The following is a 72,089-nucleotide window of genomic DNA, read 5'->3' on the forward strand; positions in this document are numbered from 1 at the left end:
CTGATCTCTACGAAAGACAGGTTGCACAGGAAGAAGTACATGGGGGTGTGCAGCGAGCTGTGTGTGCGCACCGCCCAGACGATGGCCGCGTTGCCACAAAGGATCATCAAGTAGAGCAGGAGGAAGAGGAGGAAGAGGAGGGCCTGCAATTCGGGGACGGTGGTGAAGGCGCGGAACACGAACTCGGTGGGGCCGGACTGGTTGAGGACGGGGCTCCTGGCAAACATGTCCCCTGCAAGAGAGCGACAGAAAGGGCCGGATCTTCCTTCGCTGAGTTGTTTTATTGTCCGAGTTAGAATAAAGGCACGTTTCGTGCAGAAAAAAATAACTCAATTCCTCAAATCATCTAGTTTGTTAAAAAAAACCAAACGAAAGCGAAGTGTTGGGTGTTGTGTGATATAAATATCGTGAGAAGTAAAACAGTAAAACCCTGCTGTGTCTAAATAATTATTCCAAGTATTGTTTTATAAAGAACGGAAGTTTCCAATATAATTTTTTTTAATATATGAAATTTATTGTCAAATTGGTTTCCATACAACACCCAGTGCTCATCCCAAAAGATGCCCTCTTCAATGACCAATATAATTCTTAAGAAGTTTATTATGAAAAATAATTTTTAAGAGTACTCCAGAGCTAAAACCTCTCAACTGATATGAAAAATATGAAAAATGGAAAGGAGAAAGGAGAGAGAGGGAAAACTGTTAATTTTCTCACACTGTGTAAAGAGTGACTTATATATAGACTTTATATGATTAAAGTATAAACTTTATTGAGATGTGGGTGGTTAGAGAAGTTTATTCTTTATACATTCTTTAATATTTATTTATTTATTCATAAAATGTTTTTTATTTATTTTGAGAGAGGGAGGGGGAGGGAGGGGCAGAGAGAACGGGAGAGAGAGAAGCCCAAGCAGGTTCTGTGCTGTCAGCACAGAGCCTGACGCAAGGCTCGATCTCACGAACCTTGAGACCATGACCTGAGTGGAAATCAAGAGTTGGGTGCTTAACTGACTGAGCCACCCAGGTGCCCAATTCTTCAATATTTAATATTGATCACTTTAATATTAAACACAAAGAGAATGTATTTTTCCAAATATACATAATATAAACATATACGTCTTTTTCCAAAGTTAAAGAGGAAAATTAAAGAAGGAAGCTATTATTCAAAAGAAAAAAAGAACAAAATGGATACAGAAATGGGGGTAAAAACGTGCAGTTATGTGTTTTAAATATGCTTATGCAATTATATGTTAAAGATTTTAAGGAATACATACATTTTAAAATTGATTTTTTGCGCAGGTGTGTGGGTGGCTCAGTCAGTTGATCATCCAACTTTGGCTCAGGTCATGTTCTCGTGGTCTGGGGTTCAAGTTCCCAGTCGGGTTCTGTGCTGACAGCTCAGAGCCTAGAGCCTGCTTTGAATTCTGTGTCTCCTTCTCTCTCTGCCCCTCCCCTGTTCGTACACTCTCTCAAAAATAAAAATAAATAAATAATGTAAAAATGATAATAAATTTAATTTTTTTCGTAATTGCCTTTTCAATGATCTGATCAATTTCTGGCTCTGATTGCATTGGATGAAAGGGCTTTTACTTTACAGAAGGCACAAAAGTTTTTCTCTGTACCAGCAATAAGTACTTAGAACATTCTAATCCCAATAGCCTCACAAATATAAAGTGTCAAACACTGTAATGTAATCATAAGACAAATTTAAGGCAGCTAGTAGAGCTTTTTTGTGTGGAAAAACTCAACATTTTAGCAATATTATGTATCTTAAAAATAATGCATGTAGTTGGTATGAGTCTGATACAGATCCCAAGATAATTTGAGTTTGTATATGTGCACACTTTTGTGTGCGTGTGCATGTATTTCATAATGTGATTTTAAAGTTTATTTGGAAGAACAGCCAAGTGAGAATGGATGTTCAAAAAAGAGTGAGGGTGAGGCTTGCATTAACTATTAAATTGTAGCATTAAATAATAACATGTTGTATATCAAAATTAAATCAATTAAAAATACATGCAGGAATAGAGAGCTCAGTAAGACAGAAAATACTCATAAATATGTGAGTCTCCAATTCATGATAAAGGTATGGCAGCATAGCAGATTGGCTAAGTGCATGTTTTCTGCCATCAGACTCCTTGGGTTCAAAGGAATCATGGGCACTTTACATAAAATCCATACACTTCAATTTTTAAAATCCATAACATGGGAATGACAATAAAGGCACTTGGACAATATAATGAAAATAAATTAAAAGCACTTAATATGGCATCTGTCCTTATAAACATTCACTAAATGTTAACTCAAACTATTTTTCAAATAACTACAGTATGGAATAATGGGCCAATATTCATTTTGATATGAATTTTTAAAAATTATCATATGCTGACATTTATTTTTGGATGGCCAGAAAGCATATTCTTAAAAAGCAGAATCAAAAAGGAAATCATAAAGAAATCATACAGGTAAGGACAAAACTAAGATCCTGAGCCAACAAGATTTAGTTATGAGAAGGTAGAGTCTCCCCTACACTCTTTGGTTCTTGGATTTCATTCTTTTAATCTGTTATCAATTACTTGGTAACTTTCACAAGACGTCCCAAAGACCTACACAGAAAAGACAGATTTGTTGGAACAATTCCATTGGAGAGTCTAATGCAAATATTCAATCTCTGAATCCATACATGTAGAGAGGGAGGCAGTCTCCTACAAAGTATGATTAGAGAAGCCTGAGAAAAAGCCCTGCTACTCCATACTGTCCCCACCATATTGTCCCCTGACCACTGTGAAGGAAATTCTTGCGTTAATTATTCCTGTGTGAAAACACACAGGCTCTAAGGTCCTTTCAGCTGCATTTGAATCCAGGTTCTGCCACACACCAGCTCTCTGGCCTTGAAAATTTACTTAATAAGTAAACCTACAAAGCTCAGTTTCCTTAGCTGACAATCTGCAGCGTTCGTGTTCATGTTAGTAAAAATATACACACAGTGCCTTGTGCGTTGCCCAGCTCTTCCCCCTCCCAAACATTTCCTATTGTAAGATCTATATAACTCAATATTTACCATTTTAATTGCTTTTAAGTGTATAGTTCAATGGTGTTAAGTATATTCAGATTTTTGTGCAACTATCAATGCCATTATCGACAGGAATCTTTTCATCTTGCAAGAGTGAAACTCTATACCATTAAATAACTCCCCATCTCTCTTCCTTCCCAGCCCCTGGCAACTGCAATTCTACTCTCTGTGACTATGATTTTTTCTTAATGTTTATTTATTTTTGAGAGAGAGAGAGAGAAAGCTCACGAGCAGGGGGTGGGGCAGAGAGTGGGGGACGGAGAATCCTAAGCAGGCTCTGTGCTGACAGCAGAGAGCCTGATGCAGGGCTCAAACTCAGGAACCATGAGATCAGGACCTGAGCAAATCGGACCCTTAACTACTGAACCACCCCCTCTGTGTCTGTGACTTTGACTACTCTGGTTTCCTCATATAAGTGGGACCCTACAGTATGTCTCTTTGTGACCGGCTTATTTCACTTCGTGTGTCTAGCTTTTAAGAGGGGCCTATCTCTTCCCAGTGCTCACCCTCTCCAATCCCTTGACTACTATCTTGTTTCTCTCCTGAAATGGCTGGAAGTCCGTCAGCCTGGGTGACTTTTCCTTCCTTTCTTCCTAGCTAATTTCTACAGGTTTCTGCTCAGGAAGCAATTATCTAGGAAGAATTCCTGATTCTCCTTCTCTCTGCACCTCTGGGTAAGGTGCTGTTTGTATGAACTGCTGCAAAACTGTCTCAGTTCCAAGACTGCTGTGCCTGCATCAGACTAAGCACCGTCAAGCAAGCAAGAAAGCTAGCTAGCATTTATTGAGCACCTGACGCCTACTGAAATCTTAGTCTCAGCTCTGGGGAAACCATTTTAAAAAATATGAAAAATGATGTGTGTCTTTAATCATGTAAGGGAGACCTGATGTTTAACAGAATTTGGGAAAAACTCTTCTAAGTGAGAGTTTCCTATGTAACCTTTCTAGAATATCAAAGTTATAAAAGACCTCTCCTCCTACATAGAAAGATGATGGATGGATGGATAGATAGATACATACATACATTTATAAACGAATAAATAGGTACATGGATACATATATACATAGTCAAGCACATTTGGGAAAAACTAAATAGTCTCTTTGTGACCTGCAGAGGAGATAAGCATTGAAAGGCTTTTAGAATCCTGATGTGCAGAAGGAACTATAAATTTAACTTTTTAACATTTATTTCTCTGGCATTTCGCAAAAGCTCCTTTAGGTGCCTTGGCAGCATATTCAAACATAATAATAATGGCTCGTGTCACAATGTGAAGGCACTCTGGTAAACTCTCCACATGTATTAATTCAGACGCACCTCGCAACTACACCATGAGCTGGGTCATATTTTATGCGTATTTTACAGATCAAGAACTGAGAAAGATTAAATAGTCTGAGATTCAACAGCTGGTCCATGGTGGAGTTGTGATTTAAGCCCAAGCATTTTGGATCTGGAAAAGAAAGACCTAAGTTTGGGCCCTGGCTTCACCACTTCTGAGTTACGTGATTTTGGACAAACCACAATCTAAGTAAGCCTCATTGTCCTCATCTGGGGAGTGTGGAGAATTATGTCCAAACCACTAAGCTATTTGATTTATTTAACCCTTCTTACAATTACTTTGAAATTTCTTCCTGCACTCTAAAGTAGGGATTAGCAAACTTTTTCTATAAAGGACAAGATAGAAAATATTTTAGGCATTGTAGGCTACATGGGGTCCTTGTGTATTATGTATCTCCCTCCCTCTTTGCCCCTTCCTTCCTTCCTTCCTTCCTTCCTTCCTTCCTTCCTTCCCTCCTTCATTCCTTCCTTCCCTCCTTCCTGTCCTTCTCTTCTTCTCTCTCTCTTTCTGCCTCCCTCCTTCCCAATCTCCTCTCTCTCTCTTTTTTATTCTTTTCTCTTAAAGTACAAAACATACTCCTAGCTCAAGGGCTGCACAAAAAGAGGCTGAATTTGGTTTATAGCCTAGTTTGCCTATCCTTGCCCTGAAGTATTATATGCAGCAGGTTAAGATCAATTAGGAAAAAAAAATAACCATTAGTTTTTAAAAAGTAAAGTCTCTTAAGATGTTTCCTTACCTCCTTGCAATTCACTTCATTCCGTCAGCCACCAAAGAACATTCATAAGGCAAAAATTTTTTTGTTTCTGCCTATAGATGATTAAGGCACTTCTTTCAGAATGCTTCCTGACCCTATGTATTCTGTTCTTTGAGAATGAAATGAAATATGAATACATGGGATCCAGATGTGTATAATCCCCTGGAAATGAAAAGTAACCAGTAGGTGATGTCTTTGTAATATCTAGATGTGTATGGCAAAGAGTGTGCTCGTGTTCAGGAAGAGAGTCAGGTTTTAGAAAGCCATTCTTGGAATAGGGAAACATAAAGAGGAACATAAGGAAAGTGGGTATACTTTGGAATTATTCTAAGCCAGAGTTCATGGAAGGACCAGACTCCTTTTCTGCATTCTCCTCTTTACTCAGAGTCCATTTTGCCTGATTTAGCCACATAATTCAGTGCTCTATAGGATGTCTTAAAATAATGGGTCCCAAAGAGGAGGAATTTCCCCAGTGGCCTTACTTAAACCAAATTAAACTAAAAAATATTGGGAGGAAATTTCCTGCATTGATCAACTGTGACAAAGTTAACAGGCACCTTGATAGTCACAGACAACTGTTGTCTGGGGACCGCAGGGTGGTGTCCTCATTCGAACCTAAACCCAACCCATAGGAACATAAGGATGGGTATTCTGGCAAATTCAATCTATGGGAAACATTCGTGCCAGCTCAGGGTTCCCCAAAGCAGTAGACTACATAAAAATTATCCTCACCCGGGCAACTGGGAATGTGAATTTTAGGCTGAGCTTTGCCACTTAAATGCTAAGTCAACTCAGGCAAAATTTGAAGGTTTTTATATTTGAATTTCTTCATCTATATTATGCATGGTTGAACCAGGTGATGTCTATGGTCCCCTCTCACCTCAAAAGTCTACAATTTCTACTTCTCTCTCAAGGAACAGAGAACATATGGGAGAACAGCAGCCCGCTATCGCTCGTAGCTTCCTCATTTCCCCTGTCAATCATAGCATATTTCCCTGTGCTGAGCTCTGCCCCATTCCCACACATTTCCATGATAATAACTTATTTGGTCATTGTATTTATAATGAGATATCATGTTTGTTCTTATGTTTATAATCTGATGCCCGAAGCAAATGGGTGGCTTGACTTAGCTATTGCGTATGTGAATGCCTTTGCCACGAGCAGGCGCGTTATTCTCGCCTTCACCCAACTAAGTTGCCAGACTACTTTCAGCCTATCGTGGTCAGGTTATAAGTCCAGTCATATCTTAGAGCAAAAGTATGTACTTTATTATTTTTTTTAAGGTCTATTCATTTATTTTGAGAGACAGAGAGAGCGCTAACAGGGGAGGTACAGAGAGAGAGCAAGAGCGAGCGAGCGAGAATACCAAGCAGGATCCACATTGTCAGTGCAAGCCTCATGTGGGGCTCGATCTCATGAACAGTGAGATCCTGACCTGCGTCAAAATCACTGATGCTTAACTTACTGAGCCACCCAGGCACCCCAAAAGTATGTATTTTAAAATACATGGTGTAGAATTTCTATGTAGTTACAGTTGTGGAAGGAGATTTTTCTCATTACTTTCTTCTCAGATGTTAAATGAATGATTACAGATGAAATTTCACTCGGCCCGTAAGGAGGAACATTGACTATCATGTAGCAAATAACCTTCAATGGGTTCCAAATGTCCTAACCTCAGATCGGTAAGGTTTATCCCAATCAACAAGTTAGAAGTGTTTGCCTGCATAACGGTGCTGACATTCACACGCATGGTAGAATTTGGAGTTGGAATAAATTATTCTTGATGGATTCATCAACCCTTGTATGGGAGGGTTTTCACACAATGCCAAGGAGCAACTCCTTTCCCGACAGGATGTGACTCAATTACTCCCTCACATCCACACATGCTCAGTATCTTCTCTGTCTCACCCTCCCTCTTCTTTTCACCCTCTAGCCCCATTCTCAGCAAATAGCACTCTCTCGGGGAAGCCGTCAAGAAAATACACACATGCTATCACAAAGCACATCTGCCTCTCTCTCACTAGAACATTAGAAATGCTAGTTTTATGAAGTACTCATGGAAAACTTTGAGAACTAAAAAGATTTGCAGTGTGTACATGTGTTTTGGGTACACGTGTTGCAAGAATAGCACTAATCTCCATATTCTTTGACATTTTAAAATTTATATGTCAGTACTGATGATGAGAAGGACATTAAAGTCCTGCATTTTCAATATCTCCTGGACGCTCCAAAGAGAGAAGAACCAGACCATTCTGCAGCTGGGGTCACAATATTAAACCTATCTTGACCGGTTGGTTAAACAGAGTTAGACAGAGAAATTGGTCTTTGTTGTGGTTTCCCAGTATGGTCCTTGGCCCCAGGGAGATGTCCTCAGGTGGATATAGGATATAAACACAGGTCTGGGTCAGAAAATTAAAAAACCTTCAGGAGTGGAGAAATAAGGTCAGATGGTTATGAAGTGGGGGGGGGGGGAGGCGGGGCAGAGAGATGTGATATTCTCTATACTTTTGCTAAAGGTATAATAAAAATAATTTTAAAATTTGTTTCTTTACAGCATGCCAAACACCGTACTGAGTACATAAAATGTATTATCTCATTAAATCTTACCCCAACTCTCTGAAGTAGTTACTATTGTTATGCACCAGGCACTATTAACATAGTTTGAGTCCAGGTTGTCTCCCATCAAAGACTTTTGATTTAACCATTGCATTAGTTCTTTCTTTCTTTCTTTCTTTCTTTCTTTCTTTCTTTCTTTCTTTTTCCCTTCCTTCTTTCCTTCCTTCCTTCCTTCTTTCTTTCTTTCTTCCTTCCTTCCTCCATCCCTCCTTTCTTCCTTCCCTCTTCCTTCCTCTCTCTTTCTCCCTTCCTTCTTTCCTTCCTTCATTTCTTCTTTCTTTCTCTCTCTTCCTCCCTCCCTCCCTCCCTTTCTCCTTTCTTTCTTTCCAACTACTAGTACAATTTAAAAACACTCCTTCAGAATGGAGAGTTTGCGAAACCATTTTCTTATGGTTGTAAGGCCATTAGTGACTTCTTTTCTGGATGCTTGTCTTTCGAATCAGAATTCTTTAGAGAGAAAAAAATAGCAGTCTTGTTCTTGCAGTCTGGCTTTGCGAGGAGTGACAACTCAAGCTATGAGGCCCCCATGAGGAATATAAGCTTTCACTGTCATCTAGAGAGAGGACAAATCTAACACTATCACAGTGAGAGCCTTCAGTGGGTGCCAGTTCTTATCCCCTCTGCTTTTCTTTCTATCGATCCAGGGGGTAGAAGAAATTGGGCCATTGTTTTTTGCTGTTCCATATTTCCAGTAGAAATTTTCTTATAAGGGTTGGAACCCTGTTATTTATTATTTCCTTATGTTAGGCTCAAATTAATCATTTTTAAAATCTTGAATTTCATGATCTTCTGGAATGCCTCAAAAGCTCAAAGGGTGACCCGTGGACCCTCAGATATAAGCACTGAGTTTAGTTAGTGAAAATGGTTTGTACTTCCATGGAATGAGGGATGACCTGAGATATGTCACTGTGGGGTGACCTGAGATATGTCCTCTATTTGGGCTCATAAAATGAGCAAATCTTGGGGCGCCTGGGTGGCGCAGTCGGTTAAGCGTCCGACTTCAGCCAGGTCACGATCTCGCGGTCCGCGAGTTCGAGTCCCGCGTCGGGCTCTGGGCTGATGGCTCAGAGCCTGGAGCCTGTTTCCGATTCTGTGTCTCCCTCTCTCTCTGCCCCTCCCCTGTTCATGCTCTGTCTCTCTCTGTCCCAAAAATAAATAAACGTTGAAAAAAAAATTAAAAAAAAAATGAGCAAATCTTGAATCCATTAGGGACCCAGCTTGGCACTGACTCATTTGCTCAATCTCCATTCATTCACTCATGTATTTATTCACTCATGTAGCCATCCATTCACCTATTTCTTCAGTCATTAATTTAATTTCTCATTGAATAAGCATCTAATGATTCCTAGTAAAAACCAAGCCTGGTAGAGGAGAGAGGGCTGATGTATGAGTTAAGAGCAGTCATCAGGAGAATATAGTCCCCATTAGATGCCAGGTCCAGGGATATCTTTTAAGTTGTAGAAAACTACATTTTGGCCTCATTGAACCGGAGTGCTGAGGATATTATTTCATTCTTCTGTGGCTCACCTAAAAAAATTTCCCCTCACTGTTGATCTTGAAGTTTAGTGTCTTGTTAAAGTCAAAGTCACGGTTAATAGTTTGGGGAAGGGCTTGAGTTCACTCATGTGTTCCTCATGCTTATGTCTTAGCTTGCTCAGGCTGCTGTAACAAAATATCATAGACTGGGTGGCTTATGCAGAACAAATTTATTTTTCACAGTTCTGGAGGCTGGAAGTTTCAGGTCAGTGCGCTGGCAGATTCCGTGTCTGATGAGAGCCTGCTTCCTGGGTCACAGATAGCTGTCTTGCTATTTCATCACATGGTTGAAAGGGCAAGAGACCTCCCTGGGATTTCTTTTTTAACAGCATTAATCACATGCATTAGACGACTAATCTGCCCCCTTTGAAAGACCCATCTCTTACTACTATCACATAGGGTGCTAGCATTTAATATATGAGATTTGGGAGCACACATTCAGTCTATAGCAGCTGCCATCCCCAGAAATAATCTGACAGAAACTTTTGATTGTATAAATTTATTACATGTTTCTTTTTTTTTTATTTTTTTATTTATTTATTTATTTTTTTTTTATTTTTTTTTTAAATTTTTTTTTTTCAACGTTTATTTATTTTTGGGACAGAGAGAGACAGAGCATGAACGGGGGAGGGGCAGGGAGAGAAGGAGACACAGAATCGGAAACAGGCTCCAGGCTCTGAGCCATCAGCCCAGAGCCTGACGCGGGGCTCGAACTCACAGACCGCGAGATCGTGACCTGGCTGAAGTCGGACGCTTAACCGACTGCGCCACCCAGGCGCCCCTACATGTTTCTATTAAAAGGTTACGGAAGCATATTTGGGAGATCAGTTGCTACGTTATCCCATTGCTGTCCACCACAGGGTGTTAGACGTGGTTAAATCACCGTCTAAACCTGCCTGCTGAATGTGCTGCACAGCTCTTGTGACTAATCCCCTACACTAGCCCTCCAGGACTTCAAAGGTCAGGGCATGAAGGCTTTCTGTGCACACATTCGCCCTTTACTGTCTTTTTCTTATTTCTTCCCAGTAAGGCGATGAGACACTTGGGATTTGATGAAGGTGAGCACATCGGATGTTAAGGTTCATGGTCTTCCACCTTCTTAAACGAAGATGTTCACTGGAGCATGCAGGATTCCCATCGGCGTGTCTTTATCCAACTGAATGTGTAGTACGAAGCTTCTGGAAAACAGGGATAACAGGGCTTCCCAGACAGCAAGGGTTTTACTGTAAGTAGCAGCAACGCATGGACGGAGCTCATGGGCTCTTGTCCTCTTTACGTATGTCTGATGACCTCAAAAACCTATGTTGCTTAATACCCTCCTACTTAGAGCTTGGATGAGCAGTGGGGATTTGGGGTCTTCAGAATGTCCACATTAAAGGATATTTAAACAGTTTCAAGGAGATGCTAGCTCAATATTATTGTGACTCTTCATGTCCCTTTGAGTCCTAGTGATTTATTACAAAGATAATTGTATTATACTGAGAAGACACGTGGTCCTTGATAAAAGAGAATGATTCTTCATCTTAGTATTCCTTATGCCCTCTACATGGTGTTATGGTGTTATGGTGTTAAATGATTGTTAGCGGAACTAAACTGGAGAGAGTGTGCTTTGGAGTCCCACAGACTTGGGTTCAAAGTTCTCACTTTGCCACTATCTGCCTGTGTCTTAGCCTCCATTTCCTCCTCTCTACCTGGCTGATCACCTCAGAGGTAGTGTGGGATCTGAATGAGCTCACATATGCAAATAATGCGTAGACACTAGATGATAAATAAATATCATCTTTTTTTTTGGGGGGGGGGAGTCTCAATCCCTTCTTTGTAACAGGCTCTGGGGACAATCTCTTGGTGCTCAGGTCTTATCCCTAGATGCATTAAATCCTACACTCTGGAGCTGGGATCCAGGCAGCAGTATTTAAAAAAATCTCCTCTAGATTAGTGTTATGTGCAGTCAAGGTTGAGAACTACTGTTCTAGGTTAGTGTTTCTGGGTTGCGTCCAATGGTTTTCAAACCTAAGTATGCTTCGGAATCACCAGAAGGACTGGCTAAGATGCAAATAGCTGGCTTATAGTCCTAGAGTTTCTGGTTCTGTCGGTCTGGGGTGGGGGTTTCTATAATTGGCACCTTCTAAAAAGTGCTAGGTGAAGCTGATGCTGCTCACCTTGTAATGATGCTTTTGAACCACTGGTCTCAGGAAACAGTTCTCAAAGTGCAACCTGCACACCAACCTCTTCTGAAATAAAGGGAAAGCTTGTTAAGAATGTAGGCAGACTTTCCTATCCAGACTCTCTTATATGAGCTTTATTAGAACACAGGTAAGGAATAGGGATGGGTATATTTTCACCCTCTGAACTCTGTTTTTCTCTCTGAAATTCAGGAACTAAATAGATTAAACTCACATAGTATCCCTCATTATCTATACTCCCCACTGGCATTTGTGCTAAGTTCAGGATCCAGGTATATGTGGATAATGGTGGATAATTATACAGATTTCTGGGCTCTACCAGAAATATACTAAATTAGATTATCTGGAATTAACTCCTGGAATTCTGCATTTCAACATCTCTCAAGGTAACTCTTTTTTTTTTAATGTTTTATTTATTTATTTTTGAGAGAGAAAGAGTGTGTGCGAGTGAGAGGGAGGGAGAACTCACAAGCAGGCGAGGGGCAGAGAGAGAGAGAGAGACAGAGAGAGAGAGAGGGAGAGAGAGAGACAGAATCCAAAACAGGTTACAGGCTCTTAGCTGTCAGCACAGAGCCTGATGTGGGGCTTGAACCCACAAACCATGAGATCGTGACCTGAGCTGAGGTGGGATGCTCAACCAACTGAGCCACCCAGGAGCCCCTCTCAAGGTGATTCTTTTTTTTTTTAATGTTTATTTATTTTTGAGAGAGACAGAGACAGAGGGTGAGTGAGGGAGTGGCAGAGAGAGAGGGAGACACAGAATCAGAAGCAGTGTCCAGGCTCTGAGCTGTCAGCACAGAACCTGATGTGGGGTTTGAACTCACAGACCTCATGGATCTCACGGACTGTGAGACCATGACCTAAGCTGAAGTCATACACTCAAGTGACTGAGCCACCCAGGCAACCCTCAAGGTAATTCTTAAGAGAATGAATGTCCGAGAACCATATCTCCATACTATGTACAAAAATCATAGAGTTATTTTGAGTTTTAGTAATTACAAATGTAATTCTGGTATCACACACTTATGAGATTCACCTGCAAATCACTTTAGACCAATGTAGTGTGGGATCTCAAAGTATCTAGGCTTGTAATCTTCGTTTTAAGATAGAAGCACCATCCTCTTTCTGGTAAAAGATATCCAATTTTTGTCCTATGCAATCACAATCCCAAAGCATGAACAAAACCAGTCTCGTTTGGGAAGGAACTACTCAGAGAAATGAAAGACAAGAAAGAATTAAAAAATATATTCTTAGACACTAGAAGTCCAAGAGAAGTGTTGTCATATGGTTTGCATGCTATTTCTAATTAGTAGGCTAAACCCAATGAAGACTTTGCTTTTCCAACCACCTTCTGAAATGCACCCTTGACCTCTTTGTTCCTTAGGCTGTAGACCAAAGGGTTCATCATGGGGATGACCATGGTGTAGAACACGGACGCCATTTTGTCTGTGTCCATGGAATGACTAGAACTTGGCTGTAAGTATGTGAAGATGATTGTCCCATAGAAGATGGAAACAGTGGTGAGGTGGGATGCACAGGTGGAGAAAGCCTTCTTCTGCACCTGAGCTGAGCGCATCCTCAGGATAGCAATAAAAATGAACAGATAAGAGTTCAAGATAACCAAGAGGGTGAAAAAGACATTGAATGCTGCCAGTGTGAAGAGCACAATCTCATTCATGTAGATATCAGAGCAAGAGAGAGACAGCATTGGGGGAATGTCACAGAAAAAGTGATTAATTACATTGGAATGACAGAAAGAGAGATGGAAAGTGAAGGCAACATGGATGGAAGACTGCAAGAGTCCACAGATGTAGGATCCAGTGGCCAGTAAGGTACACATAGCACTTGTCATGGTGGTGGTGTAATGCAAGGGTTTGCACACAGCTGCATGGCGGTCAAAGGCCATTGAGGCCAGAAGGAAACTTTCAATAGTGGCAAAGGCTGAGAAGAAGAACATCTGCGCAGCACATGCATTGTAGGATATGATCTTATCTCCTGTGAGAAACCCCACCATTACCTTGGGAGTGACAGCCGAGGCATAAACGCAGTCCACGAGGGAGAGGTTGCTGAGGAAGAAGTACATGGGAGTGTGGAGACGAGAGTCCAACAGAATCAACACGATCATTCCAACGTTCCCAACCAGAATGATGAGGTAAATGATAGTGAAGATGGTAAACAAAGGGATCTGCATCTCCAGGGCATCTGTGAGCCCCACAAGAATGAATTCCACCACCTCTGAAATGTTCTCCATCAAAGTCCTTTGGGAATCACGAGAGGCGTCTATGACAAGATGAGCAAACACAAGATAATGCTAATGAGCAAACACAAGATAATGGCTGTCAGTCCTTCACTGACTGTGAATGGTGTCTCTGGCCCACGTGTGTCAGCTTTCTGTCAAAGGCAGGAACCCACAGGCAGCAAGCTGGACTGCACACTGGGTGGGGGTGAGTTGAGCGAAACCGTTCATCTAGAAGTTATGTGGAAGGACACTGACATGTCCTTGCTGATGGCCGCCACAGAGGACGGTATTATGACTCTGGAGGCACATTTCAGCTTGTCTGCTGTACGGCATCCTCTATTACACTAAACCAACGGGACTCTCACTACTTGCCGTATCTTGCAAGCACTCTTATTCCAAGTTCGTGAAAGCTTAATCAACAAAAAGGAAGAGAAAAGAAACATTTTGTCAGTCACTGGTATATGCAATGGCAAGCCTCATCAAACACACGTCTTCTCTCTGCGGGATCCTTCACTGACTTGTTCATAGTAGCTGAAGATGTACAGTGATTTGGGATCCTGCTTTAGGGACACCCACTCTTCACTTTCTAATTCATGAGGGTCCTCACTTGGCTGCTCCACTTCAACCGTTGGCCCCTGAAGGAAACGTCATGATTTCTGGCACATGCTTAGTGATATTGGTGTCTTTCAGTAACTCTAAAAAAGAAGTAACAGTTTTTCAATAGGTTGAAGCAAAACTTTCGTTGTTTTCTCTCTATGTCACGGTCCTTATTTTTCTCCTAGGTTGATGTTTTCCATCTCTGACCACCATTGATGTCTTTGCTTTATTCGTGGAAGGGAGAGTGTGGGGGAGGTGAAAGTGTTACTTTCATTTTCGCCTAGGGACTTTGTACCGTTGACCAAGCCGTGGGTGTCCATCCATGTTATCTGTGTGTCTGGTTGTCCTCACCTCCAGTGGCAGTTTAGCTAACAGCTTACTGTGGTTGCCATGGTTACAGTATGAGAAGCCCTCTCAACCCCAGAGACCCTTCTGACTCTGGAATCCATCACATACATTTCTCCTAGATTAAAAATCCTTCATATTGAAGGAAGGACATGATACAGCCCCATCTTTAAGAATACTCTAGTGGGAGAGATCTATTATCCCAAAGATATGTTCATCAGAACGTATTTCTAAAGTAGAGGTTATGTATGCCCAGGGCACTTTGGAAGTAGATATACTTCCAAGATATATGGTAAGCCCAACACAGACTCTCAGGAAACCTCTCTGGAGATGATTACACCTGAGTTGTGGTTTTGGAGATTCCAGACATATGAGAATTATTAGTTAGTATAATAGCAATACTTCTGTAGTACTTACTTTGTGTCAGGAAACCGTTCTAAGCCGTTCACATATATTAACTCATTGAGTACATTTAGCAACTCTGGGAGGCAAGCTCTATTATTACTCGCTTTGTACTTCAAAAGGAACTGAGGCTTAAAGAAGTAAGTTACTTGCCTAAGTAGCAAATCTGGTAGTATGCTTGGGGATTTGAACTCAGGCAATATTGTCTAAAATCCATAACATTAAGCAACTTTTTCAAAATAGTGGGTCGAGTTAATCAAAAGCTTCCTGTATTTCAGGTTCCTGATCTTTCAGGTGGGAATGATAACAATTTTCATCCTTTGAGGCAGATGAATAGAATTACTTAGATCATGCAAAAACACTTAAAATAACGTCAGTTACACAGCAAGAACTCAAGTAATTCAAGCTGTCTCCTCCACTATTAGTATACCAGGCAGAAGAAACATCATGGACAAAAGTATGAATTGGTAAGCTCAATAGTATAAATAGACAATTATAGGCAGATAGGTCTTAGTAATTAGCAAAATCCATGGCACAATCAAAATCTCAATTAGGGATTGATGTGCAAAAGTAATTGGTAGAAAGAAAAAGAGGTTAGAGAGGGAGGGAGCCAAAGCATAAGAGACTCTTAAAAACTGAGAACAAACTGAGGGTTGATGGGGGGTGGGAGGGAGGGGAGGGTGGGTGATGGGTATTGAAGAGGCCATCTTTTGGGATGAGCACTGGGTGTTGTATGGAAACCAATTTGACAATAAATTTCATATTTAAAAAAAAGTAATTGGTAGAACTCTAAAGGAAAGAGAGGGAAAAATGTGTTAGGTTATAGACATATTACAACCCTTAAGAAGAAGAGCCTAAGGTGACTATTTACACCAAGTAGAATAGATAAAATGTTACTCAGTGATTAGCACCCTGGATGGGATGTGACCTTGGGAACATTACTTATACTCTGCAAACCTCAGTTCATTTTCTGTGAAACACCCAGTTCATGTAGTTCCCAATGTATCTATTTTATACAGCTGAAAAGATGAAATTAAGTGATTTAGGGAGCCCTACTAACATGATGCCTGGCTCATGCCAAGTATACAGTGTTAATTCCCTTTTGTTCTCCCTCCCCCCCAAAAGCTGGCTTTGCACAGAAGCCACCTCTGTACCAGCAGCTGGTATTACAAAATGAATGACTCGATTCCTGACTTTTTAAAGGCACAGAGTCAGCCGGCTCTGGAAATTATCCCCCAAAAGTGACAAGTGCTTTTATAAAAGTGTGTATAAAGTATTACAGAATGATCATGGAAGTGCCCAGAATATGCCAGAACACCCTACTGACGATGAAGTTACTTGCTCCCAAGAATGGTTCCTCAATTTCTCAATGTCTGTGCTTGTTAGAGTTGCCAGATTTGGCCCAAATGCACAAACATGGGAATCCGATTACATTTATCTTGAAAAAAGTTAATTTCTGTATCCCATTAATGTACCAAGAATGGCCAACATCTTGAGCAAATTCCGTATCTATACTGTCTGTAGGTACAAATAGAACACAAAACAGCTCTTTTTGATCCGGGAGTTTGAGGTGTAGGGGTGTGGGTATGATTGTACCACAAATACAAGCCCAATTCTGATTGTAGTTCTGTTGCAAATCAGTTGGGTATAGATCTGCTACTGGCTGTATCTTCTTAATTCACAAGATGCAAAACCCTGTGCCTCTCCCTTGCAGGCTACTCTCCTGCTCTGATGTGACAGGAAACACGGAAGTTTTTTGAAAAGCATAAAAGATGCTAACATTTCAGTCAAGCCATCTGAGTCATTACCTTCCATTGTCTATCTCATCTCTCAGTTCCTGAGGGAAATTCAGCCAATAATATTGAAAGTTCCAACTTTGACGCTAAAAGAAATGACTCTTCACTCGAGATGCCCAAACAGATGGTGAAATTCTACAACCCCTGAGATTCAGAAAGGGAGCTATGATATTTGCACTGCTACTCTTCTAGCATGTTCTAAATAAAAGAGATCAGGAGGCACGGTCTCCCTTTATGACTCTATGACCTCAATCATTCATTCAAGATATCCGATTGCAATCAGTGGAAAGAATGGGAAGCTATAGCTAACAAGGGGTCTATGATCGAGCCATTTCACCTCTTTGGGCTTTGTTTTCCTCATTTGTGAAATTAACACGATGGGATCTCCTACAGCCCCCTTTTCATTCTAATTGGTTATGGTTGTGTGTTTTCTTGTTACTTACTTTTGCTCTGGGAACAAAGGAGGGTGCAAGGCAGGGAGTATGGAAAATCTTCGTGGCCACACTCTTGACCAGAAGTCCACATCCAGGAAAGCATCATGCTGGAGAAGCTCCTTCCCCACTTGTGGAGCACTGTGTTCTAGAACATCACTTGGGCTTGTGCTCCTACAAATACCAGGGCCAAGTCAATGACCTTTTCACCCCATAAATCACAGGGGGGACATTTAGTGTCATGAGAGTGGATATCTCAGGAGGCTCCAGATCCAGGGTTGGTCCTGAACCTAATAGGAGCCATCAGATAATGTCTGTGTGTATTTGAGCTGAGAGTGGTTTTGAAGACACGGGGGAATGAAAGCTTAAGGAGAGGAGCCCCCAGTCAGCAAATCAGCGGTGCCACAGCCACGCCAGGCAACAAAAATAAAAACCTCACTAAAATCTTGGCTTAAGTGACGTCAGGACTCTCACGCAAGCTTTCTCATAGCTACATCTTTGGTTTTTAAGTTTATTTATTTTTGAGAGAGAGGAAGTGTGAGTGGGGGAGGGGCAGAAAGAGAGGGGAGAGAGAGAATCCCAAGCAGGCTTTGCACCGTCTGAGCACAGCCTGACTCGGGGCTCGAACACACGGACTGTGAACTCATAACCTGATCTGAAGTCAGACACTTAACCAACTGAGCCACCCAGGCATACCAATAGCTACATTTTTCTGAAAGGCCTACAATCGTCCCTAGGAATTTTTTTTTAAACAAAATACCCATTTTTCTTACCAGCGCAGACCTGCTTTGGGGATATTTAGGGGGATTTCCCTCCCTATGTTTAGAACTAAGGATATGGATCCATTCTTTCCCCCACATAGTCATCTGTAACCACAAACACCAGGCGGAATTATCTCTCCTTTATCAATGCAGTCCAGTTTAGCTGCTGCCAAGTTTGAGCTGAGCAGTCATGGGGCTTGTCTTCAAGTTCTGGTTCGGTTGCAAGGTGACCTTGGCCAAGGTATTCAGTCTTTCAAAGCTTCAAAGTATCACCTATAAAAACAAGGATAATACTATACATCCCTCATAGGACAGTCCTAAAGATTAAATGAGATGTCTAGCACATATCAAGAGATCAATTTAGGGCTCCTGGGTGGCTCAGTCGGTTAAGCGTCCAACTTTTGGTTTCAGCTCAGGTCATGATCTCCTGGTTTGTGAGTTCGAGCCCCACCTTGGGCTCTGTGCTGACAGTGAGGAAACCTGCTTGGGATTCTATCTCTCTCCTTCTCTCTCTGCCCCTCCCCTGTTCTCTCTCTCTCTCAAAATAAGTAAACAAACTTAAAAAACATTAAAAAAAGAGATCGATCAATTTAAGTGTTACTATTTTATCATCAGTAAGCAATGATACATTCCATGGCACGAAATTAGCAATACACAAACATTACATCTGTTCCCCACACTTCCTTGCCCCTCCTGCAGCTAGGTGGAGCCACGAGCTAGTTCTACGTACCGGGCTGGAGAAGAAGTATGATGTGTGTCATTTCTGGGTTGAAGCATAGACAAGCCAGTGCACAAGTATGTAATGCCTCCCACCTACCATGGTGGCCGAGGAGGCAGCATGTTCCAGAGAAGGTAGCTACAGATGGCAAAGCCTCCATTGGTGTTTGAATGAACACATGCAGAGAGACTTCTTTTCTGGATAACCTGTGACGCACACGTAATAGCAGAAGTAAGAAATAAATCTTTGCTGTGTTAAATCGCTGGACTTGGGGGCCTATTTTCTACCATATGTCACATGGTCTATCCTGCCTAACATGACATATAATAAACTATTCGTGTTTTGTTGTCTACGTGTCTTTCTTTTTAATAGATCCTTGAATACTAGTCCCCTTATCATTTATTACCTCCTTTTTAAATGTTTATTCATTTATTTTGAGAGAGATAATGAACATGTGAGTTGGGGTGGGGCAGAGAGAGAGAGAGAGAGAGAGAGGGAGAGAATCTCAAGTAAACTTCATGCTTAGCACAGAGCCCGACATGGGGCTCGAACCCACGAACTGTGAGCTCATGACCTGAGCTGAAATCGAGTTGGACACTTAACTGACTGAGCCACCCAGGATATATTTTATTTATGCATTCATCTCCTGATGGACAGTTGCATTGTTTCCATTTTTTGGCTGTTGTGATTAATGTTGCAATGAACATTGGAATACAAGTATCTGAGTACCTGTTTTCAATTTTGGGGAATATATGCCTATGAATAGAATTTCTAAGTCATAGTATTTGTATGTTTTATATTTTGAGGACATATCAAATGGTTTTCCACAGTGACTGTTCCAACTTCTCCACATCCTCAACACTTATTGTTTTCTTTAAAAAATATATAGTCTTGGGGCACCTGGGTGGCTCAGTCGGTGAAACGTCTGACTTCAACTCAGATCATGATCTTGCGGTTCGCCAGTTCAAGCCCTGCATCGGGCTCTGCGCTGACAGCTCGGGCCTGGAGCCTGCTTCGGGTTCTGTGTCTCCCTCGCTCTCTGCCCCTCCCCCACTCACACTCTGTCTCTCTCAAAAATAAACATTAAAAAATTAAAAATATATGTATGGTCTTAAAAAACACAGCCTTTCTAGCGTGTGTAAGGTAGTATCTCACTGTGATTTTGATTTACATTTCTTTTTTAAAAATTTACATTTCTTGAATTAATGTATTTAAATATCAATCTTAATTAATGATTTTGAACATCTCTTCACGTGCTTATTGATTATTTGTGTATCTTTTTTGGAGAAATGTATATTAAAGTCTTTTATCTATTTTTAAATTGTGTTCTTTGTTTTTTCATTATTGAGTCGTATGAGCTCTTTATACATTCTAAATATCAAATCTTTATCTGACGTGTGATTTGCAAATATATTTCCCATCCTGTGGATTGTTTTCTCACTTTCTTGGTGTTTTTGATATTCAACGTTTTTTTTTATTTTGATGACGTTTTATTGCTTTATTTGTTCTTATTGCTTAAGCTTTTGATGTCATATTTAAAAACCTGTAGTTAAATCTAAAGTCGTGAAAATTTAACCCTATGTTTTCCTTTAAAAATGTATGGGTTAGCTTTTATATTAGGTCATTGATCCATTTTGAGTTCCCTTTTTGTATATAATGTGAAGTAAGGATACAACTTTTCTTTTTTATGTATGAAAATCAAGTTGTCGCATATCATTTGCTGAAAGGATGTTCTTTCCACCTTCAATGGGCTTGTCATCCCGGCAAAAATCAATTGGCTGCATATATATGGGTATATCTCTGAACTCTCAATTCTACTCCATTGATTGGTTAGTCTATCTTTTTTTAACTAATTTTTTTAAATTCAAGTGAGTGAACATACAGTGCAGTATTGGTTTCAGGAGTGGAACCCAGGGACCCATCACTTACATCAGTACCACGCTGTTTTCATCACTATAAATTTGTAGTAAGTTTTAAAATCAAGAAGTGTGATTTCTCTGACTTCGTTTTCCAAGGTTTCTTTGGCAATTTTGAGCCCTTTCCTATTCCACATGAATTTTAAGATTGGCAGTTTAGTGTTGGCCAAAAAAGGTTACTGGAATTTTGAAGGGAATTCTGTGTAATTTCTGGATCACTTTGGGTCGCAGTGATGTCGTAAACTAAAACTGAAGTTTCCTTCTCATGAACGTGGGATATCTTTCAACTTATTTGGGTCTTGTTTAATTTCGTTCTGCATTATTTGATAGTTACTTCAACTGCACGGACAGTGCACAAGCACCTGCAGCTGAGATCCTGGAGCCTCCCTTGCCATGGGAATGCCCACACACCTGACCCCAGATCTGTGTTCGTGCCTTCCTCACACACCAGCCGCAAGGCTGTTCTATGAGCACCCATACCTAAAACACCAGCACTACCTGTACCCAAAGGTCCATCAAGTGATGAGTGAATAAGCGAAGTGTGGTTTATGCTTGCAAAGGAGTGTTTCTAGGCAACAAAAAGGAATGAAGTACCAGTACTTGCTACAATATGAATAAACCTCAAAACCATCATGACAAGTGGAAGAGGTCGGTCAAAAATGATCCCATTATGATGTAATGGATGATGGGAATATACAGACTAGGCCAATCTACAGAGACAGAAAGTAAATTGGTGGTTTCCTAGGGCTGGTGGGAGGTTGTAGGACAATGGACCTTGACTGATGGTTGGGTATGTAGTTTCTTTGTGAGGTGACGGAAGTCTTCAACAATTAACCAGGGTGACGATTGGACAAGTTTGTAAAAGTACTAAACACCAGCGCATTGCATACTTTGGTACGTTTTGTGGTATGTAAGTTACATCTCAATAAAGAACTTTACGACAAGGAACCTACTACTGATACAGGCAAGGAAATGCGTGCATCTTAATTGTATTATGCTAAGTGAAAGAGGCCAGACTCAAGAGGTTGCATGTTGTATTTGAAAAGCAAAACTATATGGGGGAGTCAGCAGATCAGAGGTTATGAGAAGCTGGGGGATGAGAGGGGTTAACCATAAAGGAAGCAGGAGACAATTTCGGATGAATGGGACTGTTTTGTATACTGATCTGGGTGATGTACTGTATACATTTATCCAAACTCTCAGGAACGAGCATACTGAAATGTATGAACTTTATTTTATAGAACTTATGACAATGTAAGCCAAATGTATCTGTGTGCTCTTTTAACAACTCAAGCAAAGTCCCTAGACTCAGTTAAGTTTCTTCTGTAGATAGATTGGATGAGGACCTCTGGATGTCCCCAAAGGGGTCCTGTTCCTCTGAGAACTCCAGGTCTCTAAAAGTCTCTACCCAGTCATTAGCCTCTGAAATCCCAACATGGTCCCACATGATATCACTGTAGAGGGACTGGACTGTGTGCAGAGCCCCTTTGGTCATTAATTTGCAATTAGGTATAATCTAACTTAATATGTGCAATACTAGAATGTAGAAAATGAAAAATGCCAATGAAAAGAATCAAGTAAAGGCTATACGGGAGGAGAGGAAGATCATGTTCATGGGTTAGGAGACTTTAATATGCCAATTTCCTCATGCTGATTTACAGGTTCAACTTAATCTCAATCAAAATGTGAGGAAGAATTTTGGAAACATTAGTAAGCTGATTGAAAAATTTATAGAAAGAGGTAAATCTACTAGAATACTTAAAGTAGTATTTAAAAAGAATAAAGTTGAAATATACTCCTTACCTGATTTCATGACTTACTCTAAAGCTCTATTAATTGAGAAAGTATATATACTTTGTGTGATTTAGTAGGTAGAATTAATTTCATGTATTCTTTGCCATTTCATGAGATAATTTTAATTTAAAAGATGTTATATATTATCCATCTGGCAATATAGTTTTGAAAACATGACTTTTTCCAAAAGTGGGGAATATAAGTAGTGAGTGAGAAAATAGAAGAAAAACTAGTTATGTCTTATAAAATGTTCTAAAATTCTTTTCTAAAGAATTATATAATAGGTAATGAGCCATATTATCAAATATATCAACTGTTGGGCTCAGAGTTTAATTAATTGATTGAGTAATTTAACAAATGTTTACTGAGAAATTAGTGTGAAACAGGCTGTATGTTGAGGATGAAGTTGTTAGTAGTGAAGACAAAGGTACCTTTCTTAGACAGTGTACATTCTAGAAAGGTAAGTGAATAAAAAAGGCACAAATAAATAGAAATAGCTGAGTACTGATTAGAACTATGATGGATTAAGTAAGTTGGGAACAGTGTCCATAGGGGTGGGGTGACTATGGTACATTAAAATTTAAGGAAAGACCTGAGGGAAGTGAGGGAGCTTTCTGAGCACTGGCGACAGCATGTACAAAGGCCCTGAGGCAGGAATGAGTTTGGATTGTCCGGGGACAGTAGGGAGCTCAGTGTGAGGGAGGAGGACGGAGGAAGTAGGAAAGCAGCAGGACATGACGTAGCTCATAGGAAACTAAAGTATCCCTGTGTGAGAGACACGAGCCATTTCATAGTATTTCCAGAGAGAAAAATAGCTAACATTATCACTACTCAGTGCATGTATCTTACACAGTTGGGGTTCTTACAGAAAAATTGAGAAACTGCTCTATTATCATTCGATCCCCTTTTCTGGTACTCTGGTCTTCTTGCATTTGAAAGTTTCATGTCACCATACTTCTTCTACCAAACGACTTTCTGAAGACATAAAGATGAACTCCTTCAAGATTTTACAGATATATAGCTCTGAAAAAAAAATGTTCCAACAAAAAAGCACATACTTTTATTAAAAAATCCATGTCATGGTTTTCTTCATTTTGGACTCTTAGAATTGTTTTTTTAAACTAGAAAAAAAATTTTAAAATGCTGAACATTAATTTATACTCTGATCTACAGTTATTTTGACTTTCTTATTAAAAACTAGCCATACTCCAGCTACCTCTTTTAACAAATTTCCCCTCTTGAGTGTATGTGCACATAGAGGACCCTTGCATGCACTTCCCTTCATGGGTTTGAGCTGCGTTTTACACACACACTTGCATTGGTGTGTGGTGGAAAAAATGTGAACAGGTGAATAAATCACATATAATTAAGGTTCATGACAAGAGTGCTCTAAACACTTTAAGGTCTTCCTGGCTATTCTCATCCAGATATTACACAACTGGATTATCCTCTTTTTTTATCTTCTTTTTAAGTGAGAGACTTTTGAAGAGGAAAGTATCACAGCAGTAATTTAAGTGCAATGTGGGCTGTAAACTGCAAGTTAATTCAGGGAGAAGATCTGACAGGAAAGAAGGCAGGTCACTGTGGATTCTACAACCCTAGGAGGTGAAGCTTAGAGACAGGTTTGCCTTCTCAACAACCTTCTTGAAAGCATTCTTCACCTCTTTGTTCCTCAGGCTATACACCGCAGGATTTAGCATGGGAATGACCATAGTATAGAACACAGACACAATTTTGTCCGTGTCCATGGAATGGCTGGATGTTGGCTGGGAGTACATAAACATGACTGTCCCATAGAAGATGGAGACTGCAGTGAGGTGAGAAGCACAGGTGGATATAGCTTTCAGGTATCCCTCTATTGAGGGCATTTTTAAGATGGTGATAAATATGAACAGGTAGGAAATCAAAATAACCAAAAGACCAAAAAAGATGTGGAAGCTTGCTACCAAAACAAGAACCAGCTCACTGACATGTCTATCAGAACCAGAGAGAGAGACAACTGCAGGAATATCACAGAAAAAGTGATGGATCACATTGGACTTACAGAAGGAGAGGTGGAATGTGTTTCCAACATCCACAGAAGCATTCAGAAAACCAAAAACATAGGAGCCTATAGCCAAACGAGCACACACACCTGTCGTCATGGTGGTGGTGTAATGGAGGGGTTTGCACACCGCTGCATAGCGGTCATAGGCCATTGAGGCCAAGAGGTAACTCTCCACCGTGGCAAAGGCTGCAAAAAAGAAGATCTGAGCAGCACACGCATTGTAGGAGATGACCTTGTCTCTTATAAGTAATCCAGCCAGGACCTTGGGAGTGACAGCTGTAGAGTAACCAAAGTCCACCAGAGACAGGTTATTGAGGAAAAAGTACATGGGAGTGTGGAGACGGGAGTCCAAGAGAATCAGCGCCATCATCCCCAGGTTTCCAACCACATTGATGAGGTAGATGAGGGTGAACATGATAAAGAGGGGGGCCAGCAGTTCTGGGTCACTGGTTAGTCCCAGCAAGATGAATTCAGTCACTTCTGTGTTGTTCTTCATGGTGTTCTTTGGGAATCGCAAGATGCCCTGTAGTGATAAGAAATAAAGAAACAAAGTCATAAACAAATGAGAGATTGAAATGAAATTCATTCCATATTGTTTGTGTATACACACACATATGTACACAATATGTCATTATAGCAATAATTTTTACTCACAGGTTTCTCCAGATTTAAAGTATGGACTAGACAATAAAAGTTAAGGCACAAATTATCTGTAGAGTTTGACATTGTTAAAACTGAAAGATATCCATGAATTATTTTCCAACTTTTCAATTCTGTGAATTTGTAAACAGTGGTGTAGAAAATGTAATTTCTTGATTATGATGAATCATCTTGAATGAATCTATATATCAATTCAGTTTTTCTCAGCCTAGCAAATGCTTATATCTATGGTCCTTATGTGCCGGAAAAAGCTCTAGACACTTTGTATGAATATTCAGTTATTATTCTCAACAAATCTATGAGATTGATTACTTGTTACCCCCATTTAACGTGTGAAGCACAGAGCTTGAGTAATGTATATTTAAGTTTACAAAATTATTATCTCCAAAGCCAAACTTAGTGCTCGGGTGGAGTGATTCCCAAGTCCACTGGTCTCACCTGAATTTAAATCACATTGAATTTAACTTAATTCATGATCAGTCTTTCTCCCATGTCATAAACTCAGTGTTTGGGGTTTCACAGTGACGTAACCAAGAGATACGTCCATGGTGCATGTGGTATAATCACTGTAGCAGTAGGGGCTCGGACAGCCAGCAGAGGCAGTCTGGGGAGGGCATGGCATTGAGTATAAAGCCTGGGCTCTGGGACCAGGTTCATGTCAGTCTTAGCATTCACCACTGAGGAGTCTTTAGTCTGAAACTAACTCCCTGTTTTCTTCATCTACAAAATGAAAATATTAATGAGACTTCACTCAAGGTATTATTGTAAGACCACTGTAAGAATTAAATGAGGTAGTATATAATAATATAAAAATCAAAGTGAGCAAAATGAGTATTTAGTAGAACCTGATTAGTGTAAGGGATAGTATTCTTAGTAGGATGGGATGATAGCCTCTCTGTTGGCTTAAGAAAGGTCTGGGGTGACACGCAAGCTCAGCGTGGTTGAGTGGTCTGCTGGCATCCCTCTTCAATATGCATTGTATCACACACTCGGTTGGTTTCCTGGGCTCTTCTGTGCCTTCAGTGTTTCTCAGTCTGTCTGTCCTCTGCCTACATGAGTGGCTGTTTCAGCTACCGCATGGGAGCCATTCTTTTGCTTCATTTCTTTCTTAAGATCCATGTTTTAGTTTGTGTTGAAATTGTCCCCTTTCTTAAACTCATTCTTTCTCTCTTTATTTTTATCCCACAGTTGCATCGCAGGAATCACTGGGTAGAAGTTCCTAGTTTGTTGGTCTTTAGCCTGAAGACCTGTGTTTTGGCCAATTACATGTTTTAAAATTGTTTACTTGAATGTCATCTTGTGTAGGAATCGTATTTTTAATCTTTTCATTTGACTTGGATGCCTTTAGAAAGACATTTGTCCCTTGCTAATCATTGGTTCACTGCTGTCCTCCTTAATTCTTTCAACAGATAGTGAACAAGATAAAATTAACAGCTATTCAATCAGAGCACACCTATCCATCTATTTTTAAAATCTCTTTTAGGAGAGCAGCATGATAATGTTTCACAATGATCAGTAAACTCCCCACGGATGGAAGTCTTGATACATGTGTCTAGCCTCAAACCACTGCTTTAGACATGCCAATGAGAAAAAATGAAATATGGTCTTTTGTAGCAACGTGGATGGAACTGGAGACTGTTATGCTAAGTGAAATAAGTCATACAGAGAAAGACAGATACCATATGTTTTCACTCTTATGTGGATCCTGAGAAACTTAACAGAAGACCATGGGGGAGGGGAAGGGGAAAAAAAAGTTAGAGACGGAGGGAGCCAAACCATAAGAGATTCTTAAAAACTGAAAATATTCTGAGGGTTGATGGGGGGTGGGAGGGAGGGGAGGGTGGGTGATGGGTATTGAGTAGGGCACCTGTTGGGATGGGCACTGGGTGTTGTATGGAAACCAATTTGACAATAAATTTCATATTTAAAAAAAAAGAAATTTATTTCTGTGCTTAAATAATTCATAGTATGTGTAGATGCCCTATTGGTTTTGCTTGAATTACATTTCTCACTGAAAGTATATATAGGACATAGAAGCTTACCTTGCTGCTGGGAAAGAAGGAACAGTCAATCCTGAAGAGTTAGCTTGGAATCAGAAATTCAGCCATGGGTTGATGCACACATACTGTGAGAGATAGTCTTTATCAGGTACTAGTCAAATAGTTCCAACATGTTTAAGGTAAATAAAGATGAAGGGAAGAATGCAACATGGAGCCAGGAACCTATGTTGAAGTGCCGAATCCACGATGCAATCTTTGTGTACCTTCTTATCTCTAAAATGAAGCAGAAAATTACTTCTCCCACATGATTCGAGAAATTTGTCTGTGAAACAGGCTCTATGACATGCCTGTCCGAGGCGTTATCATTCTAAAGCCAATGAATATAATTTTCATCTTGAGGCGTGTTCCCTGGCCATCATTGGAAGTTCATGACAAATCCTCAGGTGAGGATTTGGCGATGGGAGGAAAGTGTATGTACTAATGACTACTAACATTCAGACAAATATATGATGGCCAAAGGGTTTCAGCACATGTCTGCTCCTTTTGAAATGAGATCACACTGAGACATACGGGGAGTTTTAAAAGCTATTTCATAGGGATTAGGAGGGAATTACAGAGACATAAGGTCTCTGGAGATGTCCCTCAGGAGGGCATCTGTAGCTCTTATCTCACTTTTCTAGGAAAGTATCAATTAGCTTTCCTATGGGGACTTGATTGGATATGTTGAGGGTGCACACGTTTTTATATTACTTGTTTTCTCTGTCTCCTTGCTTTCTAATTTTTAAAATTTTTTTTAATGTTTTATTTATTTTTGAGAGAGAGAGAGACAGAACATGAGCAGGGGAGGGGCAGAGAGAGAGGGAGATACAGAATCAGAAGCAGGCTCCAGGCTCTGAGCTGTCAGCACAGAGCCTGACGCGGGGCTCGAACACACAAACTGTGAGATCATGACCTGAGCCGAAGTTGAATGCTCAACTGACTGAGCCACCCAGGCGTCCCCCTGCTTTCTAATTAAAGTATAATCTACAAACAGTAAAATTTATAGTTTTCAGTATTGTAGTTATTGAACAACTGTTCAAACTGGCTCAAATTTATCCAGTCACACCACCACTAACACAAACACAATATAGAAGAGTTCCATCATCTGAACAAAATCTCTGAGCTTCTTTGCCATCAACCCTCTTCCTGCCCTAAGGTGACTACTAAACCATTTTCTGTCCATATTGCTTTGCTTTTGTAGGAAGGTCATTTAAAGAGAATCTTAGCACATGTAGCCTCTGATTCTGGCTTCTCCCAGTTAGCATGGTGCATTTGAGACCCATCCATATTAGCTATATTAATTTCCTAGAGCTGTCATAAAAAAATACCACAAACTGGATGTCCTATATAACAGAAACTTATTATCTCACATTTCTGGAGGCTAGAAATCTAAGATCAAGCTGCTAGCAATGTGGTTCTGTTGGTTCTCTCTGAAAGCTGTAAGGGAGTATCTGTTTCATACTTTTCTCTTAGCTTCTGGGTGGTTTGCTGGCCATCTTTCGCATCCCTTGTCTTTTGCTATCACATCCTGATGTCTGTGTTCATCTTCACATGGTGTTGTCCTTGTGTGTATGTCTCCCCAAGTTTTCCATTTTTATAAAGACACCAGTCATAATGACTTGGAAGCCCATTCTGTTCCAGTAGGACCTTATCTTAATTATTACATCTGTAGTGACCCTATTTTTGAGCAAGATCATCTTCTGAGATACTAGGGGTTAGGACTTCAACATATAAAATTTAGGAGACACAATTTGACCCATAATATATCAGTAGTAATTTTTTTTTTCATTGCTGGTTATATTCCATTATATGGACATTACAGGTTATTTATGTGTTTCCAAGTTGGGGGACACTTGTGTCCCATCTAGTATCTCAGAATTAGGAATAAAGTATATCTAAACATTTGCCTATTTTTTCATGAACTAGATTTTAATTTCATTTGGGTAATTATCTCTGCGTTAGATTGCTGGGTCAGATAGTAAGTATACATTTAATTAAGTAGAAACTACCTAACTGTCTCTTTGAGTGTTGACATGGAGAGAACCTACCCCTTCCCAGACAACCTGTGTTATGAACTTGTACTATCATATGTGGGAAACAAATCTGTAGTACACTGAATAATCACTGCCAAATATGAGATCTTGTCAACCAGAATGTGTTACGCTTTCCATATAGCAAAGACTTTGCAATTATGGTTAACTTAAGGGCATAAACTTGGTAGATTATCATGGGTTCATTTTCGGACCCTAAAGGCAATATCCAGTGTCTTTATGAGAGAAAGTCACAAAAAATGGAAGAGTAAGGATTCCAAGGGTCTGTAACTCCACAGAAATGCTAGCTAAACAAAACAAAAACAAAAAATAAGCCAAATTATCAGAAGAAACTTGGTTTCAGATATATGGAAAATACCAAAAGGTATAACAACCAAGTAAATGTCAAATCATGAAAATGACTCATCTATAGTGTTTATGGAAACAGGTAGGTGACAAGCAGGTAAGTGACCTCAAGCTACAACAGAGGCATGAGACACCACACGCAAAGCATATAGTCAATAATAATAGTTTAGAAAACTCATGAAACAAACAAATACAATCTACAACAAACAAAACAATAAAAGCAAAAACCTGAGTTGGAAGAATCTGAATTCCCAAGGTTAGCACACTATATATTCACAATATTCAGTTTTCAACAAAAATTGACATATGAAGAGAAACAAGAAAGTATATCCCATCCACAGGGGGAAAAAAAGAAATTAACAGAAACTTCCTGAAGAAGCATGACATTACACTTATTGGACACAGTAAAAATTGTACTGGACACAGATTTTTAAATCAACTGTCTTCAATATACTGAAGGAACTAAAGGAATCCAGGATAATTATGTCTCAGCTTTAGAGAATATCAATAATGATACAGAAATCATCATAAAAAAAACTACATATAAGTTCTGGAGCTGAAAATACAACTGAAATGAAAATTTTACTAGAGAGTTTGATCATTATTTGATTAGGAAGAAAAAAGAATTAGCAAATTTCAAAATATTTCAAATGAGTTAATCAGTGTGAGGAACAGAAAAAAAAAGAACAAAGACAAGCCGAACAGAGCTTAAGAGACCTGTGGATCACCATCAAGTGTACCAACATTTGCATAATGACAGTTCCAGAGGGAGAGAAGAAAGAAGAGACAGAAAGAGTATTTGAAGAAATAAAGGCTAGAATTTCCCCAAATTGGATTTTTAAAATGTATCTTTACATTGAAGTAGCCCATGAAACAGCAAGTAGGATATCACAACCGCATTCTGTGAGGTCAATATTACCTCAATAAGAAAGCCAGATAAAGACATTACAAGAAATGAAAGCTACAGGCCAATATTTCTTATGAATATAGATGCAACAATAACCAACAAAATGTCAGTAAACCAAATCCAGCTACCTAATAATAAAATTGTATAGCAGGACTTAATAGGATTTATCCTAGGAATACAAGGATGGTTCAATATGCAAAAAGCAACCAATGTCATAAGCCACTTAAACAGAATCAAGGAAAAGAATATGGTCATCTCGGGATGCCTGGGTGGCTCAGTCAGTTAAGCGTCTGACTTTGGCTTAGGTCATGGTCTCGCAGTTTGTGAGTTCGAGCCCCGGTCAAGCTCTGTGCTGTCAGTTCAGAGCCTGGAGCCTGCTTTGGATTCTGTGTCTCCCTCTCTCTCTGCCCCTCCCCTGTTCACGCTCTATCTCTGTCTTTCAAAATATGAATAAAGGTTAAAAAAAATATGATCATCTCATTGATTTATAAAAAGTCTTTGACAGGGGCTCCTGAGTGGCTCAGTGGGTTAAGCCTTTGAGTCTTGATTTCAGCTCAGGTCATGATCTCATGGGTTTGTGAGTTTGAGCCCCATGCTGGTTCCACACCGTCAGTGTGGAGCCTGCTTGGGATTCTGTCTCTCTTCACCTTTCCCACTTTCTCCCTCTTTCTCCCACTTTCTCCCTCTCTTTCAAAATAAATAAATAAACTTTAAAAAAAGCTTTTTACAAACTCTTACATACTTTTATTATAAAAAGAAAAATGCAGAAATCTAGACTAATGTGAAAATTCCTCAACTTGATGAAGGGCACTTATGAAGGAAACCACATTATTATTCAAAAATGGAAGGTAGAATTCTTTCCCCTAAGTTAAAGTGCAAAGTAAAGATATTGATTTCACCACTTCCATTCAAAATTGCACTGGTAGGTCTAACCAGAGCAATTAGGGCAAAAGAAAGAAAGAAAGAAAGAAAGAAAGAAAGAAAGAAAGAAGAAAGGAAGGAAGGAAGGAAGAAAGAAAGAAAAAAAGAAAGAAAAGGAATCCAAAATGAAAAAGAAAAATTAATATCTTTAAAATTTTTTTAAATGTTTATTTCTGAGAGAGAGAGAGAGAGAGAGAGAGAGAATGAGTGGGTGAAGGCAGAGAGAGAGGGAGACACAGAGTCCGAAGGAAGCTCCAGGCTCTGCGCTGTCAGCACAGAGCCTGATGCGGGGCTCGAACCCATGAACTGTGAGATCATGACCTGGAGCCCCCTCAAGCTGTGCACCTGCATAGTGCTGGCCCAATTCCTGTCACTGACCTCCACTGCTATAGATCACCTCAAATTTTCAAACAAAAGTAGCCTTCTCCAAGCATATGTTTATAAGCCTGTCTAAAATCACAAAGAAAGAATGTTTAAAGCAGCAAGAGAAAAAAATGATCTCATACAAGGGAATCCCCACAAGGCTATCAGGGTATTCTCAGCAGAGACCTGGCAGGCCAGGAGAGAGTGGGATAATATATTCAAAGTGTTGAAAGAAGAAATAGCTGACCAACAATACTTTACCCAACAAAGTTGTCCTTCAGAAATGAAGGTGAGATAAGGTCTTCCCCAAACAAACAAAGTCACAAGAACTGCCTTACAGGGAATACTGAAAGGAATCCATCAAGCTGGAATAAAAAGGTGTTAATTAGTAACATGAAAGCAGATAAAAAGAAATGATGCACTGGTAAAGGCAAGTGCATGGTCAGATTCAGAATATTCAAATACTGTAATGTGGTGATTGGTAAACTACTTAACTCTTTAAATTACTTTAAAAAATTTTTTTAAGTTTATTTATTTGGAGAGAGAGAGAGCACAAACATGGGAGGGGCAGGGAGAGAGGGAGGGAGGGAGAGAGAGAGAGAGAGAGACAAAGAGAATCCCAAGTACGCTCCTCACTGTCATGTCAGCACAGAGCCTGATATGGGGCTTAAACTCACTAACAGTGAGATCATGACCTGAGCAGAAACCAAGAGTCAAATGCTTAACCAATTGAGCCACTCAGGTGCCCCTTAACTTTTTAAATAAGAGTATGAAAATAGCTGTTGCTATGATAATTTCTTAATAGGCACACGATATAAGATGTAAAGAGAGATATCAAAAACATAAAATGGGAAGGGAGAATTAAAGAGTAGACTTTTTGTGTGCAATTGAAGTTAAATTGTAACCAGCTTAAAATAGAGTGTTGTACCTATAGAGTGTTCTAGTCAGCATCAGAGTAACCACAAAACAAAAACCTATAGTAGAAACAAATGAGAAAAAGAACAAAGGATCAAAATATATCACAACAGAAATATTATCAGTTCACAAAGGAAGACAGCAAGCGGAAGAAAGAAACAAAGGAATTACAAAACATTCAGCAAATAACAAGATGGCAATAGTAAGTCCTTACCTTTAAATATAAATGCATTAAATTCTCTAATCAAAAGATATAGTATGTCTGAATGAATAAAAAACCCTACAAGACCCAAGCATATTCTATCTACAAGAGACTCATATCAGTTTCAAAGACACACATAAGTTCAAAGAGAAGGGATGCAAAAAGATATTCCAGGCAAATGGAGACTAAAGAGAGCAGAGGTAACTATACTTATATCAGACAAAATAGGTTTTATGTCAAAAACAGTAATAAGAAACCAATAATCATTACATAATTATAAAAGCGTCAATTCATCCAGAGGATATAATGTTTGTACACACACACACACACACACACACATCCAACCTCAGAGCACCTAAATATATTAAGGAAATATAACAAATACTAACAAATCTGAGGAGAGTAATAAACAACAATACAATGATAGTAAAGAACTCCAGTATTCTACTTTCAACAATTGAATAAATATCAAGACAAAATCAATATGGAAATTTTGGATTTGAACTATATTTTAGATCAAATGGACCTAATGGGCATGTACAATGCACCACATCCCACAGGAAGAGAATATACCTTCTTCTCAAGTACATATTGAATATTCTCCAGGATAGATGCTATCTTAGGTCGCAAACAAGGTTTAGCAAGTCAAAAAGATTTAAATCAGATCAAAAATCTTTTCAACCACAGTGGCATGAAACTAGGTATCAATAACAGGAAGAAAACTGGAAAATTCACAAATGTAGAAATTAAACAACACAGTCCTGAAAATTTAATGGGTCAACGATGAAATAAAATGGGAAATCAAAAAATATCTTGAAAATGTGAAAATGGAAACACAATATACTAAAATGTATGGATCGCAGCAAAAGTTATTCTAAGAGGGAAGTTTATAGCAATGCATACTGATGTTTTAAAAATTTCAAATAAACAACATAACTTTATACCTCAAGGAAATAGAAAACCAAGAACAAACTAAGCCCAAAGTTAGCAGAATAAAGGAAATAACAGATCAGAGCAGAAACAATGAAATAGATAAAAGGAAAATAATAGAAAAAAATCTATGTAATTACAAGGTTGGTTTTTTGAAAAGATATATAAAAATACCAAACCTTTAGCTAGACTTACCAAGAAGAGAAAGAGTCAAGTTAATAAATTTGTAAATGACATTATAACTGATGTCATAGAAATACGAAGGCTAATAAAAGACTACTATGAACAACTATATGCCAACAAATTGGACAACCTAGATGTAATGGATACATTCCTAGAAACATATGAACTTCCAAGGCTAAATGATAAAAAAACAATTTTTAAATCAGAACAGATCATTAACAAGTAAGAGCCAGTAATCAAAACTTTGCTAAGAATGAAAATCTCAGGAACAGATGGCTTCATGGGTGATTTCTACTAAACATTTAAAGAAAAATTAACACCAGTATTTCTCAGCTTCGTCCCAAAAATTTAAGAGGAAGGAACACTCCCAAATTTCACAGGGCCAGCATTATCCTGCTGCCAAAGCCAGATATGCATTCTACAAAAAAAGAAAACTACAGGTCACTATCCCTGATGAATGTAGTGGCAAAAATTCTCAATAAAATACTAGTAAACCTAATTCAACAGCACATGAAAAGAATCATAAACCATGATCAAGTGGGATTTATCCCTAGGGTTCAAGGATGGTTCAACATATGCGAATTAATAAGTGCGATACATCACATAGGTGGACCAGACAAAAGTCAGTAATTGTAAGTACAAAGCAATACAATTAATAAGTGTCTCAATAGTTATATGGAAAGGATTGACAATATAGAGGAGGAAATTAAAAAAGGCAGGGAATGGAACGGAAAGGAAAGGAAACATTTCTTGAACATTTTGTTCTGTTTATGACATTGTGCTATGTTCTAGCTTAATCAGTATATAATTGTGTGAGGCAGGCATTATTTGCCCCAACGGAAGCTCAGAACATTTGATTAGCTTGTCCTATATTGACAAGCTTGTTGGGGAGGGCACCTGTTAGGATGAGCACTGGGTGTTGTATGGAAACCAATTTGACAATAAATTTCATATTAAAAGTAAATGAATGAATGAATGAATGAATAAATAAATAAATAAATAAGAAAAGCTTGTTAGAATGGGGTTCATGTTGAGCTATTTTCTAACACCTGTGCTAATTTTATGTGTGCTAGCCATTTTTGTTTTGATTTGGAGATTGAGTTGAGTGAGGGCTCACAAATAAATAATTGTGGCATTAAATTGTGTTAGAACAGTTTGACAGTTTTCCTCATTATATAGCCCCTCACTTCTGACTTACTTCAAACAGCATGTAGATCGACCTACAGGAAATGTTCTGTATTCGTTAGTGGGAATAATACCAGCTGCCATACAAGCAGATTCCAGTATTTCAGTGCCATGGTCATAGACGTTTTTGCTTACATACTGTTCAGTTCGTTGTTCTATGGGAAATCATCCTGTGGTTCAGTGACCCAGAGTCTCTCAGCTTAGTGGTTTTCCCATGTCTTGCAGTATGAATTCTATCAGCCGATGACAAAGACTGACAGTGAGCAGAAGATCACACGGAAAGTTTCAGGAGGCTAACTTGAAAGTAGCACGTGACTCACGCTCACGTTTCAGTCACGGGAACACAATCCCAGGAACTCAGTTTCTTGAGAGCTGGAAAATGGAGCCTACTAGCTACATGCTCAGGAATGAAAGAGAAATTGCTGGGAAAACAATTAATTGTATTTTCCATTATAATGTTTTCATTGGCAAATGTCCGTTTTACATTTCCTCCATCCAGAGGACACTTTATGCACCTGCACCAGGGAGACAACCTAAAATCCATAGACCCTAAAATCGCCAGAGAAGTTCCACATCCAGCCTAACGAATTGATTAAATTGCCTCTCCATCGAGTCTAGAAATGGCTCCTTATGGTCTGACAATTTCCAAAATAAAAAGAAAATTGACCTCATTCTATAGTCATACCTGGCAAATAATGTTAGATCAGGTTAAAAAAAAAACCCCTCCCATTCATAACAGAGAGTAATGGAAGACATACCAGACAGTTCACAAATCTTGCTGAATTGACATTACAAAGCCCTGGTGATGGGAAATATTTCTTTATGAGACTTGATTTTTTTTCTCTAGGCATAATTCGATTTTTCACTGTTTTCCTTGGTTCCTTGTTCCAACCACTTGAATGTTTTTTTTCTTACCCATTATTCTTTATTGCCACTTCTGAAACATATCAAACACAAAACTATGTCGCACACAACACTAACAAAAGCAGTTTATTCGTGAACTTGCATCAAAAAAAAACCCCATTTCCAGTAAATTTCATTTCAGCAGGAGTTCAAGGGTGTTAGTAAAGAGTAAATTCATTGAGCGAAATGAAGAAATACTGAGCCAGTGTATATTTGGCAGGTGCTTTGTTAAGATATGGCTTTTGGAAGTGGGGGAGATGTTCTAACTGATCTTCAGGTACATTTGTCACTGATTGGTTGCCTGCAAGTGGGCAAGTGAACAGTTAGGGAAATTTAAAAAGAGGAAGAATTATTCTCTGTTAGAGGTGGCGAGTTTTTGAGACTGCTAATTTTCTACAAGAGCTGAGATCATTATCAGGTTGATATTGGTGGTGTTCCCCCCTTGAAGTGAGTTTTTGTAACTCGCTTTCACCTATATAACTTGGAATTTCTGGAGTTGTTTTGATGCTCAGAAAAGTTATTTTTAAATAAGGCTCAAAGCTTTATTTTCAGTGAAATAACCATATTAAGCTATTGCTTAAAAGGACTTTCCATGCACTCGAGGGAAATAAATGAAATAAATAAATGTAAGAGCTGAATGTTGATAATGCCTATGAAAAATAGAGCAGGCTTAGGGAAAAAGTCCATGGAAAAGGAGTCACTATCTTGTAAAGTTCTCGTGGCAGGCGTCTACGGACTCCTTGAGTGGGTAACATTTAACTAGAACTCTGAAATAAGTGAAGAAATAGCCCACGGAGAAAATAGCTAATACCGAGACAAGGCAAGATTGGGGCTGTCCAGTATTTCCAGTACAAGGGTGAATGAGGTGGATGAGCGATTACTCCACTAAAGTACAAATTAATGAGTGGCATTAACCATTTCAAAGCATTCATTACCAAAAATCCCCAAGCACCATTATTATTTTTGAATGCATTTTTAATTTTAGTTCTGCATGTTTATTTTTGAGAGAGAGAGAGAGAGAGAGAGAGAGAGAGAGAGAGCATGCGGGGGAGGGGCAGAAACAGAGGGAGACAGAGGATCCGAAGTGGGCTCCGTGCTGACAGCAAGGCTGAAACTCACGAAATATGAGTTTATGACCTGAGCCGAAGTCGGATGCTTGGCCACCCAGATGCCCCTTTAATGTAATTTTTAAGACAAAATGTGAAGAGTTGGTACTCAAAAGATAAAGGTAAAAATAATGTAATTACATCTCCTTTTATTCTAACATGCTTATTTTCTTTGGCAAACTTCCACGTGAATATACTTTTTTCTTTCCAAATCACTCAGTAATGACTGAAGCTTTAATTTGTTGAGTTGCTATCATTATTTGCCTCTGGATGGAATGTGCCAACAAAAGCATATACTTCATCATGAAATAAACTTTATTAAAAACCATTACTTTTTTTTTTTGCATTTTAGAGGGTTGGACTTATTCCTCAACAAAAATAAATAATATTAGACCAATATTTTTTCTAATATCCCAAATGTCCTTAACATTTGAGTTGTGGCATGGAGTAAATCTAATAAGGATTTAATAGCTTTCTGTGGATTCTACTTCATTAAGACAAAACCTAGAGAAAAATTTGCCTTTTTAACAACCTTTTTGAATGCATTCTTGACCTCTTTGTTCCTCAGGCTATAGACCACAGGGTTCAGCATGGGGATGACCATGGTGTAGAACACGGATGCGATTTTGTCTGTGTCCATGGAATGGCTGGAACTTGGCTGTAAGTACATGATGATGACTGTCCCATAAAATATGGAAACTGTAATGAGGTGAGACACACAGGTGGATAAAGCCTTCTGGTATCCCTCACCTGAGTGTATCTTCAGAATGGTAGTAAATATGAACAGGTAGGAAATAAAGATTACAAAAAGTGCAAAAAAGACATTGAAGCTTGAGATAAAAACAAGAATCAGCTCACTTTTGTGTTTATCAGAGCACGTCAAAGTCATGACAGCTGGAATATCACAGAAAAAGTGATGAACCACATTGGACACACAGAAAGAGAGACTAAAGGTGTCTCCAATGTTTATAGAGGCATTTAAGACACCACAGGCATAGGAGCCTATGGCCAGACGAGCACACACACCTGTCGTCATGGTGGTGGTGTAATGGAGGGGTTTGTACACTGCTGCATAGCGGTCATAGGCCATTGAGGCCAAGAGGTAATTTTCCACAGTGGCAAAGACTGCAAAAAAGAACATCTGGGCAGCACATGCATTGTAGGAGATGACCTTGTCTCCCATTAGGAGCCCAGCCATGACCTTGGGAGTGACTGTTGAGGAGTAACAAAAGTCAACCAGAGACAGGTTACTGAGGAAGAAATACATAGGAGTGTGGAGACCAGAGTCCAGCAAGATCAGCACGATCATCCCCAGGTTTCCAATCAGAGTGACGAGGTAGATGAGCGTGAACATTATAAAGAGAGGAAACTGCAGTTCTGGGTTATCGGTTAGTCCCAGCAGGATGAAATCGGTCACGTCTGTACGATTCTTCATGGATGTGATTTGAGAATCACGAGATGCTCTGTGGCAAAGAATGATCAATAAAAAAAAGTTGCACGGAAATTGAAAAGCATGAGCGTTATTTTATTATGGCCATACTTTATTTGTGAATATTCTCCATTTCTAAGCATGGGAATGACAAATGCAATTTAGTGATAATTTATCCATAAAAGAATAGACTTTTGTAGAGGAAGGTTCATCACAGATCGTCTTCCCAACTTATTTTTGTATATGAGTAAATTGAGTCACAGGAAAGGGTAATGAGCTGTCTAAGGCCACATGCCAAGAAATGTTTGAACTCCCAAATCAGATCTTTTGGGTTCACTAATCATTTCCACTTCAATAGTGTTTATGTGTATTTATTCATTCCTCTCCATATCCCCATTAGATTGATCAGTTATTATGCTCATATATATCATAAGTAACTTGGCAACAAAGAGATTGAGTATTCAAGTTTACCTGGCTACTGACAGAGCCATTCTTTTTTTTTTTTTAACGTTTATTTTTTTTTGAGACAGAGCGTGAACAGGGGAGGGGCAGAGAGAGAGGGAGACACAGAATCTGAAACAGGCTCCAGGCTCTGAGCAGTCAGCACAGAGCCCGACGCGGGGCTCGAACTCACGGACCGTGAGATTATGACCTGAGCCGAAGTCGGACACTCAACCGACCAAGCCACCCAGGCGCCCCGACAGAGCCATTCTTTAGACACATTCAGAACAGCTTCCAAACTAAATGTCATCAGTGAATTTGAATTGATTTTAATCTCATTCAATTTACACTTAATCATGGTATCCATTCTTCCAAACTTAATGCTTGGGGTTGCACAACAGTGCAATCCACAAATATATGTACATATATGCAGTGAGATTAGTGCAACATTAGAGACACATACAGTCAACAAAGGCAAAAGAAGGTACAGAATTGGGTGTAAAATATTGGACTCTGGGCTAATGTGTACATGCATTCACACAGAAGAAACCCACTTACTACCTGGGAGATATTGGTCCTAAATGAAGTTTCCTGAGCCTCATTTTATCCATCAGTAAAACGAAGGTGATATTGGAACCTACCTCTGTGTTCCTGTGAGTGTTAGATGAAATAATCAGGACACACAGTTCACGCACTGTAGGTATTCAGCACCATCCCGATGTGTTCTATTCATAATCTTATAATTAGGATGGAACAAGGTGCCAGTGGGTTTTGACATCCGGCAGCTTTACTCTGATGTGAGTTTTCTGACACGCTATGCCTACTTAGATTTTTTTGTGTCTTCCAGTATTTCTCAGTCTGTCCTACATCCCCCGTGTTCGTGGCTTTGTCACGCATTCTGTGTGAAAACCCTCACACAGACCTCTTTTGTTTAATTTCTTCCTTTTGGTCCACATTTTAGTTTGGGTTGAAAGACTCCTATTTTATCCTAGACATGTTCTTACAGTCATTAGTGTCAGCATGTAGCTGGATCATATACACTGAGGGGTGAAAACCCATATATGTGAAGTTGACTCTAGTCTGTAGATTGTTTTTGAGCAAGCACAATGATTTAAATCCTTTTATTTATACTTGAAGTGTTGAAGGACATCCATTTTCTGGTAACTACTATTTTCCACCATCTTCTTTCTGGCCCCTCTACACACTGTGTGTCTGGAATTTAAGGAATTTGTGTTTGTGAACCCATCACTCAATAATAGTATCAAGTTATAATTTCTTGTTTAGCATTTGTCATGTTTTATGATGACTGGAATGCTCTTATTGGGCCCACATGGACAATCCAGTATAAAATTGTTATCTCAAAATCCTTAACTTTACTCATATATGCACAATACCTTTTACCATGTAAGAGAACATAAGCACAGATTCCAGGATTAGGATGTGGGCATACAGGGGAGCATTATTCTGACTGCCACAGTGGGGATGAAAAGAATACATAATAGGTAAATTATCTAGGGAGTTAGACACTGTTGAAGCTGAGACACCTTCACAGATCTCGTGGCCAACTTTCTGATTGTGTACAATTATCAACAGGAAGATGTATTAACTTATTCAGGGTCACATATCTGGAATAAATCCATTCCCAGATCATATTTCTGGGAATTAGTAACAACTTTAACCCAGTGTTTATGTGCCAGTGTATCTCACAGATAAACAGAAATCAGAAACGACAGACAAGTAGGCCAGCAGAGACACCAAAGACAGGAATATAGAGGATGGATCAAGAAGGGATAGATGGATGGATGGATGGATGAATGGGTGGATGGATATAGAAGAGGAATGGTATAAATTGTGTACACACACACACACACACACACAAACACACACCCTAATTTACAGTTAAGAAAATGAAGGATTTGGAAGTTATATGCCTTCTTAAAATTCTACATCTAGTCCGAGTTAAGATAAAAACCCATATATCACTGATTTTAATGCCTGTGGCTTGAATCATTGCATTGTTAGATTTTCTAGACGATCCAGTAATAAAAGGGCAGGTTGTAGGAAAATGACAGTAAAACTGGAGTAAGGATCTTGGTAGCTTTATGATGATCCTTCTGGAGTCTGAAGGAGTGTCATTTCGCCCTGTTTGGTTAGTTATCCCTTCAATAACAAGTCAACACATAATAAACAGGAGAAATTTACCACCTACCCAATCTTACCATCTATCATAGTTGCACTGTAAGCCTCGACAGAAGGTTTTCTTTTTTCTAATGCAAGTGCCTGATTTATGGTTTGATTGCCTAGGTAGCCACCCAGAGAGACACCCACTTCAAAGATGTCTATCTCAGAAAAAAAATGTTTATCTCACATGTTCTACCGACTGAGCCAATCAGGTGATGTCTATCTTGAATAAACACATTGCCAGCCACTAGATAAAGAGTTAGCTTCTCACCTCCCAGACTCCTTGGTTTTAGAGATCTTGGTGGATTTCAATAACTTACCATCCCAGGCCACTTGTTTTTCTCTTACAATGCTTTAAATTCCCTCTTTTATGCTTTAAATTCACTCAAGTGTGAACCCCAGATACCTTAGGTCTCCATCCTCCACACCAATAAAAGCAGAACCCAGACCTGCTCTCTCTCCCTATCCATGACCTTGCTGTGTGGCCCCAGGGATGTCATGTGGTTTCCAGGATCTGTGAATAATAAACTTTATCTCTTTCAAATCTCCTGATGGTTACAGGTGAGCAGGTCTTGCAGTCATAATGAGAACCTCAAGAGTCAGTTCAACCACAAGTCTGGTTGCCAACAGACTTGGACCAGCACAAAACAATAGATTTTCCCTATCTTCTTAAGGAAAGCAGCACGAAATTTCATAAATACTATCCTACTCTCTGAGGATTAAAATGTTGTGGTTTTTGTTTTTTTTTTTTTTTTTTGCATTTGAATCCTATACTTAAGTCAGGGTTTCAGAAAAAGTATGCAAACAACTAGATAGGAGCTCAAAAACTCTTAGAAGAGGTAGCTGCCTCGCTGCTTCTGCATCAATTACATTTTTCACTAAAAGCGTATATTAAACAGAGAAGCTTACCTTGCTCTTGAAAAAAAATAAAAGACAATCCTGAACTGAGTCTGAAATCAGAAATTCAGACCTAGAAGAATGTATAAACAATTTTGGAGCATATCTCAGGTATTGGTCCCAAAGTTCCAAGGTACATGGAGAGATGAAGAAAGGATCATAAACATGGAGTTAGGAAGCCCAGGCTCAAGTCTTGCATCTACCGTGGATTTTTCTGTGTATTTAGAAGAGTCATTTACCTTAAACAGAGCTCAGTTTCCTTATTTGTGGTATAGACATAATAAAATTACTTGTCCCCCGATTTCACAGAATTTTGTCTATGAATGAGGGTGCGTCTTTAAGGACCTTAGTAAGGGTTATCCTTTCAACCTAAAATAATATAATTATTATCTTAGGGTGTTTCCCCTGGCTGTGGTTGCAGGGTCACTGCCAACACTCAGTTTGGGAAAACACTGGTGTGTGTACTAAAAAGCATTAACATTCATTTAGATAAATGGTGACCAAAAGAGTCTACACGGAGTCTGGTCCCTTTACAATATTGTCATGTGGAGTCATGATATGATTTCAGGCCCTAATGAATGCGAACCAGGAGAAAATTTGTAGGTGTGAAATTCGTAGGGGACAGGCCCGTATGAGGGCAATCACTTCTATCTAGGGAAGAAGCAATTAGATTGTATACAGGGATATAATTTCTTCTGTTGAGTAGCACATAGATGCATTTGTGGTAATTTCCTTTCCTTCCCCAAATTTTATTAAGCTGTTACTCCGTCCATAACTAGTGGGTTTAATACATTCACATTTTTATATTATTGATATTTATATTAGATTGTAAAAACTTACTTTGTTTCTTGTATGCCATCTATTTGATTTTATTTTTTTCCTTTCCATTCTTTTACTTGTTGTAATTAAATTGTAGACTGTTGGATTTTTAGAGATTGATAAATGAAATCCTGTTTTCCTTCTTGGGTTTACAACAAAGCAAAAATATTACACATAGGCCAAAAATATGGAGAGTACATTCAGCTTTAATACTACTAAGGCCATTCAAAAATTTGATTCTGGTATGTAGACAGATGGGTTTCTTTTCCATCCTGAATTACCCTGTTGTAGCCAATGCAGCTGATGTTCTATCCAAATCCCCTAGGCACTCATGTGGCTCCAGAGGTAAAAGTTGAGCAATCGAGAAAACAGGTGAAGGTGGCTAAAGGTACAAATATCTAGTTATAAGATAAATAAGTACTAGGGATGTGACACACACCACGATTACTATAATTAACAACACTAATACGTACACTTGAAAGTTTCTAAGATGTTAGATCTTAAACGTGCTCATCTCAGGATGAAATGTTGTAACTATGTGATGTCATAGATGTTAGTCAAACATCGTTGCCATCATTTCAAATAATTATGTTATATATCTTAAACTTATATAATGTGATTTATCGATTATATCTTAAAAAGCTGGAAAAAGCAAAATTTGAAATCACTCAAGGTAACTAACCACTTCAATAGATTGAGGAGAAAGAACACATTAAATTATCTGATTTATTAATTCAGAAAAAGCGTTTAAGAAAATCTCCAGTGCCTTCGTGATAAAAGCAACCAGAAATCTGATAGAAGTGAACTTCCTCAAAAGTAGAGAGAGTACTAATGAAAAGCCCACAACTAACATCATACTCAAATGTGAAAGAGTGAAATCCTTCCCTGTAACATCACATATTAAGCAAGGATGACTGCTTTCACTACTTACTTTCAAAGTTGTACTGAAAGTTCTATCTAGAGTAATTACATAAGAAAATAAGAGTTAGAAGGCATATAAATTGGGAAGGAAGAAGAAAAGCCGTATGATTTTCAGATGCTACCTCACATAGAGAAAATCCAAAAGAATGTACAAGAAACTATTAGCTAACAAACTTATTCACCGAACAAAAATATGTAGTGCTTACATACACTAGCAATAGACAATCCCAGAAGAAAATTAAGGAAAAAATTCCACTTACAATAGCCTCCTTATGTTAAAATACAGAGGAATAATCTTAACCAAGGGTGAAAGTGTTGTACACTGAGACTACAGAATAAATTGTTGAAATTCAGGAAGGCCTAAATAGGTGGAAAGACATTCTGTGTTCACGGATTGGGTCATATGATACTGTTTACTGGCAATACTTTCCAAAGTGATCTACAGTTTTGATGTAATCCCTCTCATAATTCTAATGACCACAAGGAGAAAGGCTATTATGAAAATTCAAATGGAATTTTGAGGGACCATCAACAGCCAAAACAATATTGAGAAGGAAGAACAAAGCGGGAGGACTCACCCTTCTGGATTTCGAAACTAATACAAATCTAAATTAATCAAAGCAATTTGATATTGCCTCAAGGATAGTGACGTCGGTCAAGTGAATAGAATTGAGAGACAAGAAATAAACCCATGTGTCTATTGCCAGTTGATTTTTGACAAAAATGCTAAATTCATTCAATGGCAAAAGAAATCTTCAACAAATGGGCTGGGACAGCTGGATATCCACATGTAAGAGTGAAGTTGAATCCCTTCTCACAGCATATATAAAACTCAACACAAAATGGTTGATGACTGAAATATGAGAGCTAAAAACATAAAACCATTAGAAAATGTGAGAAAAATTCCAGACCTTGGATTGGGCAATGGTTTCTTATGTATTACATCAAAAAAACAAGCAACAAAAGAAAAAAGAGATAAGATGAACTTCTTCAAAATTACAAACCTTTGTATATCAAAGTATATTTTCAAGAAAATGAAAAGAACGGCTTAAGAATGGGAGAAAAAAATTTGCAAATCACATTACTGATAAGGCTGTAATATGCAGGCTACATAAAGGACTCTTACAACTCAACAACAGAGAAACCAATAGACCCGTTGAAAAATTGGCAAAGTCCTTGAACAGACATTTCTCCAAAGAAGATTTACTCAAAGCCAATAAGCACATGGAAGTATGCTCAAAATCATTAGGCATTAGGGAAAAGTAAATCAAAACCATGAGATACCATTTCACACCCATTAGGATGGTGTGTAAAAGAAAATGGAAACTAACAAATTGTAGCAAGAATGTGGGTAAATAGGAACCCTTGTACGTTGCTGGTGGGAAAGAAAAATGGAACATTTGCTGTGAAAAACAGTTTCATGGTCTTCAAAAGGTAAGCATAGAATTACCGTATAAACCAGCCATTCTGTTCCTAGTAATATCACCCAAGAATGAAAACAGGTCCTCAAATAACACTTGTGCATGAATACAAATATTTCTGTTGCATTATTAACAATTGCCAATAGGTGAAAACCATCCAAATGTCTACCAATTGAGAATGGATGAAAAGATGTGGTATATATGTACACTGGGGTATTGTTCAGCCATAAAAAGAAATGAAGCATTGATACATGCTACAACACAGATAAGCCTCAAAAACAATGAATTGAGTAAAAGAAGTCAGACATAAAAGATCACTTATTATATGATTCTGTTTACATGAGATATCCATAATAGGTAAATCCATAGGTTATTGGTTCCCAAGGACAGGGGGCCTTCATGGGTACGGGATCTTCTTTGTGAATAAAAAAAAGTCTTTTGGAATTAAATTGAGGTGATGGTTGCAGAACATAGTTAATGTGCTAAATACTACTGAGTTGCACAACTTAAAACACTAGATTTTGTTGCTAATCTCCCATACATTAAAAAAGGCCAGGCAGAGGGAAATTAAACAGACAATAGGAGGAGAAAATAATGTGATCACAAAGGCAGAAACTGATGGAAATACCACTGAGGAATGCTGGCGGTCACCTGCAGATGAAATACACCAGGGACGGAGTCTCCCCTAGAGACTCCCGAAACTGAGATCTTTGTTTCATCCCAGTGAAACTGATTTCCAACAACTGGCCTCCGGAACTGCGAGAAAACAAACGTGTGTGGTTTTAAGGTCCCAGAGTGTGGTCATTTGTTACAGCAACCATAGGAAACTAATATAAAATCTTTATTATCTTTGCTGTGTTCAACCACTGGGTTTTCAATTTAACGTGTTCCTGCAGCATGAGCTAGCATGCTTTGTTGTCTGTGTTCTGTTTTTACAAACAGATGATGAGTTTTTCTGTTCAGTGTCAGTTCCTCTTCTCATGCAGTTATTCATTCCTTAAAATCTTTTACTGAGCCTCAGCTCTGAACTCTCAAGAGTCTTTGTTAGTGAACAAATCAGAAATTGTTCCCGGCTGCATAGAACTTTTATTCTAATAGAGAAAACAAATGAAAGGAGTAAACACACAAAAATGAATAAGCAATATTTTGACCACTGTTTATGAAGAAGATAGAGATAAACATTTGTGCCCTTTTTTTCCCATGTAAATTTGTTCCTATACAGAATCACATTTCATTAGCTACTCTTGAGCTCTATGGAATAAACATTAGACACTGAGAATACATATCTAAATGAGATAACATCTGTGGGCTCAAAAGTCTTGCAATTCAGTGCTACAACTAAACCTATAAAAACAAAGCAATATAATATAATATAAGTTTTAGTAGTTCTATGGAGAAGGTTGGCATATTAGATGATTGAAAGAGAGATAAGAAAAGGAACAGAAGGGAAAGGATGTTGACATATTTTGAGCAGCTACTCTGTTCCAGGCACTGTGCTACAGTCTGGCTCATTCAGTGCCCGTTTAATAGAAGTCTGTGAGAGAGGCAGTAGTTTCCCCATTAGAAACTCAGAACACTTACATAACTTGCTCTACATCACAAAGTTTTGTTTGGAACGGAATTCACATTGGAGTTGTTCTCTCTCCGAAACGTGTGCTAAGTTGGCGCTAGCCATTTTGTTTATGATTCGGAGGCTGGTGAGTTTTCAAAAGAAATCATTGTAGAATCAAGTTATGTTGGAGAAATTTGATAGTTCTCTCAGCATAAATCCTCCCCACCCCCACAACATCCTCCAGATGATCTTATGGGAAGCTCTCTGAATCTGTTAGGGTCAATAATACTAGCTGCCGAGCAAGCAAACTGCAAACAGCAGTGACATGACCATAGACGTCTTTCGTGCTTGCATATTGTTCCATTAGTTGTTCTGGGGGAATCTCTACAGAGATTCAGTTGACCCTGATTCTTTCCATTAGTAATTTTGTCATCTCTTGTGGTCTGAATCCTCTCCACCCAGCTGGTGACAAAGAAAAAGAATGAACAGGACATCAGCTGGAGAGTTTCGTGGTCCAGACTCGGAAGCAGCATGTATGATCTGTACTCACATTCCATGGCTAAGAACACAAACATATGGTCAAAATTAATTGTATGAAGGCAGAGGAACAGAGCCTATGTTTTTTCCAGGAGTAAAAAAGAAATAGTTTGGAAAAATAACCAACCAGTCTTTTCCATTGTAATGCTTATGATCATCAAATATTCATCTTATACCTCCTTTCCTACAGAAAATTTCTTATTCACCTCCACCAGGGAGACAACCTAAATCCCAACTAATTAATATAGAAGCACAATGTCCAGGCTATTTGAGAGGTTAAAAGGTCTTCTCCACCCAGTCCTTGTGTGGCTCCTTGTTGCCTAGTAACTTATGCACTAAAAGGAAAACTTAGCTTCTTCCACATTCATTCCCAATAAATAAAATTGTATTAGAGTAAAGATAATGGGGGAAAAAAGGAGCTCCCATTCAGAATAGATAGTAATGGAAGGCGCACAGATTTCAATTTAGAAATCTTATGGAATCGACATTTTGAAGGCCCCTCAATCCTGGTGATGGGGTATATTTCTTTATAAGACCCTTTTTGGAAAAAATTCCATTTTCTATTAGTTTCCTTAGTACCCGGTCCAATCTCTTAAATGTTTTTTTAATCCATTATTTTTTTAACCTCTTTTGAAATATATCAGAGAAATAACTATGCCCAATGCCATATTAACAAACAACAACATCAGCATCACAGTTTGGTAGTTTTTTTTTTTTTAAGTTTATTTCTTTATTTTGAGAGAGAGCATGAGCAGGGTAGGGGCTCAGAGAGAGGGAGAGAGAGAATCCAAGCAGTCTTGGTGTCTTCAGCATGGAGCCCGATGCGGGGCTCAAACTCACAAACTGTGAGATCATGACCTGAGCTGAAATCAAGAGTCGGTTGGTCAACTGACTGAGCCACCCGGATGCCCTAAAGTTTGGTAGTTTTTTATTTAGTTATCTTGTTAGATTTATAACTATTTGATTTGGGGGCTGCTAATAGGAAAGGCTTCATGTTTTTAATTTCAGTTCCTGTTTGTTCATTTCAGTATATAAGAAAGTGATCAAATTTAGTATATTAGCCTTGCATCCGACAATCATTCTATAATCACTTATTAGTCCGGGAGGGTTCTTTTCTCCTATTTTTCCCTATTTTTTACATAGGCATTCATGTCACCTGTGAACAAAAAACAGTTTTTATTTATTCCTTCCCAAGTCTCCGCGTCATGAGATTCCATTCATGTACCGTAGGGATGGAGGAAAGCTCACTGATTTCCATAGATGAAGGAGTAGGGACTGGCAGTCTATAACAGAAATGGAAGGGAAATATTAGAATTATAATGTATTCTCCCTGGTACAGTGCTGGTATGACACTTGATCTTAGCCAAAAGGCTGAGAAGTGATAGTGCAGTGCTGGTGAACACAATGCTCTGCATTTGTTAAAACCCTTAAAACCCTACATGGCAGAGTAAAATTAATATATACAAAGCTTGGGTTCCTAGTGTTACAAATGCCCCATGGTAATATAAAATTCCTTTTTAGAGGAGACTAGGTGAGAGTTGTATTCATTTTCTATGGCTGTTATAACAAATGACCACAAACCTAGAAGCTTCTGCAACACATATTAATTCCTTCACAGTCTAGAATCCAAAAGTCCAAATCAGGTTCTCTGGACAAAAGTCAGTGTATTAGAAGAGCCACGCTCCCTCCATAGGCTCTAAGACAAAATCCGTTTCTCTCCTCTTCCATTTTCTTTTATTTATTTATTTATTTATTTATTTAATTTTATTTTTAAATTTTTTTTTTAACATTTATTTATTTTTGAGACAGAGAGAGAGAGAGCATGAACAGGGAAGGGTCAAGGGAGAGGGAGACATAGAATCTGAAACAGGCTCCAGGCTCTGAGCTGTCAGTACAGAGCCCGACGCGGGGCTCAAACCCACAGACCATGAGATCATGACCTGAGCCGAAGTCGGACACTTAACCGACTGAGCCACCCAGGCGCCCCTCCTCTTCCATTTTCTGATATAAGTATGGCTACTCCAGCTTTCTTTTGGCTTCCAGTAGCATGATAAATAGTTCTCCATCCCCTCACTCTGAATCTAAAGGTGTCCTCAGGTCTAAAATGAGTCTCTTGTAGACAGCAAATAGATGGGTCTTGTTTTTTTATCCATTCTGATACCCTATGTCTTTTGGTTGGTGCATTTAATCCGTTTACATTCAGTGTTATTATAGAAAGATACGGGTTTAGAGTCATTGTGATGTCTGTATGTTTTATGCTTGTAGTGATGTCTCTGGTACTTTGTCTCACAGGGTCCCCCTTAGGATCTCTTGTAGGGCTGGTTTAGTGGTGACAAATTCCTTCAGTTTTTGTTTGTTTGGGAAGACCTTTATCTCTCCTTCTATTCTAAATGACAGACTTGCTGGATAAAGGATTCTCGGCTGCATATTTTTGCTGTCTAGCACCCTGAAAATCTCGTGCCAATTCTTTCTGGCCTGCCAAGTTTCAAAAGAGAGATCAGTCACGAGTCTTATAGGTCTCCCTTTATATGTGAGGGCACGTTTACCCCTTGCTGCTTTCAGAATTTTCTCTTTATCCTTGTATTTTGCCAGTTTCACTATGATATGTCGTGCAGAAGATCGATTCAAGTTACGTCTGAAGGGAGTTCTCTGTGCCTCTTGGATTTCAATGCCTTTTTCCTTCCCCAGTTCAGGGAAGTTCTCAGCTATTATTTCTTCAAGTACCCCTTCAGCACCTTTCCCTCTCTCTTCCTCCTCTGGAATACCAATTATGCGTATATTATTTCTTTTTAGTGTATCACTTAGTTCTCTAATTTTCCCCTCATACTCCTGGATTTTTTTATCTCTCTTTTTCTCAGCTTCCTCTTTTTCCATAACTTTATCTTCTAGTTCACCTATTCTCTCCTCTGCCTCTTCCATCCGAGCTGTGGTGGTTTGCATTTTGTTTTGCATTTCCTTTAAAGCGTTTTTCAGCTCCTCGTGACTGTTCCTTAGTCCCTTGATCTCTGTAGCAAGAGATTCTCTGCTGTCCTGTATACTGTTTTCCAGCCCAGCGATTAATTTTATGACTATTATTCTAAATTCACTTTCTGTTATATTATTTAAATCCTTTTTGATCAGCTTATTAGCTGTTGTTATTTCCTGGAGATTCTTCTGAGGGGAATTCTTCCGCTTGGTCATTTTGGATAGTCCCTGGTGTGGTGAGGGCCTGCAGGGCACTTCCCCTGTGCTGTGGTGTATAACTGGAGTTGGTGGGCGGGGCCGCAGTCAGTCCTGATGTCTGCCCCCAGCCCACCGCTGGGGCCACAGTCAGACTGGTGTGTGCCTTCTCTTCCCCTCTCCTAGGGGTGGGATTCACTGTGGGGTGGTGTGGCCCGTCTGGGCTACTTGCACACTGCCAGGCTTGTGATGCTGGGGATCTGGCGTATTAGCTGGGGTGGGAAGGCAAGGTGCACGGCTGGAGGGGGGGCAGGCTTAGCTCGCTTCTCCTTAGGTGATCCACTTCAGGAGGGGCCCTGTGGCAGCCGGAGGGAGTCAGATCCGCTGCCGGAGGTTTGGCTCCGCAGATGCACAGAGTTGGGTGTTTGCGCGGAGCGAGCAATTTCCCTGGCCAGAACCGGTTCCCTTTGGGATTTTGGCTGGGGGATGGGCGGGGGAGATGGCGCTGGCGAGCGCCTTTGTTCCCCGCCAAACTGAGCTCTGTCGTCCGGGGGCTCCGCAGCTCACCCTCCCTTTGTCCTCCAGCCTTCCCGCTTTCTGAGCAGAGCTGTTAACTTATGACCTCCCAGACGCTAAGTCGCGCTTGCTGTCGGAACACAGTCCGTCAGGCCCCTCCGCTTTTGCAAGCCAGACTCTGGGGCTCTGCTTGGCTGGCGAGCCGCCCCTCCGCCCCGGCTCCCTCCCGCCAGTCCGTGGAGCGCGCACCGCCTCGCCGCCCTTCCTACCCTCTTCCGTGGGCCTCTCGTCTGCACTTGGGTCCGGTGACTCCGTTCTGCTAATCCTCTGGCGGTTTTCTGGGTTATTTAGGCAGGTGTAGGTGGAATCTAAGTGATCAGCAGGACGCGCGGTGAGCCCAGCGTCCTCCTACGCCGCCATCTTCCTGCGCCTCTCTCTCCTCTTCCATTTTCTGATGGCTGTTGTCATCCATGATTTGTGGTCACATCACTTCATCTACTTCCAATGTCACATTGTCTACTCTTTTATCTGTGGTCAAACTTCTTATAATTATATGTGGGATTTCCTTCCTGGTCCACACAGAAAATATGGGATATAATCTTTAAGTTAATCAACTCTTCATAGTCTTTTTTGGCCATATAAGGTAACCTTGGAAGATTCCAGAAATTAGGACGTGGATCAAGTCATTATTCAGATTGCCACAGTGTTACATTGAACATTCTGCACTGTTCTGAAAATTTTCTGTAGCTCTAAAATACTTCTAAAATGAAACAATTATTTAAGATAATTATAAAAATTTAGGTAATAATGTTTTTGACAGGAGAAATATTACCATAAACGTAGAAGTGAATGTTTGTGTTATATTACACTGCCCCCAAATAGTAGGATGAAAATACTAGTATATTCAAGCACAGTCTTACAAATACTGAAATATCAAAGCCTCTTATTATCTAGAGGTAACAAATTAGTTGAGGGTACATATTTATGCGGGTAGATTTTTATAGTATAAAGCTTTCTGAGGATCAAAATTAAAAACATAAATATTGTGCATTATACTAGCATACTGAATGTACATTATCTTTATTATTGACAGATATTGTCATATATCTTTCTATGTGGATATCTAGAATCATTTCAGTTAATTATATTTCGTACATATGAAGTAATTTTCAAATATAATGAGATACTAACCTTTAAATAATTTTTTTGAGAGAGAGAGAGAGAGAGAGAGAGAGAGAGAGAGAGAATTTCAAACAGGCTCCACATTCTGTGTGGAGCCCAATGAAGGGCTTGATCCCACGACCCAGGATCATGACCTACGCCGAAATCAAGAGTTGGACACTGAACCGATTGAGCCACCCAGGTGTTCCAACACTTCAAATAATTTTAAATTTAATGTCTTTTTATGATTTACTAAAGGGTATTTATTTGATACGTTACTTCCCATTTAATGAGGCATCACTTCAAAGTAAAAATTATAGAATTGTTTCAGATGATTCACTTGATTATGGGATCCAGGAAATCATTGTGCCCAAACTTTGGAGTACAAACACTGAGTGAGATAAAAATATTTCAGCAAAGCAGAAAATAAGCTGTGCCCCCTTAGGGTAGATACACTCATTTAGTAGCATATTACTTTAAGTATATTCTCAAGGTTATTCTTAAGTTAGGACTCTTCGAACAGCATTCAACTAACGAAATAAAAATATTGGACATAAATTTCTATTCTAATACATGAATTAAATATTTAAATTATTATTATTAAAAACTAACAACATTCCAGTTAATTCTGGGAAATTCCCTACTCCAATGTGTATGTATCCTCATGGGCACATAAGGATATGTGCCCTTCTGTTCATGGTCTCATTTGTGTCCCTATTTTATGTGTTTCTGCATTGATGTGGTAGAAACAAATTCATGTAGAATAAATGAATAAATCAATACCTGCTTTTACAAGTAGGCCCCAGGTGATTTTTTTTTTTTTTGACAGAGAGAGATGGGGAGCCAGTGAGCAAAGGGCAGAGAAAGAGAAGCAGAGCTCACTTAAGTGGGGCTCAAGTTCACCCAAGACGTGGCTCCAGCTCACCCGATCTGGGGCTCCAACTCAAGAACCCTGAGATCATGACCTGAGCAGAAGTCACATGCTTAATGCCTGCGCCACCCAGGCACCCAGGCACTTAGACATCTTAATCATTCTTGTTCAGGTTATTACATTTCCGGACATATGTTTTTTCCTTCAGGATAAGAGGCATTGAATAAGCAAAGATATCACTCCAGAAACTTAATTTCACAGTGGTCTTAATGAAACTAGATTAGTGTACATTGTACAATGTTAAAAAATCACAATCTTAAAGATAATTTTGCCTCTGAAACGACCTTCATGAGTGCACTCTTAACCTCTTTGTTCCTCAGGCTATAGACCACAGGGTTCAGCATGGGGATGACCATGGTGTAGAACACAGATGCCATTTTGTCTGTGTCCATGGAATGGCTGGAACTGGGCTGTAAGTACATAAAAATGAGTGTCCCATAGAAGATGGAGACTGCAGAGAGGTGAGAAGCACAGGTAGAGAAAGCCTTCTGATATCCTGTAGATGAGTGCATCTTTAGGATGGTGATAAATATGAATATGTAGGAAATCAAGATGACCATGAGAGCAAAAAAGCTGTTGAAGCTCACTACGTAAACAAGAACCAGCTCACTGACACGTCTATCAGAGCAAGAAAGAACCATGACTGCAGGCACATCACAGAAGAAATGATGAATCACATTGGACATACAAAAGGAGAGTCTGAACGTGTCTCCAATGTGGATAGAGGCATTCAGGAAACCACAGGTGTAGGAACCTATGGCCAGACGTGCACACACACCTGTCGTCATGGTGGTGGTGTAATGGAGGGGTTTGCACACTGCTGCATAGCGGTCATAGGCCATTGAAGCCAACAGGTAACTCTCCACAGTGGCAAAGGCTGCAAAAAAGAACATCTGAGCAGCACATGCATTGTAGGAGATGACCTTGTCTCTTATAAGTAATCCAGCCATGACCTTGGGAGTGACAGCTGTAGAGCAACAAAGGTCCACCAGAGACAGGTTACTGAGGAAAAAGTACATGGGAGTGTGGAGACGAGAGTCCAACAGAATCAACACTATTATCCCCAGGTTTCCAACCAGAGTGATGAGGTAGATGAGGGTGAACACGATAAAGAGGGGAATCTGCAGTTCTGGGTCACTGGTTAGTCCCAGCAAGATGAACTGCATCACTTCTGTCCTGTTATCCATCAGTGTTGAGAACCACAAACACTATGGCAATGAGAAGAAAGAAATGGGTGATAAACCAAGAGACTTACATTGAAAAGTGTATACATACAGTATGTGTTATTTCATTAGAGCAGTAGCTTGTATATCAAGTTTCTCCAGATAAAAAAAAAAATTAGCTTGACAACAAAAGTCAGCGCATTAATGATGTGTAGATTTGCAAACTGTTGAATCTGAGGTATGGAGCATCTCCTCAATTCTAAAGTTTTGGAAATCTGTAAACTGAGACGTAGAGAATTAAATAACTTGATCAAGATGGCTCGTCCAGAAGGAATGTCTGGCCGTTCACTTCCCCCAAGCCTAGTGAAAGCAGGTACTTGCCCATGACTCACCCACCAGGAACTGCTGCAGACCCTGTAGAGGTACAGACGGTCCCCAACCTACGATGATTCGATTGAATGATTTTTCCACTTTACGATGGGGCAACAGTGACACACATTCGATGCAAATCAAACTGTGACTTTTGAATTTTGACCTTTTCCCAGCCTACTGATGTGAGGGTTGACTCTCATGATGCTAGGCATTGGCACCAGCCACAGCCCCCAGTCAGCCACGCAATCATGAGGGTCAACAACCCAGACACTGGCAACCACTCTGTGGTTCACTTTCAGTACATTACATGAGATATTTATTAGAAAACAGACTTTGTGTGAGATGATTTTGTCCAACTGTAGACTTATGTAAGTGCTCAGAGTATGTTTGAGGTAGGAGAGGCTAAGCTATGATGTTCAGTAAGTCAGGTGTATTAAGTAAATTTTCAACTTACCATATTTTCAACTTACCATGGAGTTATTGAAACATAAGCTCATTGTAAGTCCTGGAAAATCTGTATATTCCCTACATCCTCTCAAGAACATCATGAGTTTAATTTGTTATTACGGTCATTTAAATTTTGATGCACAAGGGGTTCCTGGGTGGCTGTCACTTGAGTGTCTGACTCTTGATTTTCGCTCTGGTCATGAGATTGAGCCCTTGCATCAGGCTCCACGTTGATTCTCTTCCTGTCTCTCTGCCCCTCGCCTGCTTGTGCTCTTTCTCTCTAATACATAAATATGCACAGGACATTGAGTAATTTTTTATATTTATTTATTGAAAAAAATGTCTAATGTTTATTTGTTTTTGAGAGAGAGAGAGAGAGTGTGTGTGGGCAAGTGAGGGGCAGAGAGAGAGGGAGACACAGAATCCGAAGCAGGTTCCAGGCTCTGAGCTGTCAGCACAGAGCCCAAAGGCGGAGCTCGAACCCGTGCACCATGGGATCATGACCTGAGCCGAAGTTGGAGGTTTAACAGACTGACCCACCCACAGGCCCCGATTTTTTATATTTAAATGAATATTAGTTGACAAGCCATGCTTTGAACCAACTTTTGAACCCACACTGAATGGTTCCTAAGATGACAGTCTAAAATGTATTGAAACGAAATTGAATTGAACTCAACTTACCATTGCTCATTGTCTCTACTGGTCCAAAATCAGTTTGTGGTTTCCCACTGAAGTGTCTGAGAGACACGTGCATGGTGCACATGGTGGGCTGCCTGGAGCCTGAGGAGCTGGGATAGTCAGTACTCCTCCATAGGAAGAGTACTATAAATCTGTTCACTTAAACTTGAAGCCTTGGAAGGGCATCCCTCTTCCGCTAACTACTCACATCTTCCTCCTACACTTTGACAATTTCCCGTACAATAGGGGAATTACTTGTCAACATTAGACATTGTGGACATTGTTTGCCAGCCTTAGCACACACAGCCTTAGTGACCACTTGGATCCTATACTACATTCTATAGCAATAATACAGGCTTTATCTGCAAACGCATGTGTGTATACGTAGGTGGTATTATTATGCCTCCTTCACCATTGTGGAGCGTGAGGATTTGAGAAGTTATGCGATGCTCTAAAATACACAGCTAGCATGGGAAAGAGTCAAGATTCGAGAGTTAAATCCACTTTCTGTGTAATCAAAAGGCTCTGCTTTTAGCCATTCGCTGTCAACATCTGTGGTTGTACTGCTGACGATAAGCTTGAAATTTTAGGGGAAAGTTATAGGGAAATTATAGGGGATCTTGTTAATTCATATGAGGGATTTTGTAGTTTAAAGGTTATTTCACTCTTGCTCTTGCTTGTTTGTGTCCAATGAGAGGGCAGCATTGAGTGACCAGGATGAAATCACCACTCGATCAACTAGAGAATCATCTGTGGCTGTTTTGTTCATACCTTTAGCAAAGCAGGACGATGTTCCTTAAGTGTCAATAAACTCCCTTCTGAAGGAAATTTTGACATGTATTCGCCAGTCTCACCTCTGTAGTTTGGAAAAACATTGAAAACATCGATTTCTTTTCTCGAATAACTCGAAGTAAGCAGAGCTGCCCTACTGCTTTTGCATAGATGACACTTGTCGTTAAAAATGTTTACGGAATATGGATGCTTACCTGTCTTCTGGGTGAACAGGAAGAGCCAATGATGAGTGGCGGGTCTGAATCAGAATCTCAGCCATAGGATAATGCATAAATGTTACTACAGGAGCTCTCTCAGGACATGGTCATAAGGCTCCAAGGTCTCTGAGGCAGGGAAAAATGGAGGAAAGCATATTAATATGGTTCAATTTCTGAACCTACCATTCATTCCTTCTGTGTCCTTAGAGGAATCACTGGCTTCCTCCTTATTTGTAAAATAAAGATGGTAAGATTACCTCTTACATAATTCACAGACTTGTGTCTGTAAATAACAAGCAGGGAGGGTCTGTAAAACATCTCAGTAAGAAATTATCATTTTTGAAGTCAATCGATGTGATTTTTCTCTTGGGGTGTTTCTCCTGAATGTGGTTGCAGGCTGATAGAGAATCCATGATAAGACTTCTGTGCACTAGCAAGTTTAACATTCATATGAATAAATGATCACCAAATGGGTTCAGCATGTAGACTGGTGCCTCTGTAATGATGTCATGAGGAGTCATCTTGGGATTTCATTGGCTAATACATGGGGATGTGGAGAGAATTATAGAGACACAGAGCTTCTCTGGGAATTTCCCCTGGGAGAACATTTCCGGCACCTCATCCCACCTTCTCAGGATGGAAGCAATTAAACAGCCTGTGGGAGCCACTCTGGTTATTTTCACTGAACACACACGTTTTTGTATTACTTGTTATTTTTGTCAGTTTATAATTAATGCATGATTTCCATACAGTAACATCCACAATCTTAGCATATAGTTTTAGGAATATTGTCAGATTCATGTCAAGTAAGCACTATCACCTAAAAAAATTCATACAAACCTCTCTGTGTAAACCCATTCTCCCACTCACTGCCCCTGGAAACCCATAAACTCTTTTGTCCAAATAAAGTCGCCTTTTCTAGAATGTCCTTACCCGTAATCTTAGAACATGTACTGCGTAGGTCTATAATTTTTCACTTAGCATTTGAGGCCCATCTGTATCGTTTCCTGTATCAAAGGAGAATATTTTTACTATGGAGTAGAATTTTACTATCTGGTTGTTACTGATGGTTTATCTTATTCTTAGTTGAAGAACATTTGTGTTGGTGCTAGTGTTTTGTGATTACAAATAAAGCTGACTTAAACATCTGCCTCAAGTTTTTTTGTTTGTTTGTTTTCATGGCAAAAATTCATATTTTTTTAATGGAAATGTAGATAGCACAAAATGTTACATTAGTTTCAAGCATACACCACAGTGATTTGACAACTCTATGCATTATGCTCTGCTCACAATTGTAGCTACCGCCTGTCCCCATGCAGCACCATTACAATACCATTGACTGTATTCCCTGGGCTGCACCTTCTATCCTTGTGACATATTCGTTCCATTCCTGCAAGACTGAATCGCCCACTCCTCTTCACCCCTTTTGCCCTTCCCCCCCATGGCTCTCCACTGGCAACCACCAGTTTGTTCTCTGTATACGTGGGTCTCTTTTAGCTTTTTGTTCCTAAGTAACCTCTGTCTGGTGGAATGTGTTAAGTCTTCCGCTGTCACTCCTACGGTGATGGAGGGTTTCTCACAGAGGAGGAAGTCATCTCCTGTGACGTATGCGGTGCTCAGAGGTTCTTCCTTCTGGCTTTTGCCACCGTAGACTGCTTCCTGGTAGCTGTCGTGTGTAGAGTGTCAGCGCTTACTTGACACCCGCCGCCCTGACCACCATCATGTGTGTGCTCAAATGGCGGTAGGCTGGTACGTTTGGGGCTTGCTGAATTTGCCATCCACACTGGAGTCACCTTCGGCCTCTCTTTCTGCCATTCCGATGTGGTCTATTACTTTTTCTGTGATAGCCCCTCAATCCTGGCTCTTTCCTGCTGTGACATCTACGTAAATGAGATTGTGCTCTTTAATTAGTGGATTTCTAAGTCCGTTTTGCCCTTATAGTTATCTTGACCTCCTATCTGTTCACATTCCTCCTATCTGTTCACATTCCTTGCCATCCTGAGATGCTCTCAGCACAGGGACAGTGACTTTGCTACTTGCACGTGGGCTCACTCATGCGGTTGCATATCTGCTGCACAGTCAGCCAGGCTGAAAGGCTCAACATGGCATTACTCACGTTTCTGACCATTGATTCTGGTTATTCTCTCCCTTTTCTCCACATGCTCTTTCGTCTTCCAGAGGTTGGACCTGCTTTCTTACATAATATTTTCAGTGTGAAAGTAAAACCGAAGGGTTTCTTGAAGTCTAGACTCCAAACTCACACAAGATTTTCTCTGCCACGTTATCCTAATCCATGATGTCAAAGGGCTGGCCCCGATGCAAGCATGGATCGGGCATGGAAGACTCCATCTCTTGAGGAAAACAGCTGCAAAGAATTTGTGTCCATAGTTCATCTATCACAATTGGAAATTAGATTAAACTGCTATAATGAAGAAAGCCAAAACACAGTGGCTTAAATACAATACCAATTCATTTCAAATGGTGGATACCTGTGGTAGGATAAATATGAACTCTCTGGACATGGCACCCATCGGTCATTCTGGGCCAAGTTCAGTCCACACAGCCTCTCTCTGTCATCTTGCAGAGTGTCAAAATTCTGTCCTTATCATAACTATTTTACCTGCAGGAAAGGAGAAAGGGATGGGTTGAAGGAAATATAATTTCTTTTCAAGAAAGTGATATAATAGCTGTTCACATTACCTCTGAGTACATTCCACTGGCAAGAGTTCAGTCATAAGACCACAAAAAAATCAATGATAAACCAACCACAAAATTTTACCTCTGCCTGAAAGACAATGTGCTTAGCTGAAATCTCAATAGTCTGGAATTTTAAAAAAATGTTCCTTGAGGAAAGCCAGTATACTGCCACACAATTAGGAACTGAATCTGAACTTCTACTCTGTCTCCAAAACTGTGTCTCTGGCTTGTTTTTGCCCTATTGGAAAGTCCTTTTCCTAGATCTCACACTGCTTCATTAAGAGCCCTTTTCTCAAACTTAACAGGAACCCATGGGGGAGGGGAAGGAAAAAAAAAAAAAGAGGTTAGAGTGGGAGAGAGCCAAAGCATAAGAGACTGTTAAAAACTGAGAACAAACTGAGGGTTGATGGGGGGTGGGAGGGAGGGGAGGGTGGGTGATGGGTATTGAGGAGGGCACCTTTTGGGATGAGCACTGGGTGTTGTATGGAAACCAATTTGTCAATAAATTTCATAAAAAAAAAAATAAAAAAAAATAATAAAAGAAAAAAAAATAAATTCTGACAAAGACATAAGACAGAATATTCTTACACATTAGTAATGTTTGTAATCCCATGTTTCTCAAAATATGAGAGAATATTCATGGTAAAATACATGAAAGAAGCAGAATAAAATACTGAACAAAAATACTACCATAACAACGTAAAGCAAACAAATAAATCAAGCACAGAAAGAAGACTGAAAGTAAATTAGCAAAAAATATTTAAAAAAAAAAAAAAGAGCCCTTTTCTCAATCACACCATCTAAAATAGCTTTTTATCTCTTATTTGCTCTTATCTTCTTCAGATATTTAAATAAATCTCTTAAATTACATTTTATTTGTTTAATTGCTTATTTTGGTTTCTTCCAAATCATACATAGTATTATATTCTTCCAAGTTGGCCGGATTGTTTTTTTACTATGTTTGAAATAGTGCAATGACATGATATGATGATGTATTGGATGTGGAATGTGAAAAAAAAATGGTAGCCTAGCCGCCTAAGCAACTAGAAGGATAAGATGGCTACTATGTGAGGTATGGCAGGCATATAACAGGAGATTTGAGTGAGAAGGGGGCTTGAATTTCACTGGAGCATACAAAGCTTGAGATGCCTCTTGGATACCACCAGGAAAGTTTTAGCACTGGAGAAGAGGTACAAATTTGGAATTTTCAGCATGTAGATGGTATTTAAACCGTGAGAATGAGAACATAGGTAAGAGAATGTAGGTAGAGAGAAGCAAAGTGTTTCAAGGACCAACACCTGGAACTTTCTCAATGAAAGGTCAAAGAGATGAGGAGCCAACAAAGGTGAGTGGTGTCCTGGAAACCAAGTGATGAGAAATGCATCAGTAGGAAACAGATGTGTCAAATCTGCTGGTAGATTAAACAATGTCAAGACTTAGAACTGGCAATACGTCATAGTGATATGAAGTTGGTGGATGACTTTGAGTGGTTTTGGTTGGATGGTGGGGTGACAAATCTCATAACGGTGTACTCTACAATCTAGTCCATGATTTTTCTTTGCTTTACATAGTTTCTAAGTATTGTCCCAACCTGTATGATGGAGTAAATGCATATTGTCTTTTCCCAGAGAAGCGAGAGAGATAGGGCTTTGAGACTTTCAACTCTGAGAAGAGAGAAGATGGACAGAGGCTAACAACATGGTGGGAAGCCAAGGTTTTAGGAGAGAGTTGACTGGGAGGAGATGTTGGACAGTAGATGATGCTTCATGAACCTGAAGGTCAGTTTTATATCAAATATTTACTTTGCAGCAGTTCATCGATCTGGGCTTCACTTCCCCTCCATGTTGTCTGAGTACAAGGTTACTGTGTATTTGGTTCTCTGGAAGAATGAAGGAGAATGAGTAGTTTATGTCACCTTGGGGAAAAGCAGTGTAGACACAGGGGAAAAAAAGGCTCAGGAGGAGGTGTGGTTCTTGAAGTGATGAACAAGTAAGAAAAAGGCAGGGACTTAGAACAGGAACCGAGAGACTAAAAGAGAACTTATATGCACACAATCCCTACCCCAAGATGCCTCAGAAAATTTAGGAAGGTCCTTAGCCTCTTGTAGCTAGTTGTTATTTCATTTTCCAGTTAAAGGAAAGAAGGCTGGAGGGTTTGGGTTCATTTGAGTTTCAATGGAGAGTGAGCTGGACTCTTTGGAGAAAGAGCTGATGACTGGATTGGGACCGGAATAGCACAACAGGAGCCTGGAATGTTTTATAGTTCCAGAAAGTAAGGAGGAGTTCAAAAAACAGAAAGATTGAGCAGCTCACAAGGAAACAAGAGTAAAACTGCAAGTGACCCCAATGGTCAAAGATGGAGTGATCTGAACAATAAAATAAATAATATAGTACAAACTGTACCCCAAATTTTAAAGCAGATCAATGTAAGTACATACTGACGTAAGTAAGAAATTAAGTAAGTAAATAAATAAAGTTTTCTTATAGAAAAACCCTAAATAATATATTTAAGTTTCCCCTAGGAGGTGGAGTGTAGTCCCTTCTACCATGACCGTGACCTGAACTTAGTGACATGTTTCTAAAGTGTAGAATTTGCAGGGGGAGAAAGGTAGCATTATCTGAAGCACCCAGAAAACATATCTTGTTTAGATGACCAAGATTAAGATCCTCAGTGACAAGTCATGTAGGTAATATATGTCCCCTGATAGGAGGTGATAAGAATGGGACTTGTCACTCTTTCTCAAAGACCAAACCTCCTTGTAACCATGACAAAAAGATCAGGTGAACGCAAATTGAAAGACTTTCTACAAAATACCTGAGTAGTACTTCTCAAAGCTATTAATGTAGTGAAAAATCCAGGAAGAACTGAGACACTGTCACAGATCAGGGGAGACTAACGAGACAGGACAATATATGCAGTGTTATATCCAGGGTCGGACCCTGTAAGAGCACAATGATATTAGTTAAAAAATAATAATCTAAGTAAATTCTTGAATTTTAGAGAATAGTAGTGTATCAATGATGGCTTCTTAGTTTTGACTAATGTATTATGATAAGGGAAGATGCTACCATTAGGGGAATCTGGGTGAGAGGTATGTGGGATTTGTCTGTAATATCTCAGAAACTTTTTTGAAACTTTAAAATCCTTTTTAAATGTAATGATATATTTAAAGTAATTATTAAGAAATGGTTCCAGAAAAGGACCTACCATTTTTATAGACTTCAGACCCAGATATATCCATATATATATATATATATATATATATATATATATATTTAATCTGAGTAGCCCTGTATTTTTTTAATTGGATCTGAAATTCAAACTTTTTCTCCAAAAAAATTCTAAGTATAGATATCTTTACCAGTAAATTCTACAAACACGTAAGAAAGAAATAAAACCAATCTGAGTGTATTCTTTCAGAGAACTTAAAATTTTTTATTTATTTATTTATTTATTTATTTATTTATTCATTTATTTATTTGCCAACCTTAGTTTATTTACTAAACAAAAGTCCTTTAAAAAAAAAGGCCACTTAGTAAATAAGTCACAGATGATCCCTGACCCCAGGCAGACCATGCCTCTCTCATGTTTAGCTTCTGTAGCACTGACTGATGTGTGTGTGTGTGTGTGTGTGTGTGTGTGTATACATATATATATATATATCATAATTTATTGTCAAATTGGTTTCCATACAACACCCAGTGCTCACCCCAACAGGTATCTCCTCAATGCCCGTCACCCACTTTCCCTTCTCCCCCACCCCCCCATCAACCCTCAGTTTCTTCTCAGTATTTAAGAGTTTCTTATGGTTTGCCTCCCTCCCTCTCTGTAACTTTTATTTTCCCCCTTCCCCCTCCCATTATCTTCTGTTGTTTCTCAAGATCCACATACGAGTGAAAACATATGGTATCTGTCTTTCTCTGCCTGACTTATTTCACTTAGCATAATACCCTCCAGTTCCATCCACATTGCTACAAATGGCCAGATTTCATTCTTTCTCATTGCCAAGTAGTATTCCATTGTATATATGAACCACATCTTCTTTATCCATTCATCAGTTGATGGACATTTAGGCTTTTTCCATAATTTGGCTATTGTTGAAAATGCTGCTATAAACTTTGAGGTACAAGTGCCCCTATGCATCAGCACTCCTGTATCCCTTGGGTAAATTCCTAGCAGTGCTATTGCTGGGTCATAGGGTAGGTCTATTTTTAATTTTTTGAGGAACCTCCACACTGTTTTCCAGAGTGGCTGCACCAGTTTGCATTCCTACCAACAGTGCAAGAGGGTTCCCATTGCTCCACATCCTCTCCAGCATCTATAGTCTCCTGATTTGTTCATTTTGGCCACTCTGACCCGTGTGAGGTGGTATCTTAGTGTGGTTTTGATTTGGATTTCCCTGATGAGGAGTGACATTGAGCATCTTTTCATGTGTCTGTTGGCCATCTGGATGTCTTCTTTAGAGAAGTGTCTATTCATGTCTTCTGCCCATTTCTTCACTGATTATTTGGCTTTTGGGTGTGGAGTGTGGTGAGTTCTTTATAGATTTTGGATACTAGCCCTTTTCCGATATGTCATTTGCAAATATCTTCCCCATTCCATCGGTTGCCTTTTAGTTTTGTTGATTGTTTCCTTTGCAGTGAAGAAGATTTTTATCTTGATGAGGTCCCAATAGTTCATTTTTGCTTTTAATTCCCTTGCCTTTGGAGATGTGTCAAGTAAGAAATTGCTGCAGCTGAGGTCAGAGAGGTTTTTTTCCTGCTTTCTCCTTTAGGGTTTAATGGTTTCCTGTCTCACATTCAGGTCCTTCATCCATTTTGAGTTTACCTTTGTGAATGGTATAAGAAAGTGGTCTAGTTTCATTCTTCTGCATGTTGCTGTCCAGTTCTCTCAGCACCATTTGTTAAAGAGGCTGTCTTTTTTCCATTGGATGTTCTTTCCTGCTTTGTCAAAGATGAGTTGGCCATATATTTGTGGGTTCAACTCTGGAGTCTCTATTCTATTCCATTGGTCTATGTGTCTGTTTTTGTGCCAATACCATGCTGTCTTGATGATTACAGCTTGGTAGTAGAGGCTAAAGTCTGAGATTGTGATGCCGCATGCTTTGGTTTTCTTCTTCAATATTACCTTGGCTATTCGGGATCTTTTGTGGTTCCATACAAATTTTAGGATTGCTTGTTCTAGCTTCGAGAAGAATGCTGGTACAATTTTGATTAGGGTTGCATTGAATGTGTAGATTGCTTCAGGTAGTATTGACATTTTAACAATATTTATTCTTCCAACCCATGAGCACGGAATGTTTTTCCATTTCTTTGTATCTTCTTCAATTTCCTTCATAAGCTTTCTATAGTTTTCAACATACAGATCTTTTACGTCTTTGGTTAGGTTCATTCCTAGGTATTTTATGACTCTTGGTGAAATTGTGAATGGGATCAGTTTCTTTGACTTTCTGTTGCTTCATTATTAGTGTATAAGAATGCAACTGATTTGGGGCGCCTGGGTGGCGCAGTCGGTTAAGCGTCCGACTTCAGCCAGGTCACGATCTTGCGGTCCGTGAGTTCGAGCCCCGCGTCAGGCTCTGGGCTGATGGCTCAGAGCCTGGAGCCTGTTTCCGATTCTGTGTCTCCCTCTCTCTCTGCCCCTCCCCCATTCATGCTCTGTCTCTCTCTGTCCCAAAAAATAAATAAACGTTGAAAAAAAAAAAAATTTAAAAAAAAAATAAAAAAAAAAAAAAGAATGCAACTGATTTCTGTACATTAATTTTGTACCCTGCGACTTTGCTGAATTCATGTATCGGTTCTAGCAGACTTTTGGTGGAGTTTGCCGGGTTTTCCATGTAGAGTATCATGTCATCTGCAAAAAGTGAAGGTTTGACTTCATCTTTGCCAATTTTGTTGCCTTTGATTTCACTTTGTTGTCTGATTGCCGATGCAAGAACTTCCAACACTGTGTGAAACAACAGCGGTGAGAGCAGAGCTAGATATTTTTGTTGCACCACACAGACATCTTAGGACATTCAAGCAGTTTCACAAATCTTGAGAAGTTGAGTGTTTCTAAAATTATAGAGATAGAAAAGGAAGGTGGGTATATATTCCTTTTGGTAGGTTTCTTATAAAAATACCTCTCCTAAAAGCCAATAAAATACACCATTATTATCTATTATATTAGCACATTAAGGTAGGATATGTAATATTGTTGTAAAGAATTTCCATACTAACATTTTCTATGGATGTTTAGAATCATTGGTGTTGATTGAATAATCATCATTTATCAAGAAATTTTACAAATTGAGTCAGTTAGGAAACTTTTTGCAGTATCAGATTTTGTTATTACACTTCACTAAATGTAATTTATTTCATGTGTTATTTTTCATTTAGTGAGAAATTCCTCATAGGAAAGAATTAAAATGGTTTTTATATGATCTGTTTGACAGTGTGGTTTCCAAAAAGTTATTTGTCCAAAAGTGGGAAATGTAAATAGAGAATGAGAGAATGTTAAAAAAAAGAAAAAAAGAAAATGGCATCTTTTGGAATGCTCTAAAATTCCTTTCTAAAGAACTATATAATGGGTAATCAACTATAATTATCCATGGTTCAGACATAGTTACTGCTGGACTCAAACGAGTAGTTTATTCATTAATTTAACCAATGTTTGTTGAGAAATTAGTACAAACCAGGCCATAACTCAATTATTGGGGATGAAGTTGTTAGTAAGGAACACAAATCCACTCTTCTCATGCAATGTACATTCTAGGTAGATAGAGAAATGAAAATGAATAAACAAAGAAATAAATAGAAATAGCTGATCACAGCCATGAAGAATAAAGTAAATTGGGCACAGTGTCCATGGGGGTGGGGTGACTATGATACAGTAACATTTAAGCAAAGACTCAAGGGAAGTGAGGGGGCTTTCTGAGCGTTGACAACAGTAGAGAACTCAGTGTGGGTGAAGAGAAGGGAGCGAGTAGGGGAGCAGAAGACACGATGTAGCTCATATGAAACTAACGGAAGGACACTAGCCATCTCATAGTATTTCTAGACAGAAAAATAGATAACACTATCATACTCAGTGTATTTATCTTACAAAGTTGAAAAGTTGGTAGCCCTACACGGAAAATTTTTTAAAATGTCTTTACTATCCACTGACCATTTTCTTCCCTTGTATTTTGGTCTTCTTGCTTTTGAAAATGATCCTGTGACCATCCTGTTTCTACCACACGCTCCTGAAGATAGAAAAATTAATTCCTTTGATATATTGTATGTTTATAGATCTGAATAAACATGCCCCCCAAAGCATATAGCTTTATTTAAAAAACTATGTTATTGCACCCCAATGTTTATCGCAGTACTATTGACAATAGCCAAATTGGAAAGAGCCCCAATGTCCATCGACAGATGAATGGATAAAAAAAAGATGTGGTATACTACTCAGCGATGAAAGAGAATGAAATCTTGCCATTTGCAACAACATGGATGGAACCAGAGTTAGTGTATTACGCTAAGTGAAATAAATCAGTCAGAGAAAAACAAACATCATATGCTTTCACTCATACGTGGAGTTTAAGAAATAAAACAGATTAACATAGGGGAAGGGAAGTAAAAATAAGATAAAAAAGAGAGAGGGGGACAAACCATAAGAAACTCTTAAATACAACGAACTCAAGGTTGCTGGAAGGGTGTCGGGTGGGGGGATGGGCTAAATGGGTGATGGGCACTTGTTGGGATGAGCATTAGGGTGTTATAGGTAAATGATGAATCACTAAATTCTATTCCTGAAATCATTATTACACTATATGTTAACTAATTTGGATTTAAATTAAAATTTTTGTCATGTTTTTCTTCATTTTGGTCTCTTGAAATAGTTTTTCTTTCTTTTCCAGTTTATTTATTTACTTTGTGGGAGAAAGCATGCGCACCCACAAGCAGTGGAGGGAAAGAGAGAGAGGAAGAGAGAGAGAATCCCAAGAAAACTGCACACTGTCAGGGCTGAGACCAATGCAGGGCTTGAGCTCAACAACCATAAGATCATGACTTGAGCCAAAATCAAGAGATGGAAACTTAACCAACTGAGCCGCCTGGTGCCCCAATAGTTTTTCACCTAGAGAAAAAAATAGTGTCGGACACAAATTTATATTCTGATATCTAAATTTACTACTCAAACTTTTTAAAATTAGAAAACACTGCAACCCACACCTTTAGCAAATTCCCCATTCCTTTGTGTCTGTGCACATATGGGATTCTTGCATATGCTTCTCTTCATGAGTTTATGTGTGCCACGGTTTACATAGAGGTATGCATTGCCACATGGTAGACTAAATAAGACATAAAGTTATAAGGTTGATTAAAAACAGGGCTCCAAAACTTTAAGGCCCCTTTGGCCATCCTTGTTCAGGTATCACATATGTGAACATACCATTTTCTTTTCCAGATGAGAGACGTTTGAATAAGAAATGACATCACTCCAGTAATCTAGGTGCAGTATGGCCAATAATATGTCATGTGTGGATTCAGTCATATGTGGAATTTGAGAAACAAAACAAACGATAAAAAAAAAAAGAGACAAGAAGCGACAAAAAAAAAGCAGACTCAAATGTAGGGATCTGGTGGTTGCCAAGAGAGGAGGTGGATAGGAGGATGGATGGAAGGGATAAAGGAGATTAAGAGTTAAGCTTCCAGGGGCACCTCGGTGGCTCAGTTGGTTGGGCCTCTGACTTCGGCTCAGGTCAGGATCTCACAGCTTGTGAGTTCTAGTCTCGCGTCAGGCTCTGCTCTGACAGCTCAGAGCCTGGAGCCTGCTTTGGATTCTGCGTCTCCCTCGCTCTCTGCCCCTCCCCCACTTGCACTCTACCTGTCTCTCAAAAATAAATAAACGTTTAAAGAAAGAGTTAAACTTCCAAAATAAATAAACTTCCAAAACAAATAAATAACTTTCAAAATAAACTTACAAAATAAGTAAGTCATGGAAACGAAAACTACCGCATAGGGAATACAGTCAGCCAATAAGATGGTAATAATGTTGTTTGGTGACAGATGGTGGCTACAATTATTGTGGTGAGCACTAAGTAGCATATAATTGTTGAATCATTATGTTGTACACCAGCACTAATATAACATTATATGTTAATTATACTTTGATTTTTAAAAATGCGAATCATTGCCTATTGGGGATCTGAGAAGAACAACACAGGTCACTGTGGATCTTATAACTTTAAGAGGCAACGCTTAGAGAAAATTTTGTCTTCTCAACCACCTTCTTGAATGCATTTTTCACCTCTTTGTTCCTTAGGCTATACACCAGGGGGTTTAGCATGGGAATTACCACAGTGTAGAGCACGGATGCAATTTTATCTGAGTCCGTGGAATGGCTGGAGCTGGGCTGGGCGTACATGAAGAGGACTGTCCCATAGAAGATGGAGACTGTAGAGAGGTGGGAAGTGCAGGTGGACAAAGCCTTCTGATATCCCTTACCTGAGCACATCTTCAGGATGTGCACTAAATCCATATCTTTCAATAATAACTCTGAATGTAAATGGACTAAATGTTCTAATCAAAAGACATAGGGTATCAGAATGGATAAAAAAAAAAAAACAAGACCCATCTATATGCTGTCTGCAAGAGACTCCTTTTAGACCTAAAGACACCTGCAGATTGAAAGTGAGGGGATGGAAAACTATCTATCATACTAATGGATGCCAAAAGAAAGCTGGAGTAGCCATACTTATGTCAGACAAACCAGACTTTAAAACAGACTGTAATAAAAGATGAAGAAGGGCATTGTATCATAATTAAGGGATCTATCCATCAGAAAAACCTAACTATTGTAAATATTTATCCCCACATCTTGGAACCACCCAAGTATATAAATCAATTAATAACAAACATAAAGAAACTCATTGATGGGGCGCCTGGGTGGCTCAGTCAGTTAAGCACCCAACACCAGCTCAGGTCATGATCTCACAGTCTGTGAGTTCGAGCCCTGTGTTGGGCTCTTTGCTGACAGCTCAAAGCCTGGAGTCTGCTTTGGATTCTGTCTCTCTCTCTCTCTGCCCCTTCCCACCTCGCACTCTGTCTCTTTCTCTCTCTCTCTGTTTCTCAAAAATAAATAAACATTAAAAAATAAACTTCTTCTAAAAATAAAAAAAGAAACTCATTGATAATAATATAATAATAGTGGGGGACTTTAACATCCCCCTTACATCAATGGACAGATCATCCAAGCAGAAAATCAACAGGGAAACAATGGCTTTGAATGACACACTGGACTGGATGTACTTACCAGATATATTCAGAACATTTTATCCTAAAGCAGCAGACTACACATTCTTCTTGAGGGTACATGGGACATTCTCCAGAACAGATCACATACTGGGTCACAAATATGCCCCAATAAGTTCAAAAAGATCGAGATCATGCCATACATATTTTCAGATCACAATGCTATGAAACTTAAAATCAATCACAAGGAAAAAATTGGAAAGCCCTCAAATACATGGAGGTTAAAGAACATCCTATTAAATAATGAATGGGTTAATGAGTAAATTAAAGAAGAAACTAAAAAAATACATGGGAGCAAATGAAAATGAAAGACAACAGTCCAAAACCTTTGGGATGTAGCAAAGACAGTCCTACGAGGGAAGTATATTGCAATTCAGGCCTATCTGAAGAAGTATGAAAGGTCTCAAATACACAGCCTAACCTTAAACCTAAAGGTGGCAGAAAGGAGCAGCAAACAAAGCCCAAAGCCAGCAGAAGAAGGGAAATAATAAAGATTAGAGCAGAAATAAATAATATAGAAACAAAAAAAAAATCACAGAACAGATGAATGAAACTAAGATCTGGTTCTCTGAAAAAATAAACAAAATTGATAAACCCCTAGCCAGCTTATCAAAAAGAAAAGAGAAAGGACCCAAATAGACAAAACTCACAAATGAAAGAAGACAGATCACAGCCAACATCACAGAAATTAAAATCCTTGTTTTAACATGAGTCAAAAGAGCGTCCTTTCTTAAACTCATTCTTCCTCCCATTACTATCATCTCATAGTTGAATCACCAAGATCAAGAGTTGAAAAGTCCTGGTTTGTTGGCTAGCTTGAGTCTTCAGGTCTGTTTTGGTGGAGAGCTCCATGTTTAAAAATTTTTATGTGATATGTTCTTGTGTAGGAACCGTGTCTTAAATCTTAATTATAATCTGAGGCCCTTTAGAAAGACAACTATCCTCACAAATCATTATCTACCATTGTTCTCCTGATTCTTTCACATCCTCATTCTCCAAGCCTAGCCCCTGAAGTCATTAGGTCTGTCAACCATCGACAGTCATAACATCTCAGAATATGGAACGTCCTGCAAAGAGTAAGAACTACATGCATATATATTTCTATGTATGCATGTGTACATATATTTATGCATGTGTTAATATACATGTATAAAAATATACCATTTCATTTAAATTCATTCTGAGGTAAGTAGAATTTTGATTATTCCCACTTTACCATTAAGACACCTGAGGCTATGAGAAGGTATATAATTTGGCTGATCTTTTTAAAGAAAGCAGTTGATGTTATTCCATAGATATCACTAAACTCCCCATCGATGGAAATTTTGATACTAAAATCCCAGCCTCAGCTCACTGCTTTAGAAGTAATGTTCAAATCATCTATTTCGGTGCTCAAATAACTCATAGTAGGTAGAGCGCCCTGTGGATTTTGCATGAATTATACTTCTTACAAAAAAAAAAATACACGCAACATAGAAGCTTACCTCGCTGGCAGAAGAGACAGGCAATCCTGAATAGTGAGTCTGAAATCAGACTTTTTGCTATGAGATAATGCACATATCCTGTTGGAGATGTTCTCTAGCAGGTACTAGTGAAAATTCCAAGACTTCTAAGACAGGTAAAATTAGAGGAAAGATCCCAACATGGAGTCACAAACATGATCCAAGTCCTAAACCCACCTTTAGTTCTGACTACGCTTTTGGAGCAGCCGCTTTTCTCCCTATTTGTAAAATAAAGGATAAAATCACCTCTCCTACATAATTCACAGAATTGTGTCATGATGAGCAAAGGAGAGAAGCTCTAGAAAACACCTTGCTGAGGGGTTCTCACCTGGAACTCAATCAATATCATTTCCATGTGGAGATGTTTTCCCTGGCCATGATCGCAGGCTGGAAACAAATTCTCAGGTCCAAGGTCAGGGAGGAAGGTCTGCATGTACCAGCAACGATAGCAGTCAGCTGAATAAATGATGGCCAGAGGGGCATGGCACATGGCCTGGTCCCTCTGAAATGATGTCATGTTGAGTCCTACCGGGATTTCAGGGGCTATCTCATGGAATCAGGAGGGAGTGAGATAGACACGGAGTTCTCTGTGCATGTCCCCCAGGAGGGCGTCTGTAGCTCTCATCCACCTTCTTAGGGAGAAGCAATTAAACAGCCTGTGGGGACCTAACTGGATCTGATCAGGGTGCACATATGGTTTTGTGTCACATGTTCTTATATTTCACCCCTTCTCCCACCTGCTGTCCCTG

At 39.3% G+C, this 72,089-nt stretch overlaps 5 protein-coding genes and 1 pseudogene across 5 annotated transcripts in view; 1 reads left to right on the forward strand and 5 right to left on the reverse strand.

Annotated features, from left to right (window-relative positions):
• The window catches only part of LOC115526417 (olfactory receptor 10Q1-like), a 960-nt gene extending 733 nt beyond the window's left edge, over positions 1-227 (reverse strand). The window contains exon 1 of the mRNA XM_030333816.1: positions 1-227. This exon is cut by the window's left edge and continues 733 nt beyond it. Coding sequence (XP_030189676.1) covers positions 1-227 — 227 coding nt within the window.
• A 12,576-nt stretch (positions 228-12,803) lies between these two features.
• LOC115525513 (olfactory receptor 5B12-like) lies at positions 12,804-13,748 on the reverse strand. The gene has a single exon (XM_030332737.1). It carries the CDS (start codon positions 13,746-13,748, stop codon positions 12,804-12,806), a length of 945 nt encoding a protein of 314 aa, XP_030188597.1.
• A 10,346-nt stretch (positions 13,749-24,094) lies between these two features.
• On the reverse strand, positions 24,095-25,039 carry LOC115525515 (olfactory receptor 5B3-like). Its single transcript, XM_030332739.1, has one exon. It carries the CDS (start codon positions 25,037-25,039, stop codon positions 24,095-24,097), a length of 945 nt encoding a protein of 314 aa, XP_030188599.1.
• A 12,698-nt stretch (positions 25,040-37,737) lies between these two features.
• LOC115526418 (olfactory receptor 5B2-like) lies at positions 37,738-38,691 on the reverse strand. Its single transcript, XM_030333818.1, has one exon. It carries the CDS (start codon positions 38,686-38,688, stop codon positions 37,738-37,740), a length of 951 nt encoding a protein of 316 aa, XP_030189678.1. The 5' UTR covers positions 38,689-38,691.
• A 14,775-nt stretch (positions 38,692-53,466) lies between these two features.
• LOC115525537 (olfactory receptor 5B3-like) lies at positions 53,467-54,405 on the reverse strand. The gene has a single exon (XM_030332773.1). It carries the CDS (start codon positions 54,403-54,405, stop codon positions 53,467-53,469), a length of 939 nt encoding a protein of 312 aa, XP_030188633.1.
• A 3,903-nt stretch (positions 54,406-58,308) lies between these two features.
• Positions 58,309-58,894, forward strand: LOC115526419 (annotated as a pseudogene).
• The last annotated feature ends 13,195 nt before the right edge of the window (positions 58,895-72,089 follow it).

This window comes from Lynx canadensis, chromosome D1 (genome assembly GCF_007474595.2).
Source record: "Lynx canadensis isolate LIC74 chromosome D1, mLynCan4.pri.v2, whole genome shotgun sequence".
NCBI lineage: Eukaryota > Metazoa > Chordata > Mammalia > Carnivora > Felidae > Lynx > Lynx canadensis.

Excerpts from the sequence above, each read along its gene's own strand:
- LOC115525513 (XM_030332737.1), bottom strand. The coding sequence starts at position 13,748 with ATGGAGAACATTTCAGAGGTGGTGGAATTCATTCTTGTGGGGCTCACA.
- LOC115525515 (XM_030332739.1), bottom strand. The coding sequence starts at position 25,039 with ATGAAGAACAACACAGAAGTGACTGAATTCATCTTGCTGGGACTAACC.
- LOC115526418 (XM_030333818.1), bottom strand. The coding sequence starts at position 38,688 with ATGAAGAATCGTACAGACGTGACCGATTTCATCCTGCTGGGACTAACC.
- LOC115525537 (XM_030332773.1), bottom strand. The coding sequence starts at position 54,405 with ATGGATAACAGGACAGAAGTGATGCAGTTCATCTTGCTGGGACTAACC.